This window comes from Engystomops pustulosus, chromosome 7 (assembly GCF_040894005.1).
Source record: "Engystomops pustulosus chromosome 7, aEngPut4.maternal, whole genome shotgun sequence".
NCBI lineage: Eukaryota > Metazoa > Chordata > Amphibia > Anura > Leptodactylidae > Engystomops > Engystomops pustulosus.
This window is the reverse complement of record NC_092417.1, coordinates 17,246,862-17,318,950: the sequence shown is the minus strand read 5'-3', so window position 1 is coordinate 17,318,950 and position 72,089 is coordinate 17,246,862. Positions and strand designations below refer to the sequence as shown.

General features: G+C 43.9%; 2 protein-coding genes across 6 annotated transcripts in view; one reads left to right on the top strand and one right to left on the bottom strand.

Moving 5' to 3' along the window:
• Positions 1 to 23,067: 23,067 nt before the first annotated feature.
• Positions 23,068 to 65,335, bottom strand: ANKRD34A (ankyrin repeat domain 34A). Of its 4 annotated transcripts, XM_072114975.1 has the most exons (4): positions 64,884 to 65,335; positions 64,691 to 64,794; positions 35,708 to 35,849; positions 23,068 to 25,168 (listed from the first exon to the last, which is right to left on the bottom strand). In XM_072114975.1, the coding sequence occupies exon 4, from the start codon at positions 25,067 to 25,069 to the stop codon at positions 23,447 to 23,449; it is 1,623 nt and encodes a 540-aa protein (XP_071971076.1). In that variant the 5' UTR covers positions 25,070 to 25,168; positions 35,708 to 35,849; positions 64,691 to 64,794; positions 64,884 to 65,335; the 3' UTR covers positions 23,068 to 23,446. The 4 variants fall into 4 exon arrangements, with proteins under 4 accessions (XP_071971076.1, XP_071971077.1, XP_071971075.1 ...); XM_072114976.1 differs by lacking the exon at positions 35,708 to 35,849; XM_072114974.1 differs by lacking the exons at positions 64,691 to 64,794; positions 64,884 to 65,335 and having other exon boundaries at positions 35,708 to 36,044.
• Positions 65,336 to 70,207: 4,872 nt separating this feature from the next.
• POLR3GL (RNA polymerase III subunit GL) overlaps positions 70,208 to 72,089 on the top strand; it is an 18,591-nt gene continuing 16,709 nt past the window's right edge. Inside the window, exon 1 of one of the 2 annotated variants that reach the window (XM_072114979.1) lies at positions 70,208 to 70,345. The gene's annotated coding sequence lies outside the window, so the exon portion shown is untranslated. The remainder of the gene's footprint in view (positions 70,346 to 72,089) is intronic. The other variant, XM_072114978.1, reaches the window with a different exon arrangement.

The following is a 72,089-nucleotide window of genomic DNA, read 5'->3' as shown; positions in this document are numbered from 1 at the left end:
CTATCTATGTGTTCATGTAAATTGCTCATATCTAGAGAGAAGCCCTGGAGCATCTCAGTGGTTTTATCAGTGCAGAAGTGAGATTATTATTATTATTCTATTAGTAGCAATTTACTGCCCCCTGCTGGACCTGAAATAGGAGACATTCCTGCCGCACAGCTACAAATTGTGTCTATTTCTGCCATTACCTCCTATACCCTCAGAATACATACATATTTGTATTTTTACACTTTTATACACTTATATACACACATGTATGCACTGATATATACATTTATACACTCATATACACATACACACATGTATGCACTGATATATACATTTATACACTATACATATACACACATGTATGCACTGATATATACATTTATACACTCATATACACATACACACATGTATGCACTGATATATACATTGATACACTCATATACACACATGTATGCACTGATATATACATTTATACACTATACATATACACATACACACATGTATGCACTGATATATACATTTATACACTCATATACACACAGGTATGCACTGATATATACATTTATACACTCATATACACATACGCACACGTATGCACTGATATATACATTTATATACTATACATATACACATACACACATGTATGCACTGATATATACATTTATACACTATACATATACACATACACACATGTATACACTGATGTATACATTTATACACTCATATACACATACACACATGTATGCACTGATATATACATTTATACACTCATATACACATACACACATGTATGCACTGATATATACATTTATGCACTATACATATACACATACACACATGTATGCACTGATATATACATTTATACACTCATATAAACATACACACATGTATGCACTGATATATACATTTATACACTCATATACACATACACACATCTATGCACTAATATATATTTATACACTATACATATACACATGCACACATGTATGCACTGATATATACATTTATACACTCATATACACATACACACATGTATGCACTGATATATACATTTATACACTATACATATACACATACACACATGTATGCACTGATATATACATTTATACACTCATATACACATACACACATGTATGCACTGATATATACATTTATACACTCATATACACATACACACATCTATGCACTAATATATATTTATACACTATACATATACACATGCACACATGTATGCACTGATATATACATTTATACACTATACATATACACATACACACATGTATGCACTGATATATACATTTATACACTATACATATACACATACACACATGTATGCAATGATATATACATTTATACACTCATATACACATACACACATGTATGCACTGATATATACATTTATACACTCATATACACATACACACATGTATGCACTGATATATACATTTATACACTCATATACACATACACACATGTATGCACTGATATATACATTTATACACTCATATACACATACACACATGTATGCACTGATATATACATTTATACACTCATATACACATACACACATGTATGCACTGATATATACATTTATACACTATACATATACACATACACACATGTATGCACTGATATATACATTTATACACTCATATACACATACACACATGTATGCACTGATATATACATTTATACACTCATATACACATACACACATCTATGCACTAATATATATTTATACACTATACATATACACATGCACACATGTATGCACTGATATATACATTTATACACTCATATACACATACACACATGTATGCACTGATATATACATTTATACACTATACATATACACATACACACATGTATGCACTGATATATACATTTATACACTCATATACACATACACACATGTATGCACTGATATATACATTTATACACTCATATACACATACACACATCTATGCACTAATATATATTTATACACTATACATATACACATACACACATGTATGCACTGATATATACATTTATACACTATACATATACACATGCACACATGTATGCACTGATATATACATTTATACACTATACATATACACATACACACATGTATGCACTGATATATACATTTATACACTATACATATACACATACACACATGTATGCACTGATATATACATTTATACACTCATATACACATACACACATGTATGCACTGATATATACATTTATACACTCATATACACATACACACATGTATGCACTGATATATACATTTATACACTCATATACACATACACACATGTATGCACTGATATATACATTTATACACTCATATACACATACACACATGTATGCACTGATATATACATTTATACACTATACATATACACATGCACACATGTATGCACTGATATATACATTTATACACTATACGTATACACATACACACATGTATGCACTGATATATACATTTATACACTCATATACACATACACACATGTATGCACTGATATATACATTTATACACTCATATACATATACACACATGTATGCACTGATATATACATTTATACACTATACATATACACATGGGGGAAGTACATGGCAGGAATTAGAGATGAGAGATCCCTAGTCCTGTTGTTCTGCATCCCCTACATCTCCCCCAATATTCATTATCTGAGCTACAGATTCATGCTGTGTACTATGGAAGATATATATATATAATACGTGCTGTACAAGGTGCAGCATAATATGTTTATAATGGTTTACATTCTCCATTCTTTAGTATGTCAGGTCGGATGACGGGGGCCCCCTGACACTGCGGGTCCCATAGCAGCTACTATGGCTGCTACTGCTGTAGTTACGCCCCTGCCTGCATGGCGCAGAACCGGTTGTATAACTGCTCTGTGGATTTATCAGGAGGCCGAAGTCTCTGATAGATCCGGCAGTTTCAGGGGTGTGGGCACCATCATATGTTGGCACACTGTTCATATGTATCTAACTGATCATGTATCAGGCCCATATTATAAAGACATTAAAAACAGTCACGGTGCCCCCATTACAATTAGCATCCACAGTCTGGGGCTGCAAGCCACTTATCAGTGGAGGAATCTGTTACCATTGGGGCACTGTAATAATAATAAAAATAATTCCTTTATTTATATACTATGGGGGGCTTTGACAACTAACTTGGCTACTCTGGGGGGACACTGCAATTTGGCTACGTGTAAGCAGACTAGGACCCTGTGACTTGGCTACCGTGGGGGCCTCTGTGACCTGGCTACTAACTGGAACACTGTGTGGGGCACTGGGATTTGGCTGCTTTGTGAGGCAATGTGACCTTTGTCTACTGTGCAAGACTGTGGGGGGCACTGTAACCATTGGCTACAGTGGGGAAACTGTGATTTGGACACTGTGGAGAACAATCTGAATATTGGCTACTGTGGGGGCACTGTGACTATTAGCTAGAGTGGGGACACTGTTATTTGGACACTGTGGGGGACACTGACTTGGATAATGCAGGAATCACAGGCATTTGGCTGGAGCAATGTGACTATGGACCACTTTGGGAGCATTGTGATTGATTACTATATGGGGCCATGTGACTATTGGTTACTGTAGGGGACTATGACTTGGCTACTGTGTCAGGGTCACTTATTTAGCCTCCCAGTTGTAAGCTACACCCGGGATATAGTCCAGGCAAGCACACAGCTGTCACGGGTGCTCCTGCGACCCTCCACTGCTGAGCGGCAGGTTCACTCACCTATCCGCGTTCCAGCACGGTCTCCCACGATCCAGTGCGCAGGTGCCTGCCTACTAGTGCGCACACGTGCCGGCTTCTTGAGATTTAAAGGGCCATTGCACCGCTAATTGGTGCTGGCCACCTGGCAATCTTATAAATAGCCAGCCTCTTCCCTCATGCCCCCTGCCGGATCTTTGTGCCTCATGCCTCAGAGAAAGCTCGTCCCTTTTGCCTACTGCTCGTCTTGTGAATTCCCGTTGTGACCCTGGTTCCGTCCTGACTACCCTCTATTGCTGCCTGCCCTAACCTCCTGCTTTGACTTTGATCCTGTGCTGCCTGTCTCGACCTCCTGCCTGTCCCCGACTCTGTACCTCACCTTGGCTACCACCGCAGACAAAGTCGCGCCTGTGAAGCGACCGGGAGGTACCACGTCGCAGCAAGTCCAACCCGCTTCGCGGCGAGCTCTGGTGAAAACCGGGTGCCACTTAGACTCCGCTCCCAAGTCCAGGGGGTCCACTACCCCTGGTTTCTGACAACAGCTGTGTGATTGAGGCCTAAGTGTTCCCTTTATAGAAACATAGTAGCAGTCCCTAGCGGCACCACCTACAGTAGTATAAACCATAGTGCCCCCACCACATCCATGCCACCAGTTACTGCAGTAATAATGGAGTGTGTACGGATTATACATCATAAAAAATATCAGGAAAACATCATATTTCGATTAAATTAAAAAAATAAAACATTAGAAAACATCAGCCTAAGAATTTTCCGTGTGGCTGAATACAGAAGTGTCAGTGCAGGGATCACATCATTGTATAGAATCATTACTGATTGTGGGGGAAGAGCGCCACCTACTGCACAAACTCTATATCATTCCCACACTGTCTACAGCGGGTGACAAAAGTTTTACACACATCGCCATTCATTGACATAAAATTCTCACCAGTCCCCGCCTAGCATAGAGATGTTTATAGATTATGTTACATGTAATAATAAGAATTAGGATTAAACTCTCTTACTAAAATTAATCTTATACTTTATATAAAAGCTTAAAGCTTTAACAAGTGAACTAATTTTAAAAATCGCCGGCGGGTTTGTTGGTGGCATTTAAAGGGAGTCATCGTAACTCTCCTGCTACAGCTCCTCCTCCTCATCAGAGCTCAGACATGTAAACAAAGAAGCACAGAGAGTCTGCACACAGTACAAAAGTAAGAAGCAGGAGTGCTGAATCACTTGATAAACATTCAGGCATTATCCAATTTGGCAAGCTCTGTGTATCCACAAGGCAGTAAAGGCAACTTATGTAAAAGAGAGGCCAACCCCTTTAAATCCATCTGTAGCCGGAGGATAGACTTCATTCCAGGACACCATTCCCCCCTCCCAGGAAAGTCCAGCTGAATCCAGGACAGGTGAGAGGTATGCTATCTCCTCCTACCCAATGGGAATAAACAGGGGCGGCTCCAGGTTTCAGTAGGCCCCTGGCTATACATGGCGGTATTAAAAATATAGAAACTAAAACAGTCTCCTGTTGTCTAAAATATTCCCTAGTGTATCATAAAAAACAGCCCCCTCATGGGTATTTTATATAATGCCCCCCTCACACCCTATGGATTCATTAGATACAGCCCCCTCATCCCATGATGGATTCCTTATGTACAACCTTATGTGGGCCCTCCAGCAGCTCTGGGCCCCCAGCACTTGCCCATGTATGCCGAGTGCTGGCGCCGGCCCTGGAAAAAAACTCAGATCATGTGATCGCCATCGTATTCATTTTATTTCTCCTGAAACAGACATCCCCGTGTCCTGCCACATGCCGCCCCGTCATTCTAGAAATTCTTTGGAATGGAATATTCTAGGAGATCCAACACTGCACATGGATTTTGGGTTCGGGTTCATACTTTGGCTTCTGTTGTCTGTTTAGTTGTCTATTATCTATTTCTCATTCTAGAAAGAACAGTAAAGAGTATTTTACAAATGTATAATTTGTAGGAATAGAGGATGTGTTCCTGTAGGCCGCCCCTTACCTCAGGATGAGGCGGAGCCTGGCGTCCAGTCTCCCGGATACTCGTTCCTCACTATATTCCACATGGATCTATTCCCTATTCTATCTTCTGCACCGTCCGCTGTCGTTGATTTTTCCCGCAGTTCTGATCCAAAAGGTATAGAATTTATATTATGGATTTACATTTTCCTAGAGATGTTGGGCTGGAAGGGGGAGCTAGAAAGCCCCTTTGTTTGAAAAAATGGGGCACATTTACTTACCCGGTCCATTCGCGATCCAGCGGCGGGTTTTCTGACGCTGATTTGGGTCTTCCGGTGATTCACTAAGGTTGTGCGCCTGATGTCCACCAGGTGTCGCTGCTGCGCTGAAGTCCGTCAGTGTTCACCATCCGTTGCTGGGTGCAGGTAAGTGCGTGTCGAGTGATACATTTTTTAAAAAAAATACAGCGGTTTTTCCGAATCCATCGGGTTTTCCGATGGCCACGCCCCCAGATTTCCATCGCGTGCATGCCGGCGCCGATGCACCACAATCCGATTGTGTGCGACAAAAACCCAGGGCAATTCGCCGCAAATCGGAAAAATTCGGGTAACCTGACGAAAATGTGTGATTCGGGCCCTTAGTAAATGACCCCATTGTGTTCTCTCTTTGGCGCTATACAGTGGGCAGGGATAAGTACAGGAGGCGGGGCTCACCACAGCTAGTTATAGAGATATTATTAAGTATGTAGATTACCTGTGGGAGGTATTTCTTCCCTGTGGGTCCAGTGTCGCTGTCCACTCTCCAAAGTCCTCCACCACGGCCTCAAGGAGCCTCGTTCTTCCTCTAGGAAGTTGGAAGAACATCTGGTGTTACCTTCCTATTTATAGCCCCCCAAGGACATCGGCTTCCTGTCAGGATCCCTTCGTCCTCTACCTCTGATCCCTACCTGTGGCGATGCTCTTAGCCTCCTCTGGGAAGTACAAGTTGTACCTCTCACCCATGGGGAGGAGGTAAAAAAATATTAAGCACAAAGTTGAAAGCGATCCAAAGCACACTCCATCTGGAGATGTTCCTTCACCCGAATCCAATCTCTGACACCTTCCAGTACGGCCTCTTGGGGCCTCTTTTTTCCTTCCTCTACAGTAGGAATGACTGCAAAGAAGGAGGAAGTCTACAGATTACAGATGTTTTACATTATTGGTTATGCCCAAAACATGGCTGCCATTTTGAAAGTGGCCATATTGGAATAAGCCTTGTATAGCAGTGGTAGGGATACATATCGTTCATGTAGCTGATCAAAGAATTATCCCAGATATCAACATGAGGTCTGTAATATCTCTTGTGGTTAAAGATTCTCCATAGTGGGTGTATAATGATTGGATCTGAGACAATTCTAGAGAAACTTGTCCTAGATCCAAAACGCGGCTTTCATATTGGCGGCCATGTTTCGATATACCCTAAAAGATTTCTAAAATAAAAGGGGTTCTTACAACTTTTGAATCCTGTAGACCGGGTAAGTACATGTGCCCCATGTTGTGCACACTATACAGTGATAAAAATATGTGACAGCCATTGTGGTGGTCACGGTAGTCTTCCATGAAGTGGGCAGGGCTTAGTAGAAGGGGGTGGGGCAACGCACAGAAACTTTTTGACTTACGTGGACTGCGGTGCACACGGACGTTTATCCTTGTGCTGCATTGGGTAAATTATTTGAAATGGAATATTCTAGGATATCCAGCACTGGGAATCGGGCCAATGCTCAGGTCGGTTCAGGTTTATACACTGTTGTAGTTAGTTTTTCCTGATTCTAGACAAAAAAGAAGAGAAATTAGGCAAATTATTACTATAGAATTCACACAGTGTATGATTGTAGTAGTAATGGATATGTTCCTATAGGCCACGGCTGCTTAGTGACTGGCGTGGCAGGAGAGCTACCCACATGTAGTGGTCACCGCATGGAGCACAGCACTGAGCACCTGCAACATGTAGGTGGGATCAGCCCAGGTGGACGGGGTCAAAAAGTAATTGGTGGTAGATTATAACCTTTGCAGTGCCCATCTGTCCCCACCCCCAATCAATATTCTTATAAGCTGTAACTAGGCTAGTGGGCAGCACTGTGTCTTGGCTGATATGGAGCACTGTGACTAGGCTACTCAGAAGCCCTATAATTTGGCTATTGGGCAGCACTCTGAATAGGCTACTGGGGCAGGATGGTGTCTTGGCTACTGGGGCAGGATGGTGTCTTGGCTACTGGGGCAGGATGGTGTCTTGGCTACTGGGGCAGGATGGTGTCTTGGCTACTGGGGCAGGATGGTGTCTTGGCTACTGGGGCAGGATGGTGTCTTGGCTGCTGGGGCAGGATGGTGTCTTGGCTGCTGGGGCAGGATGGTGTCTTGGCTACTTGGGCAGGATGGTGTCTTGGCTACTGGGGCAGGATGGTGTCTTGGCTACTGGGGCAGGATGGTGTCTTGGCTACTGGGGCCGGATGGTGTCTTGGCGTCTGGGCAGCACTATGACTAGGCTACTGGCACAATGTGACCTGAGCTTTCTGGTTACTCCCCAAGGGCTGGTTGTAGGGGTCATACTGTATAAATCTTGTATAACTGTTAGGGAGTAAATACATTTTTACAGGAATAAAATGACATTTGGCCCTGTTAAGGTGCCCACGAGGCTGCTGTGGCCCTGGTGTGAATGTGTTAGACTGCTCCAGGCCGCTCCTTACTTACCTCAGGACGATGTGTTTCCCGGCCTCCAGCTGCTGAAGCTTCAGCTTCCCCGGATACTCGTTTCTCACTATATTCCACACGGATCCATTCCCTCTTCTCTCTTGCACCGTCCACTGTCTTGGTTTTTTTTCCGCAGGTCTGAAATCCAAAATGTATAGAATTCATATTACAGATTCAGATTCAGATTTTCCTAGACATGCTGAGAGGGAACCTAGATAATCCAGGTTTGTGCCAGATTTCTGGAACGCAAAAGTTGACAATTTCTGGTTTAGAAAATGTGTTCTTTTTTTGGTCTGTCTGTGGCGGGGTTTTTTTTAAAGTGGGTGAGGCTATGTAGAAGAGGCGGGGCTTACCACGACTATCTATAGATATATTATTGTGTTGTAGATTACCGGATAACAATGTGCTGCTGCACGCTCCATCTGAAGGTGTTTCTGCCCTGCGGGTCCAGTGTCCCTGTCAACTCTCTGACGTCCTCCACCACGGCCTCTAGCGGCCTCTTTCTTCCTCTAGGAGCGGCTACAAAAAAGTAGGAAATCTCTGAAGAACATCTGGTGTTACCCTCCTACTTATAGCCCCCCAGGACATCGGCTTCCTGTCAGGATCCCACCATCCTCTACCTCTGATCCCTACCTGCAGCCACGTTCTCAGCCTCCTCCGGGAAGTACAAGTTGTACCTCTCACCCATGGTGAAGAGGTAAAAAAAATATTTAGCACAAAGCCAAAAACAATCCAAAGCAGTAGATATATCACACAACTGTATACGTCGCTATCTAGTCTACTGTCCAATCCCTTCACACTCAAGGGGACATCACTATGACATCACAGAACCCAGTGATGTCATCGCATTCCGGACACATCTCTGGGGTGACCTTCTATGAAGTCATATTGGAATGTTTGGCATCTTTCATGGTGTTTCCCGACTCAGGACTTCTTCTTTGGGAATTATAGTAATCATGTGATGCTAGGTGTAGTCCTCCAGCCATCCTTCCATCCTTGGGTTCCATTTTTTTTAACTTGAGTCATGATCCTAAAATTCTATAGTTTTATTAGGACACAAATGAAAAACATTAGGACACGTCTTGATCTTGAAACGAATCATCAAAATCCATCATGATAAACCACTTACCGTATTTTTCGGACTATAAGGCGCACAAAAAATCCTTTGACTTTCTCAGAAATCAAAGGTGCGCCTTATAGTCCAGTGCGCCTTATATATGAACCTTACTTACAGACAACAGCTGCCTTGAACTGTACACAGGTCTGCAACCTGCTGGTCATTCATCCTTATAATCAGGTGCGCCTTATAATCTGGTGTGCCTTATATATGAATCTAGACATTTTAGCAGGTATTTATTGATGGTGCGCCTTATAATCCGGTGCGCCTTATAGTCCGAAAAATACGGTACTCATAGATCCAGGCACCGGGACTGTGGTCATCTTCTCAAAGAAATTTAGATTCCTATAATTCCCAACCAGCTGGCGTTCTGGTGCTCAGTCGGACCGCACACCAGATTTAACATGAAACGTCCGACAGAATTATGTCGCACCCCGCGTGGGCCCGATTCATTAATCGCATGCGACGAATTTTACGAATCTGGCGCTCGCTGTATCATACACAGGCCAAGTGCACATAGTACAGTTTGCACAAGTCTTAGTAAATGTGCCCCAATATTTTGAAAATTCTAAATGTTTGATACTGTCTAGAAACATAACGTGAGACCCTCCACTATCATGTGACAGTCGGAAAACATTTTTTGGACTCACCAAATGGGGCAAAAAGAGGGAGAACTGGTGGAGAGGGGAGGGAGAACTTCTAGAGGGGCACTATCCGAGGGGAAACTGCCCTAATAAGATGGGGAGCTGTTTGGGGACATAAGAACCATCCGGTTCGAAACGCGTTGGTCTAGTCTAGTGTGACATGATGTCTGTGCATGTTTTTAATCTATTAAAATAAAGTTTTCATGTTTTATGGAAGTGCCACAGCTCCTGCAACATTTTTTTCTGCTGGGGGGGCATACAACAGAACACCTTATGTAAACCACCTGTAAGGGCACCTAATAAGTTACCCGTAACACAGATATCAGTAAACTTTAACTTACAAAAATATCTGACATTTCTTGCTGGGTGGAAAATGTGGTCACAGCTCTATTTTTTATATATATTAACGCATAATATAGAAATATCAGGCACTTGGGATAGAATACCACATTTTTGAGCCCTGGAAGCTGCATTCCCAGCTGGCAAGTCGGCCAACCGAGCAACCACCATCTCAAATCTTCCTCCATTCCGTCTGCTTGAAATTAACTATAAAATACAAAGGAAAAACATAACATCTCAATTACATAGGGAGGGACAGATTGAGTGTCGCCTCAAAGAGGAGATAACATTGAGTCGATGGCTATATAAACCCACAAGTCCCGTAGGTCACCCTATTAAAGAGCAATAGTACCCTAAAACGAACCCTTTTGCATCTAATAACGCCAGCCCCCAGTCTGGGGGTACCTTCCTTAAACAGTCAGTTGTACCCCACAAATGAGGGGAAACTGCTTAAGGGTGGAACAATATGAGGGGGAGCTGGGGCAAATATCAGAGGGTAAAAAGTGACAGGGAGCTCAGGGGACACAATGTGATGGGGAAAAGGAGGGCACTAGGGGGGAAATTATACTGTGTGGGGGTGGGGTAAGGGATGGAGAAGAAGGCGTGTTTTATGCATCTCTTGTCTCTCTTTCTCTGGTATGAAAGTTATGTTTGAACTAAAATGTATCTGCAACATCCTCCCACCGGGGCCTTGCCCTTTTTTGGGGCCTGGAGGCAGCCGGGGCCCAGAATACTGAAGTGGTTGGCGGTTGCGGCCTAGGCACGCTGATGTCACGGTGCTTGGTATGGGGACCGGAGGGCGGTCCTACAGCCTGGCAGGTCTCCAGCAGGTGGTGTATGCAGGAAATATGGAGGGAGAGACTGATGTAATGGTTCTCCCTGGGGCAACCCCTGAGTGTCTGTAAGATAAGTCCCTGGGTAATGGATGGGGAGCCCGTAGTGGTGACAGCCATATCCAGGCATCAGACGGAGGCAACGTTGTGCAAATCAACTTATAGTTCTTTATTCAACAGCAGGCAATGGGCAAAAGGATAAAACAGCAGATCCTCAAGCTGGAAGAGTCATGGAGAGCCGGTCCTAACAAGCCCCAAAGCAAATAGCGAAGGGGATGAGGACTGTGGGGGGTGGTTTCAAGCCTTCTGGTGGCTGCTGGGGCTTGCCCCTTTACTCCTCCCATGTGAGGTCACAGGAGGTGGGGGGGCCTCTTTCCTTCTGCCCCCTGGACCGAAGAGGCGAGAAGTCACCCTCCCACCCTGCCCTCAGAATTATTTCTTTTCAGCTCTTCTTTCCTTGGTTTTGGCTGTTTCCTTCTGTTTTCCTACAGTTGTCACAGCGAAGGCGGAAGTTACACAGGCCCTAAGGCGCTGGAAGATGCCCACATGCCGGCTGCAGGGCCGCAGCCGCCATTTCGGGCGAAGTTGGTTCTCAAGATTTTGAAGATGCCAAGCGGGCCTAGCAAGTTGGGAAATGTTTTAATTTATAACGTTATTTAATAATTTATCTTAGTTGTTAATAAACGCTGTGGCCTTCCCACATTACCCAAACATTTAGTTTCCCGGTCTGTTTATGGGTGGTTATTCTAGGTACACGGTCAAGTACCAGATGGTTGGGTGGTTAGTCTAGGTACACGGTCAAGTACCAGACGGTTGGATGATTTATCAAGGTACAAGGTCAAGTACCAGACGGTTGGCTGGTTTATCAAGGTACAGGGGCAAGTACCAAATTTAAGGTTTGGGTTTGTTAATCCCTGCAGTCACAGGAAGGTTACACGCAGCCTGATAGTAGGTTCAGGCTGGGCTGCTACAGATGGAGCTGAGGCTGGGTGGTGGAGCTCAGTACTGGGCTTAAGTCTCCAGACTTGCCCTGGGTGCTAGGCAGTGGCCTGAGACACTTGAAGTTCCTGATATTAGGACGCTGGCTGTGGCAGACAGTCCAGGAGGCCTGGTTCTGTCTGCAGACTCCAGCTCTGGCTAGAGTGACTGACTGCTAAGACCATGTGCTCTCACCCAGCAGGGGTTTATATACTCCCCTGGTAAGGTGGTATCACCTCTCCAATCACCTTCCAGCTTGTGTTACAGGAACATCATTGGACAATTACACATTTCACAATTAACTATTGCCTTGCCAGGCAGTAGCTACAGCTGCAATTACACAATATCCCAATTGTAGAACCTTCCTAGAGAGGTGATCAATCTCTCTTACGCTAATCACAACTACTTCCTTGCCTTTGCGTTGGCAGGGGTGTTGCACATCATTCTCAGGTTTGTACTTGTTGTCATTGGCTGGCAACCCAGGGTGTATAGACAGACATTAGTCTCTTTCTTGTGATTGGTCTTAGTCTTCTAGAACTGTTCTTGTGACATGTTTGGTGAAATGTCTCAGTCCTGACATGATCTAGAAGGTGTCCAAATGCTAGTGGCTTATAAGGTTCATTTCTGCTGACAGGTTCCCTTTAACACGATTACATGTTGTAAGTTCTGAACCAGTGACACTAATGTAACGCAATGTAAAAAAATTTCAGAAATCATCTCATCTTGGTGGACAAAACTTGCCTCATCCTAGGGCAGTGATGGCAAACCTTTTAGACACTGAGTGCCCAAACTACAACCAAAACCCACGGATTTTTTGCAAAGTGCCAATGCGACAATTTAAGCAGTAACTTATTACTACCTGCATTTTCACAGGTTTAAATTGTATAGGCACCTGAGGTCACCAATACAGTAGAAAGAAGGAGAAGAAGTTTGGATTATCATTGTAGCTTCCTTCTAGGGTCCTGGGCTGCCTGGGACTGCAAGAGATCTTGAGTCCTGTCTGGCAAACTCTACCCAGGGGTGATGGCAAGAGTGCCCATATAGAGGGCTCTGAGTGCCACCTCTGGCACCCGTGCCATAGGTTCGCCACCACTGTCCTAGGGGGTAAGTGACCTGTGCCAAGTCAACTACCAGGACTACCATATCACTGTCCATGGTGTGTATGGTATCCAGATACCTTCATAGGGCACAAGGAAGTATAATCACCCTTAAAGGGAACCTGTCGGCAGAAATTGACCTAGTAAACCACTACCAGTTTGTTGCCAAGCAGCTGAACACCTTCCAGAATGTGTTTCTTTAATGACCCAGAATGGGGACATCATCCAGAAAATCAACTTTGAAGTGATATGTATAAAGTCAAGGAGGCGGAGATTTTTACCACTGAAGTCAAGCTCTCTCTTACTCAGAAACCCCCTTCACTGTAATTGTTGGTCCTGCATCCAGAGACATCACTGACCAGATCTCCTGAAGTCCAGTGCACAATATCAATCACAGAAGAGGAGGCAATCAGAGCTCCCCACCTTGACTTCAGAGTTAAACTCTCCGCCTCCTTGACTTTATACACCCAATTTACATCTCACTTCAAAGTTGATTTTTTTTGGATGATGTCACCGCACTGGACCATGAAAGAAACAAAAAGAAGGTGTTACGCTGCCTGACAATATTCTAGTAGTGGTTCATTAGAACAATTGCTGATGACAGGTTCCCTGATTACATAGCTGTACACACTGGTGTAGTGAATACTGTATACTGGATGATCGTGTCTGTCGCTGTATATAATGCCCCCCCCGCACCTCGTCTCCTGTCTGACATAGACGTAGAGATTGTCTGATGGGTATAATGATGGTAATGCCGCTGGATCACTCCTGGTGAGCAGATAATGGGGCGTCAGACGGGAATTATGCAGCAATTTCTTCCCTACAACCTGCTACATGCGCCATTATTCTGTCTCGCGTCTGACAGCGAGATTATACATTGTCTATCCACAGACTCCGAATACAGAGAAGGTCCCACAGATGGAGGTGTATGACCCGACAGTTTTATAAAATATTCCTGATGTAGTGTTGGGGTCCCAGGTCACCCCTGCTGAAGGGGGCGCCCATAGGTGAGTGTGACCAGAGCCGGATATCTGACACAGAAAGAAGGACACAAGATGTGGGAAATGTGTTGACCTGAGCCACGGCCCTGATCATCAGCGTGACAGTGTAATCTACATCAGGTACTTACCTTTCCCCAGGAAATCTGCTGATATCTGCAGCACACAGCCACAGCAGAGGCTTCCACATGAACATCCAACTGTACAAGAGCTGCCGGGGAGAGTCGCCCGAAATCCTGGACTATCCCACCTGATCCAGGATAGTTGGAAGAAATGTATTATCTCTGTACTGTGACATCACTGTGTGTATTATCCCTGTACTGTGACATCACTGTGTATTATCTCTGTACTGTGACATCACTGTGTGTATTATCCCTGTACTGTGACATCACTGTGTGTATTATCCTGTACTGTGACATCACTGTGTGTATTATCCCTGTACTGTGACATCACTGTGTGTATTATCCCTGTACTGTGACATCACTGTGTGCATTATCCCTGTACTGTGACATCACTGTGTGCATTATCCCTGTACTGTGGCATCACTGTGTGCATTATCCCTGTACTGTGGCATCACTGTGTGTATTATCCATGTACTGTGACATCACTGTGTGTATTATCCCTGTACTGTGACATCACTGTGTGTATTATCCTGTACTGTGACATCACTGTGTGTATTATCCCTGTACTGTGACATCACTGTGTGTACTATCCCTGTACTGTGACATCACTGTGTGTATTATCCCTGTACTGTGACATCACTGTGTGTATTATCCCTGTACTGTGACATCACTGTGTGTATTATCCCTGTACTGTGACATCACTGTGTGTATTATCCCTGTACTGTGACATCACTGTGTGTATTATCTCTGTACTGTGACATCGCTGTGTGTATTATCCCTGTACTGTGACATCGCTGTGTGTATTATCTCTGTACTGTGACATCACTATGTGTATTATCCCTGTACTGTGACATCACTGTGTGTATTATCCCTGTACTGTGACATCACTGTGTGTATTATCCCTGTACTGTGACATCACTGTGTGTATTATCCATGTACTGTGACATCACTGTGTGTATTATCTCTGTACTGTGACATCACTGTGTGTATTATCCCTGTACTGTGACATCATTGTGTGTATTATCGCTGTACTGTGACATCATTGTGTGTATTATCTCTGTACTGTGACATCACTGTGTGTATTATCTCTGTACTGTGACATCACTGTGTGTATTATCCCTGTACTGTGACATCATTGTGTGTATTATCCCTGTACTGTGACATCACTGTATGTATTATCTCTGTACTTTGACATCACTGTGTGTATTATCTCTGTACTGTGACATCACTGTGTGTATTATCCCTGTACTGTGACATCACTGTGTGTATTATCCCTGTACTGTGCCATCACTGTGTGTATTATCCATGTACTGTGACATCACTGTGTGTATTATCCATTTACTGTGACATCACTGTGTGTATTATCTCTGTACTGTGACATCACTGTGTGTATTATCCCTGTACTGTGAAATCGCTGTGTGTATTATCTCTGTACTGTGACATCACTATGTGTATTATTTCTGTACTGTTACATCACTGTGTGTATTCTCCCTGTGCTGTGACATCACTGTGTGTATTATCCCTGTACTGTGACATCACTGTGTGTATTATCTCTGTACTGTGACATCACTGTGTGTATTATCCCTGTACTGTGACATCACAATGTGTATTATCTCTGTACTGTGACATCACTGTGTATATCATCCCTGCACTGTGACATCACTGTGTGTATTATCTCTGTACTGTGACATCACTGTGTGTATTATCCTGTACTGTGACATCACTGTGTGTATTATCCCTGTACTGTGACATCACTGTGTGTATTATCCCTGTACTGTGACATCACTGTGTGTATTATCTGTACTGTGACATCACTGTGTGTATTCTCTGTACTGTGACATCACTGTGTGTATTATCCCTGTACTGTGACATCACTGTGTGTATTATCTCTGTACTGTGACATCACTGTGTGTATTATCTCTGTACTGTGACATCACTGTGTGTATTCTCTGTACTGTGACATCACTTTGTGTATTATCCCTGTACTGTGACATCACTGTGTGTATTATCTCTGTACTGTGACATCACTGTGTGTATTATCCCTGTACTGTGACATCACTGTGTGTATTATCTCTGAACTGTGACATCACTGTGTGTATTATCCATGTACTGTGACATGACTGTGTGTATTATCTCTGTACTGTGACATCACTGTGTGTATTATCCCTGTACTGTGACATCATTGTGTGTATTATCCCTGTACTGTGACATCATTGTGTGTATTATCCCTGCGCTGTGTCATCACTGTGTGTATTATCTCTGTACTGTGACATCACTGTGTGTATTATCCCTGTACTGTGACATCGCTGTGTGTATTATCTCTGTACTGTGACATCACTATGTGTATTATTTCTGTACTGTTACATCACTGTGTGTATTCTCCCTGTGCTGTGACATCACTGTGTGTATTATCCCTGTACTGTGACATCTCTGTGTGTATTATCCCTGTACTGTGACATCACTGTGTGTATTATCCCTGTACTGTGACATCACAATGTGTATTATCTCTGTACTGTGACATCACTGTGTATATCATCCCTGCACTGTGACATCACTGTGTGTATTATCTCTGTACTGTGACATCACTATGTGTATTATTTCTGTACTGTTACATCACTGTGTGTATTATCCCTGTACTGTGACATCACTGTGTGTATTATCCTTATAATGTGACATCACTGTGTATTATGCCTGCCCTGTGACATCACTGTGTGTATTATCCCTGTACTGTGACATCACTGTGTGTATTATCCCTGTACTGTGACATCACTGTGTGTATTATCCCTGCGCTGTGACATCACTGTGTGTATTATCGCTGTACTGTGACATCATTGTGTGTATTATCCCTGTACTGTGACATCACTGTGTGTATTATCCCTGTACGGTGACATCACTGTGTGTATTATCTCTGTACTGTGACATCACTGTGTGTATTATCCATGTACTGTGACATCACTGTGTGTATTATCCATGTACTGTGACATCACTGTGTGTATTATCTCTGTACTGTGACATCACTGTGTGTATTATCCCTGTACTGTGACATCACTGCGTGTATTATCCCTGTACTGTGACATCACTGTGTGTATTATATCAGTACTGTGACATCACTGTGTGTATTATCTCTGTACTGAGACATCACTGTGTGTATTATCCCTGTACTGTGACATCACTGCGTGTATTATCCCTGTACTGTGACATCACTGTGTGTATTATATCAGTACTGTGACATCACTGTGTGTATTATCCATGTACTGTGACATCACTGTGTGTATTATCTCTGTACTGTGACATCACTGTGTGTATTATCCCTGTACTGTGACATCACTGTGTGTATTATATCAGTACTGTGACATCACTGTGTATTATCCCTGTACTGTGACATCACTGTGTGTATTATCCCTGTACTGTGACATCACTGTGTGTATTATCCCTGTACTGTGACATCACTGTGTGTATTATCTCTGTACTGTGACATCACAGTGTGTATTATCCCTGTACTGTGACATCACTGTGTATATTATCTCTGTACTGTGACATCACTGTGTGTATTATCCCTGTACTGTGACATCACTGTATATAATGCACAGTAAAGAGACGCTCTGCATATAAGAGGTGCACTCTGTACAAGTATTTAATTCTTCCTTTATTTTACAACTCCATATTCTACATAGTCAGCAAATATAATCCTAGACAGCGAGGGATTTCATCTTTATATCCCCCAAACCTGAAATATCCCGTCCCGTCCCCCCTTCCCCCCACTACTATTAGTGTCTATACTGGAAACATGAGGCGACGGCGCCACCTGGTGCACACAAGACATAAATGCATCTGTAAGTCCTAGGGCTTAGTTGTCTATGTCACACACAGTATATACTGTACCTACCTACACACAGAATATAGACACATACCTGTCTGTACATACACTGCCGCACATACACGCACCGCGCAGACTCTTCATATCACCTGAGATTTATAAATAGATTTTTACGGCATCAAGAGGACAGGGATCTATAGGGGATATAGGGGTCACCGGGCTCCATTCAGTCTGAGAAGGACCAGTCAGACCCGGTGACCGTGTAACGAGATGGAGGAAGATGAGAATGGAATAAGACCTAATACTTCCTACAGGGGAGGGTTTGGTACAATTGCACCCAGTGTAAATCTCTCTGAAGCTGTTTAGTTGCACAATGTGAATGCACACGTACTGTAGTTATATCTCTGATTGTACAAATCCTTTCCTGCATTTGCAGCACCGTCACCTCAGCTCCTCCTGCTCTATAACATGCTGCCTGCAGATAGGACACTACGTATAATCTGCTCAGCTCCTGCTGCTCTATAACATGCTGCCTGCAGATAGGACACTCTGTACAATCTGCTCAGCTCCTCCTGCTCTATAGCATGCTGCCTGCAGATAGGACACTATGTACAATCTGCTCAGCTCCTCCTGCTCTATAACATGCTGCGTGCAGATAGGACACTATGTACAATCTGCTCAGCTCCTCCTGCTCTATAACATGCTGCGTGCAGATAGGACACTATGTACAATCTACTCAGCTCCTCCTGCTCTATAACATGCTGCCTGCAGATAGGACACTACGTATAATCTGCTCAGCTCCTGCTGCTCTATAACATGCTGCCTGCAGATAGGACACTGTGTACAATCTACTCAGCTCCTCCTGCTCTATAACATGCTGCCTGCAGATAGGACACTATGTACAATCTGCTCAGCTCCTCCTGCTCTATAACATGCTGCCTGCAGATAGGACACTGTGTACAATCTACTCAGCTCCTCCTGCTCTATAACATGCTGCCTGCAGATAGGACACTATGTACAATCTGCTCAGCTCCTCCTGCTCTATAACATGCTGCCTGCAGATAGGACACTATGTACAATCTGCTCAGCTCCTCCTGCTCTATAACATGCAGCCTGCAGACACTACACTATGTACAATCTGCTCAGCTCTTTTTGCTCTATAATATGTTGCCTGCAGACAGGACACTTTGTAAAATCTGCTGAGCTCCTCCTGCTCTATAACATGCTACCTGCACATAGGACACTATGTACAATCCGCTCTTCTCCTACTGCTCTATAACATGCTGTCTGTGATAGGACACTATGTACAATCTGCTCAGACCCTCCTGCTCTATAACATGCTTCCTGCAGATAGGACACTATGTACAATCTGCTCAGCTCCTCCTGCTCTATAACATGCTGCCTGCAGATAGGACACTGTACAATCTGCTCAGCTCTTCTTGCTCTATAACATGCTGGCTGCAGATAGGACACTATGTACAATCTGCTCAGCTCCCCCTGCTCCATAATATGTTGCCAGCAGATAGGACACTATGTACAATCTGCTCAGCTTCTCCTGCTCTATAACATGCTGGCTGCAGATAGGACACTATGTACAATCTGCTCAGCTCCTCCTGCTCTATAACATGATGCCTGTAGATAGGACACTATGTACAATCTGCTCAGCTCCTCCTGCTCTATAACATGATGCCTGTAGATAGGACACTATGTACAATCTGCTCAGCTCCTCCTGCTCTATACCATGCTGCCTGCAGATAGGACACTATGTACAATCTGCTCAGCTCCTCCTGCTCTATAACATGCTGCCTGCAGATTTGATGATATATACAATCTGCTCAGCTCCTCCTGCTCTATAACATGCTGCCTGCTTATAGGACACTATGTACAATCTGCTCAGCTTCTCCTGCTCTATAACATGCTGGCTGCAGATAGGACACTATGTACAATCTGCTCAGCTCCTCCTGCTCTATAACATGCTGCCTGCAGATAGGACACTATGTACAATCTGCTCAGCTCCTCCTGCTCTATAACATGCTGCCTGCAGATTTGATGATATATACAATCTGCTCAGCTCCTCCTGCTCTATAACATGCTGCCTGCAGAACAAACAGCATCAGCATCTAGAAGTACAAAGCAGAATGGGGGAATCTCCAGCCTCTAGATGTGCAAATCTGAAGGTGGCCCTACAAAGTATTCAAGGCGTATGGATACCTGCAAGCGCCTGCACATGACATTCCTTATACTGCGCTGGTCCTGAGTTGCGATGTGCTTGATTACTCATGAAATGAAGACCTACTAATCCCGACACTCACCGTCCCAAACGTCATAGTCCCTTGTGTGTAGCATGTCTCCTGATACGTTATATGTGTAATTTACAACCTCTGCTATACACTCCTCCGATCTGTCTGGGACTCTGTTTCCTTCCAATCCAATCTCACTATCTTTTCTATGATAAATGAATGACTGCAATACCGGCCACAGCCTACAGGTAATGGGGGCGCTGTTTTTGATCATATGATCATATTTGCTCATATTTGCTAGTCTTATATGCCTGTTTTGGTCACTGCTAGGTTATTGGAGATGGTTTCTGATTATAACCCTCCCCCCCCTTACTGGATAGATTTAGTTATCCATAGTAATAATTGCAGTAGACCCCAGACCCTAAAAAACATATATCTTGATCTTGACATATAACCAATATATAACCGTGGCTGAAGATCCAATTTGAGCATTAAATTATTAGCCCCCATGATGGGGGGTGTATATAATGATGCCATCTGATAAGTCATCTTCAGAGCCATTAGGATGTCAGGGTAATTTAGTGCACGACGGACATGAGACAAGCGTGACATTAATTCGACTCCCTTCCGACAGCTTCGTAATCCAATAAAAGGATGACTAAAAAAAATATCATGAGCCGGCTGTGATGAGCCGGCATTCTGAAAAAAAAAAGTGAGACGGCTGCGATGAGCCGGCATTCTGAAGAAAAATTTAGCAATTGGGGGGAAGGGGACCAAAGCCATAGCTTCAGACTGTTTGGTAAAATATTCATAAGGCACAAAAATAAAATAACGGACCCCCTTGTGTGGCCCCCAAAAGATTAGTAGCTCGGCAGTTAGAGAAAACTCCCCATGTATCTAAGCTACACCATAATTATTGCATTGTTATTCTATACACAATCATTGTTATTATTTTATTTATCTTGACCCCGCCCCCCATATAACTTGACCCCGCCCCCCATTAATAGATATATATTTTTATTGTTTATCCTAGTATCAGCATGCAATGATCATAGCAAAAGAAAGAGTGAAACTTCTAACCAATAATATCTACATTAATTTCAATTCGTTGGGTACCGCAATGGGCACCGCAATCAGGCCTGAAATCCCCTATGGATAGATATGCCGTACAGAACCAATAGATTAGATATCATTGCTTCGAAATAGTTGAGTGCGTATATGTGTGCGCGTATGTATACATAAATATGTGCTTGCACGACCAACATCTGTGTGTCCCTAATCTCTATCGTCCTAGATATAACTATATAGATATATTTATAGATTTCTATTTATACATGAATAGACAGGGCAAAGTGCTGTAGGATCCCATAACATCCACTAGGGGGCGTTGATTCCCTTGTACTTTGAAAATACAGGCAGTTCCCGGGTTACATACAAGATAGGTTCTGTAAGTTTGTTCTTAAGTTGAGTTTGTATGTAAGTCGGAACCATATACTTTATTATTGTAACCCCAGTCAAAAAATTTTTGGATTGGATTTTAAAAATGTTGGGTGGTCATAAGAACCAGGAGTAACAATAAATCTTAATTACAGGCACCATTATTATTTATTGTAGCCTAGGACTAAAGTACAGTAAATTACCAAAATCCAGAGGTCCGTTTGTAACTAGGGGTCGTATGTCGTAAGTCATGTGTTCTTAAGTAGGGGACCGCCTGTATTTCCAGTTTTCTTCAAAATAAAATTTACCTTCGTCACATTCATATAGAATTTTTTTTAAAACTACTGTATATACTCGAGTATAAGCCGACCCAAGTATAAGCCGAGGCCCCTAATTTTACCACAAAAACCTGGTAAAACCTATATTTTTTTTACTCGAGTATAAGCCGAGTATGGGGTTTTCAGCACATTTTTTGTGCTGAAAAACTAGGCTTATACTCGAGTATATATGGTAATTCATTTTTTTTTTTATATCTACTCCATGTGTGCTTTACCGGGAGTGTTTAACCAGTCTAAAGCTCTTTTTTTGTGTGGAATTTATAGAAAAAAATTCCTCTAGTATACATTCAGTCATCAGTATTTTTATGAAGACAATTTTTTTTTTCGGGTAAGTGCTCCGACGAACAAACCTCCTAAACTTTGCTGACGAGATACAAAATGTCTAACTGTATGACATAAAAAAAAAAAAAAATTAAAAATATAATAAAACCAGCTACTTTGCCAGGAGATGGCGCTAGGAGATAAGGTTTGGGTATAAGGTAGAGCACCATCTAGTCAACGCGTTCGCGAACATCCTGACTGACCCTGTTTAGAACCCTGGAAATATATTCGTTATTATTAGTCACGTGATCATTTTATGCTGCAATTATTTACATATAATTTATATAAAACATACACTAATCATTTTACATTGTTCCGACGACGCTGACCACCTTCCTCGAACCTCTCCACCCAAAAGTCACTGATAGGGTAAAGTTTGAGTTCTTCATTTTTTATTTTTTTTTTTGCAGGTTTTCGTTAACACCAAGTCAAATTATTTGCTGATCCAATAGAATATGAATGTTGTATTTTTTTTTTCAATTTTTATTTAACGGACGCTCTAGATGGTTAAATTTCCGAATGCTACATTTTCCGAGATTCACTCATGTGTATGAAAAAACTTTGTAAAGCTCGCGAGAAAAAAAAAAAAATCGGTCAAGAAAAAAAAAAGTGATGGTGAAGAAGCCACTTCCTGTTCCTCCTTCTTGAAGATTTTGTAGGATCCGGTGAGGTGTGAGAAGGTTTTTCGGATGTCGTTTCATGTCGTTGGTTTTCCGTGATCTTCAATTATCAGACTCGGTTTGAGTGAAAAGATTCTGGAAACTGGCGAGTTGTTTGATCTGTTCGGTTTGCATAGAATGTCTCCTTATGAGTTTCTTCTTGGCTTTGGCGTCAAAGTGTTTCGGAGACGTTGGGGCCACCGGGATCAGCGTCTTCTGACTTCCATGAACCGGTGACGGAGCTTTACCGTTAGATCTGATGTCTGGAATTGGAGGGTTGAGGTTGACGTTGAGCGGTGGTAAGAAGCCTGGTCGGGTATGAGATATATGATCTAGAAGAAGAGTCCCAGATCCTCTCCTTTCCAGGAGACCGGGGGTCCTACGACGGACAGACATAGGGGAGACGGCACTGGGAATGCTCTCTAATGATTCTCGAGAAGAACTGGTGAAGAGCGTTAGAGGAGAAGCATTGTATTTTCTCCGTTCTAGAGACACACGTCCGGAATCTGGAGAACCTGGAATAGAATCAGGACATAGGTGGGAATCGGATTCATAGTGGTCCATACGTGTCAGTTTATGATGAGGAACACCTCGGAGATTAGCCCCAATGTTTGGAGCCAACGTAGCAGTAGATGTTTCCTGAGCCTCAGGTGCTGTGTTGCGTCTTGATAGTGGCTGATGTAAGTGACTTAGATGGACCTTATCAGCCCATGAAGAGTCCGGGCCTGAGGGGTCTTCCTCAGATGACTGCTCACCGGTTTTGAAGCACGATGAATCCTGACCCTCGATGCTGTGGCGTCTCGACAGCAAAGGTCTCTTGTTAATGGACAGGTTATTTATTTCCGTAATGATATTTTCTTCGGATTCTTGGACAGAAGGTTTCCCGGGTACTGTAAGATGAGACGCGGCCAAGACTGAAGGGGCCACCAAACCCCAAGGTTCAGAGTTCAGCCTCTTTAGTTGCTTTTTGTTCACCATCCTCCCTTTAGTAGGGATGTGGTCGGAGGTTTTAATTTCTAGTTTACTGGATGTAGGACACGTCAGCCTGGTACCCATATTAAAGTTGAATACATCCCGGGCTTCTTCTTTCTCACTTGCAGGGGATAAGGTGGTCTTCAAGTCAATGTCGGAGGGAGACATACATACTGATGGAGATTGCTTATCATCGACGCCTGGTGAAGGGGGAGAGTTGAGATACTGTTTTGTCTTTTTGGTCCCGGATGGAGAAGTGTCTGTGGTTATGATGATTACCTCTTTGCCTCGAGCTTTGCAGGCATCCAGGAGGACCCTTAAGGTTTCTCGGTCACCTTTATTGAGAGCATACATAAGAGCAGATGTGCCTGAGTAGTCTTTCATACTGGGGTCTGAACCATGTTCAAGCAGAACCGAGACCACACTTGCTCCGCTTAAGTTGCTGCAAGCGTGCATCAGAGCCGTTTTACCCATCTTGTCCGGCATGTTGGGGTCAGCCCCGTTTTCCAGAAGGTATTTCACCATTCGGGACTTATTTTGGGGGTCATCATATTTGGCTAAGCAGGCAGCCATCAAAGGGGTTTCACCCTGGGAATTGCCCTCATTGATGTAGGCACCGCCCTCCAGTAAAAGGCGCGTCAGTCTAAATTTCCCCTGCCACACCGCCTTTAGTAAGGCACTGCCCTCTGTATGCATCATGGTTGAGTCTCTCATTGGTAACGTGGTCCCGGAACAGATGGGGGGTATCTGCTAAGCGGAGAAAGGAGCGCTATTCTGTTGTGAAACTACACATTCCGCAGGCAGGTATTTTTCCTGGAAAGAGAGGAAAAATAAAGTGAAAAAATTGGGAAAAAATATATATTTTTAATTGTTTTGTGATATTATGTAGTTTATGTTAACCAGATTACAAAAAATGTACATTTTGCACCAAATCTAAAGAAATTTCAAGCCAAGTGGAATAGTCATTAAACATCCTTAGAGTATATTCACATGAATATCTGCATAGCCACCTTTACGACGTGGACTTTCTACTGCATGTCCTATATTTTTAGCGGAAAATAGGGCATATGGATAGAGCAGGCATCTTCCCATGTACATGAATTGGAGGTAGATTCTGCACCATGTGAATTGACCCTTACCTTGGATGATTTTCATATCCTATACCTACAAGTTGGTATCTTTCTAATGTTCCCAGTTCCCACTTTTCTCCATTCCCACATCATATATGTTGCAATGGATAACATAGGCACCTCTACATGAGAATTCCACATTCCATATTGAACCCATCAGATAAAATTATTTCATCAATTCCCTAAGAAACAGAAACTAAAAGGTTTGGCCACTCTTTAACATAAGTTGCCCATGTGCCTTTACTGCCTTGTGCTGAATGTTCATCAAGTGATTCAGCAGTACTGCTACTTACTTTTGTGCAGACTCTCTGTGATTCTTTATTTACATGTCTGAGCTCTGCTGAATAGGAGGAGCTCTAGCAAGAGAGTTATGACAACGTAGATCAGTAAGAGAGAGGAAGCCGTTTATATATGCAGATGGCTGCATGGTGAGAACAGTTAGAGGGATGAAGCTCTCGAATGTCTAATGGAAGAGATTAATTGAAAAGTGACCAACCCTTTCAAAGCCTCCAAATTATGTCTTCAGCTGGACTTCTGGCTCCCATTATTGTGTTAGAACCTAGGTCTACCGGATGATACCGAGGTAGTCCAACCCTGCCCACATGTGTAGGGGGGTTTTGGTCTTTGCATACGAGAAATCTCAATTGCTACCATGCTACCAATATTATTTTTGGAACCCACTGATGGATAGTAACCTTTTGTGCTTCCAATGATCACTCATCCCGTTTCAAGTTGGGCTCATGGGATGAAACCCTGAAGCCTGATCCTATTTTCTTTAAGGATGGACTAAGAAAATATGGAGCCTCAAAACCATTCCATAGCTGGTACTGTACCAAAAGGCACTTATGGGTTAGCTGGTTGGGTGTTGGCACTCTTCGATTTGTTTACAAGCCACATGTCTCCCAATGATCTGAAGGTCTACTTACAGTTGTTCCTTCACTCAGATTAGTACAGTTTTTTAGTTTTTTTCAAATGGGGGAAATAAAATGTTCATACATCCAGAACATAAAGCCTCTCACTATAAACAGAGGCCCACAATACATAATTACTATGGAAATCTACATCTAGCTATGTTCATATAGCGCACTAATGGAAGATAATACAGGGGCACTGGAATGGACAAATTGGCAGAGCCCATGAGAGATGCGATAAGCTTGCCCAGGCAGATCCGTAAAGCGATTTCGCTCTCTCCGGAGAAGATAAGGCCAGTTCTCATAATTGAATAGAGTCAGTATAATTGATTGGTGAAATCCATCAGGGAATTTGCATGTTTCATTTTAGTTTACAATTGTCTTACAGAACAGGAAGTACTGGGAGACTAACATTGAATTACATCCATTGGTTGTGCTCCGAGAGTCATCTACTTGTTGAGATGATGGAAGGCTGGAAACATACCGTACATAACTCAACTATGGGATTATCCTGACAATATTTTTTGATGACTCCAAGATTAACATGTTTGAGGAGAAACAAAGTAAGGCGGCTTTAGATTTACGTCCCAAAAGACAGCTATGACGTCTGTCGGTGGTACGGTGCCACACATCTGTGGCACCGTACCACATACCGGGACAAGATAGAGTATGCTCTATCTTTCCTCGTGTTTACGACTGTGCATTGCTATATATATATTGCTATACGTAGTGTGAAAGGAGCCTAAGGATGCCTCTTAGCAGGGAAAATAATTGGAGGAGTTTGTCATCTATGTTGGTTCTCTCCCAAATGTCTTAGTCCACCCATCACAAATCTACTGAGTTAACTAGTAACTTATGCAAATAATCGGCGCCAGCATGCATGCAACAGAAATTGGGGGGCGTGGACGGCGGAAAACCCGACGGATTCGGACAAACCGCGGAATTTAAAAAAAGGAAATGTGTCGCAAGATCAGCACTCACAAGCACCGGGAAGAAGAAGGTGAACTCCGGCGGACCTCAGCAGGGAAGCGACGGATGCAGGAACTCAACGCACAACCTTAGTGAATCGCGGCAGACCCGAATCCTCGTCGGACAAGGCACCGCGGGATCGCGACAGGACAGGTAAGTAAATCTGGCCCAATGTGTCTAAGCCAAGACTAAGGTCTAAGGTGCCAAGACTAAGTATATGTGGTCTTTATTGTCCATATTGTGTGACCGATCAAGGTTTGAAGGGTTCCAAGTTAAAAAAAAAAGAAGTAAATTCTATGTTATTTAGGGGAACTTGCCACTGACATATGTGGTATCATATGGTAAGTTATGGGGGTTCGGGACTTCTTTGGGAGTCCACAGTCAAGACTGGGGGTTGCTATTCACCTTGAGTCCCAAAACAACTACCAAGGCTGGTATTAAAGCTGAGTTCCAAACCTTTGGTTTGGGTGTTCATAGTCAACACAACCATGAACCAGCACAAAAAGTGATGCGATGGTTGTAATGGGAGAAACGGTTAGCTTTTGCTCAAGAAAACTAAGATACTGGTGATGGGGACCCCTTGTGCTCAAGTGATAACTCTGCCTCAGAATTTTCTTTCTTTTAAACAGAACCCAGAGATTTTCAAGCCTTATGTTATAAGATTCACACATTTCGAGCGCCAGCTACCAGAGTCACGAGTTGTTTGGATTCTCGTGTCTCTATAACTGATATGATGTAACCATAGGATCTGTTCCAAAAACTGAAGATTAATGATAATAAGCAGCCAGGGCTGTGCACGGCGCAGAAAACTTCAGCAATATTCCCAAGCTGTGTCTTCATGGAGCTGATACTGCACCTGTACACCATCTGCTTGTCAACGCTACAAGGTAAAAGTGGCCATATGCATTGCTGTTGGCCAAACCGGACAATGTATTAAGTGTTGATCTTCTGTTCATTCGGGAAAAGGAGTAGGGCATAGTGAGTTTCAACGTACCCAATACACAGGCTTTCGACCCTCACCTTCACATTCTTGCTTGGCCCGACTAAGGATGAGGGTCAGGATATAGAGCTGTTTAGTGGAAAGATCAAGGGCAGACTAAGATCTGGGGCATTATTCGATGGACTTCAACTTGACAAGAAGGACCCAACAGTCTTCCATTGTAGATAAGTGTTCTGGATGTGGTACTTAGTTTTAGGCAACCAAAGGGCTTCAAGATAGGTAACCATCTTCAAAATTAAGATGGTATATATGGCCCATCTTAATTTTGGAGGAGACATTTTTGCCATTGTCTCTCCATGTCTATTTGATCTACCCCTTGGTGTATGGACTTCAGAGCTGTGTCTTCATGGAGCTGATATTGCATGTTTACACCATCTGCTTGTCAACACAACAAGGTAAAAGTGGCCATATGCATTGCCGTTGGCCAATCCGGACAATGTATTAAGTGTTACCTTCTGTTCAGTCGGGAAAAGGAGTAGGGCACAGTGAGTATCAACATACCCGCTACACAGGCTTTCGACCCTCTCCCTCACATTTTTGCTTGGCCCGACTAAGGATGGGTGTCAGGATAAATATCTGTTTGGAGGCCACTCATAAAAAGTATATGACCACCTTTTAGGTGGCACAGAAAGATCAAGGGCAGACTAAGAGCTGGGACATTATTCGATGGACTTCAACTTGACAAGAAGGACCCAACAGTCTTCCATTGTAGATAAGTGTTCTGGATGTGGTACTTAGTTTGAGGCAACCAAAGGGCTTCAAGATAGGTAACAATCTTCAAAATTAAGATGGTATATATGGCCCATCTTAATTTTGGAGGAGACATTTTTGCCATTGTCTCTCCATGTCTATTTGATCTACCCCTTGGTGTATGGACTTCAGAGCTTTGTCTTCATGGAGCTGATATTGCATGTTTACACCATCTGCTTTTCAACGCAACAAGGTAAAAGTGGCCATATGCATTGCTGTTGGTCAAACCGGACAATGTATTAAGTGTTCATTCGGGAAAAGAAGTAGGGAACAGTGAGTATCAACATACCCGCTACACAGGCTTTCGACGCTCTCCTTCACATTCATGCTTGGCCAAAATAAGGGCAAATATCTGTTTGGAGGCAGCTCATAAAAAGTGTATGGCCACCTTTAAGGTGGCACGGAAAGATCAAGGGCAGACTAAGAGCTGGGACATTATTCGATGGACTTCAACTTGACAAGCAGGACCCAACAGTCTTCCATTGTAGATAAGTGTTCTGGATGTGATACTTAGTTTTAGGCAGCCAAAGGGGTTGAAGATAGGTAACCCTCTTTAAAATTAAGATGGGATATATGACCAATGATTGTTTGGAGGAGACATTTTTGCCATTGATTCTCCTTGTCTATTTGATCTACTCCTTCGTGTATGGACTTCAGATGGTTCACCACCACCAGATCCCAATTTATCATCATCCTACTAATTGTGACTCATCATCGGTAGTCAACATGATACCTAAAAGCTAAGTAGCGCTACAAATTTTTTTCTACAGTGCCACTACGGCAAAAACAAAGCAAAACAAGCAACTCATTGAAATTCGATTTATCGATTGCAATGCGTACCGGGCATCCTGCACCTATACTTGATAAGGTCTTCATAGCTTCAACTAATACTTGGGACAGTAGCTTGACCTTTGGGTTGCTCCATTTACTAACCCAGAACTAATTTGGGTTACCACAGATCACCCCTTCAGGTTCTGTGAGGCTTCTATTAAAAATATCATCTTGTGGTGAAATCTACGCTGTTACTTAAGATCTTCCATAGCACCAGTCCAAACAACATGTCACCGTGACAGCATAGAAGAAGCAATAGTCTGCACTATATTGAGCCTCGAGAGATTATTTCAATAAATTACACAAGATCAATGACCAGAGAAGCTTGGCTGAATATATGTAAATCCATGCAACATCTTCTATTGATCCTGGGAGGACCGATACAATCTGTTGATGCCATATTTGCTTCTTCAGACACCATGGCTCAGACGTGCCTAATTATATGTAGAAATTAGCTTTCTTCTCCTTAAACTTGGCCGAAGCCACAGATTTTGGCAGGCCATGTTGTGTGTATAACGGCCTCCCAACTCTCCTTCCATGGCAGATGTCAAAGAGAAGCAGTGTCAGCCTTGCTCCCTCTACCCATGGAAAACACATCTATGCTCGGGGGTTGGTAGTAATAGCTGTGAGCCAAACTCTGGGGTCTGAAGAATATGGCCAACTTAATAATGATCTAAGACTAGGTCCTGAACCCACCCCCTGTATAGGAGTGCTTCACACAGTAAGACCTTTGTTCTTTAGACCTTTTAGAACTTTTTGGACTAACATGGTATGTGGACCACCTTGACCTAACACTGGACTCTCGTTTCAACCAGGGTTCACGGCCATCCGGTTACTTACAGCTCTTGATACACGGCAGCTTTCCCTGCCTGCAACCATGCCTGTCCTACTCCCTACTCTAATTGGACCACCAATACAGACTTTATGTTACACCAGGAGAAACCTAAGTACCTGATGACTTCAGGTACCAACCTGAAGGTGCCTGAGCAATCTCAATTACTACCTTGCTAGCCATGCAATGGTGTTGGCTGTCTCCTGTGTACCCTTGTTTGACCTTGCTAAATTTATACCTTAAACAGCGCACATGTCCTCACCTTGGACTGTAGCTCGACTAGTTGCATCTTTATTGCATCAGAGTTTCTCAATTTGCCTGGGTAAGCTGTCATCAATTCCAGAATCACTTCAAGACGTGGCCCTGGTGATCTCCTTGTAGTGAAATCAAGACCCCATTCAGGCACTAAAGGGTAAAAACCAAGGAGACCACTCAAGACAAAAGTTTTAGGAGTAGACTGGTTGGAGTCAACGCCTACTGCGCTACTTTGACCACCATGCGGTCCTTCCATTGGAGGATGGTAAAATGAAGACCAGGATTATTCATGTCATGTTGGACACTATATATGTTTATATGAAGGGTCCTGTTAGCTAGCAAATCATATCATCTACAGGCAAATACAGGTATCATCTATTGATGGTGTATAGATCTAGGGTATGCTACTCCTAGACTGCTGTAGGCCTATATAGTCGCATGGTTTTCAAGGATGTATAGAAGACACACATACAATTATAGAAATAGCAGTAGGTCTCTGTTATGTAAGTATCGGAAAGAAGTGTAACTATAATTGGGGCAGATATTGCAGATGCTCCTGGGTTTTGATGCTCAAAAGGGCCCAAAGGCACATGATAGGTGGTGGCCCTAACACTGTAACAGTCTCCTGGTGGCACTATTGGTCCATTTAGCATCCTTTGAGAGCCCTGACTCTTTGGGGGGCAAATATTACAGATGTTCCTGGGCCATTATTCCTGCAAGGTTTAAAGCACATGTTAAGCGGGTCCCTAACTCTATAGCTGGATCTCCACTATATAGTGGATATGGTGGCACCATTGCCCCATTTTAGATACCAAAGTCCAAATTGGACCCCTATTACTCCACCATTGGACAAATACTATGGTGGATACCATGGTGGCCTCTACGGTATAAGATATCACCAAAGGATCTGTGATGATGGATTTGCCCTATAGTACATTCTTAATAGGTATAACGTCATCCTTCGACAGCCCAGGTTCTTTGATAGAAACCTTGTGAGCTAATATTACAGCTGCTCCTGGGCCATGATAGCCGACAGCGCTCAAAGGCATATGGCGGTGGCTTTAACTTGTAAACGGGCCTTCCAACTACTTTATAACCTATACAGTATTACTGACCCCTCTGCCAGCACCACTGGACCACGTAAGACATCAAAGTCCACCATTTCTCCAACATTGGACAGATACTAAAGACCAAGGTGGACCAAGGTGGACCCAGCACTCCAGATCTATTGTGCAATGTTTTCACACTTGTGGATGTAAAGTGTTTTAAGAAATAAAAAGTGAAGATTTGTACCATATCTGGAGTACTGGATCTATCCTTTTTCACTATGTTCCATACCTGTTGGAGTCTCAGCTGAATTCCAGGCACCATATAATGCATCCAACGTGATGGTGAGCTGATATACTACAATTAAGATGGCCTCTGGTGGCCTCTATGGTATAGGTTATCACCAAAGTATGACTGATGAGAGAATCATTCTTTATAGCGTCATCCTTCAACAGTCCAGACTCTCGGGGCCAAATATTGCAGATGCTCCTGGGCCATGATAGTTAAAGGGCTCAATGGCACTTGATAGTTGTAGGCCCTAACTCTGTAACAGGGTCACCCAACTACTATATAAACTATACATCATAAATGATTTTTTTGGTGGAACAATTGGTACATTTTAGATACCAAAGTCTAAATTTGACCTCCAAATACTCCACCATTGGACAGATAATAAAGACCATGGTGGCCTCTATGGTATTAGTTATGAGCAAAGGATTTTCAATGATGAAATCGCTATACTGTATAGTACACATCTTATAGGTCATCCTTTGACAGCCCAGACCCAGAAACCTTGGTTGCAAATATTATATATGCCCCTGGGCCATGTTGGCCGACAGGGCTCAACGACACATTATAGATGGAAGCCCAAATTCTGTAAAAGAGTCCCCCAACTACTATATAACCAATACAGCAGCACTGTCCTCTTTGGTGACACCATTGGTCCACTTTAGATACCAAAGTATAAATCTTACCCCTATTACAACTTTGACCCCATTACTCCCCAACTGAACAGATACAAGACAAAATGGTGGACAAATAGACACAGCGAATGGTGGCCAAGACAATGGTGGTCAATATGGTGTAAGTTTGTGATGATGGAATCGCTATCTAGTACTTGTTGCATAGGTATCATGTCAACCCTCGACAGCCCAGGCTCTTGGGTAGAAACCTTGGGGGCAAATATTTCAGATGTTCCTGTGCCATTATTGCCAACAGAGATCAAAGCCCCATGATAAGCTAAGGGGTCCTAACTCTGTAACAAGGTCTCCCAATTACTATATAAGCTATGCAGCAGCACTTTGCCCTTTGGTGACACCATTGGTCCATTTTGACCCCTATTACTCCCCGACTGGAAAGATACAAGACACAATGGTGGACAAAAAGACGCAATGAATGGTGGCCAAGACAATGGTGGTCAATACGGTGTAAGTTTGTGATGATGGAATCACTATCTAGTACATGTTACATAGATATCAAGTCAACCCTGGACAGCCCAGACTCTTTGGTAGAAACCCTGGGGGCAAATATTTCAGATGTTCCTGTGCCATTATTGCCGACAGAGATCAAAGGCCCATGATAAGCTAAGGGGTCCTAACTCTGTAACAAGGTCTCCCAATTACTATATAACCTATACAGCAGCACTGTCCTCTTTGGTGACACCATTGGTCCGTTTTGATCCCTATTACTCCCCGACTGGAAAGATACAAGACACAATGGTGGACAAAAAGACGCAACGAATGGTGGCCAAGACAATGGTGGTCAATACGGTGTAAGTTTGTGATGATGCCGACAACAGAGATCAAAGCCCCATGATAAACGGGGGGCGGGGGGGGGGGTCCTAACTCTGTAACAAGGTCTCCCAATTACTATATAACCAATACAGCAGCACTGTCCCCTTTGGTGACACCATTGGTCCATTTTAGATACCAAAGTATAAATCTAACCCCTATTACTACACCATTGGACAATTATTAAGACCATGGTGACCTCTATGGTACAAGTTATGATTTCTCATGATAGAATTGCTATGTAGTACATGTTAGATAGTGTCACCCATCGACACCCCAGACTCTCTGCTAGTCACCTTGCTCCTGCAATCAGAGCCAATCAGATCCCATTATGGTCTACGGTAAATGATCGCTTCTGATTACACATCATCTGATTCCCCTTCTTCTCTCTTCTATATATATATATATTTTCTGGAGTTCAAAGCCCCCAGCAGATGAATGTGAGCGGCGTCAGGCTACAGAAGAGCCGCCGCTCACTGTGCAAGGGGGTGTTTTGATATCGCTATCGCTTACAAAGAACAGGAGTGTAACCACTCGAACGCCATCATATTACCAATTCAAATCACTCTTTATACCACCGTCTTATGCAAATCCCGGGTTCTGCTTTCCTGCACATGCAGGCCCGGGAAAAGCGGACGAGTGGCCGCTACAAATCCAGTATTATCAATTAGCTTTATTACATTATTATTATTATTTATTACCAGGAGTAATTGAAAATTAGGACCATCTGCGCCTCGAATCCCAGGGAGAGGTTAGAAAATATTTTTTGTTCCTGGGGAGGTGATATTTTTAGTAACATTCCGGAATTGTCAGTTCTTCCTTTACTCTGCAATATGCTGCAGAGATCTTAGCAAATAAACACAAGGGGTGGGCTGCTGGAGTTTAATTAGTGTATATGGGTAATTATGCATCCAAACGAGGCCTGTCCGTCTCCCCGGTGACACGTTAATTTCTCGTTATTCAGATTTGAAGAATCACGCTGCTATGGTACTGTATAACGATTTCGATTTTTTTTTACAAATTTTTTAAATCAATTATAATAAAAATAAATAAAATATTGTTATCATTTTTTGCTATTGCTGTTTTTTTATTTGAACATATAAATATATATATATATATATTATATAAATTTGATGATATACATACATATTTTCTAACTTTTTCCCCAAAATTATTTTACCCCCCAAAAAAATGTAATCAATAAAAATGATTTTATTATAAAATGTTTTTTTTTTTTTAAATCACCTAATTTTGCGACACTTCCTTAAAAACACTTGAGCGAGTTTGCGAGAGAGAGAGAGCGACCTGGTTGCCTGAATGCATTGCAATCAGGTTTTCGTGGCCTTTTTCGGATTAACCCATTTTGAGCGATTTTCCGAAACGCCTTTTCATGTGTCTAAAAATAAACAGGGTGGCGCCACGTTTTTTTTTTTCAGCCTCCCCCCCACCCCCCATATTCTATGATTCCATATTTGCGTCTCACCCATCTTCCCCTCCTGATAGTCTCTAATTGATGGGGGGGGGGGGGGTTAGTATTAAAATATGAAATGTAACAAATTACACCCCCCCCCCCCAAAAAAAAATAAAAAAAAGAGAAATAATTGTGTAACCGGTGCTGAATAATTTTGAAAAAAAAAAAATCACATAGACATAAGATATAGAAGAGAAGAATTCAAGGTTATTGTATAAAATAAGACTGATGGAATGTAATAGAAGCGGATGACAATAGTAAGCAGTGCCCCCTCCTCGATACCAGTCCCGGCATCTGTGCCAGGGACGCTGTTGGCATGCATCCCTACAAACACACATGGATGGTTACATAGGGTTAGTGGCTCACCTGGTAAGCTTCTCTCCCTGCTAGATCAAAGCTCGCAAGGAACACAGCTTGGCCCCATACACCATCTCCTCCGGCTTGAAGGATCCCTGTATATTCCCACTGTAAATTCATGTCTGGAAAGGAGAAAGATTTCGACTTCCCTCTGTAGGAGAATAGAGAGAGGAGGAGTGGGGGGAAAAAAATCCTTCTATTTTTAATTTGTAAAAAAAAAAATAATAAAAAATTCAAAAAAAAATTATTGATGGATAAAATATAGGTATTGCTTCAGAGAAAAATCCAATGTATGGATGTGTGAGTGCGAATAATCCTATGTCCCCCCCCACCCCCCCTTGTTGAAGGCTGCATACGATCTGGTGCCTGCAAGTCACTGTCACAGAATGAACAGCCCTGAGAGACCCACGGAGGCTATTTTTAGCTCCTTTCCCATAGAGCAGAAGTAGATATTCCATTAAAATACACTGAGGCATAAGACTGCAGCACTATCCAGAGCGCGGGGCGCTGCGTCCGCCAACCCAGGCTCAGCCGCGTATGGCGCATGCAGATTCCCGGCTCTGGGCTGCTCATTAACTCCTTGGATGCACATCCCTTGCAGAGAGACCTAGGAGGAAATGTATCAACTGAGGATTGGAATTTTCGGAACCAGAATTCATTTTTTTAATTCGATTTTTAGGAATTTGTACAGATTGGGAAAGTAATGATTATATTCTGGATACTTGGGATGGGGGTCAGTTCTGGTTCTTGTCCATTGCGCGACCAATGGATGAATACAGTTGGAAAGTCGCGCTTCCTAGGAGGAGGAAGAGATTGGAAAAATAGGATTTTTTTCCCCAAAAACGCTTAAAGAAAACTACCTACTAATACACTCTATTAATTTAAGCGGTCCCCTACTTAAGAACACCCGACTTACAGACGACCCCTAGTTACAAATGGACATCTGGATGTTGGTAATTTACAATACTTTAGCCCTAGGAAATAATAATCAGCTGTAACAATATCTGCAATGAAGCTTTATTGTTAATCCTGATTTGTATGACAATCCAACATTTATAAAATCCACTTGTCAGCAAAAAATTTTTGGCTGGGGTTACAATTATAAAATATACAGTTCCGACTTACATACAAATTCAACTTAAGTACAAACCTACAGAACCGATCTTGTACGTAACCCAGGGACTGCCTGTACAGCTAAACTGCAATACCAGTACACACCACAGTCAGGTGTGGCGCTGTTTCCAGAATGAAGCCGACAACCGTTTAAGATGTTCATCTGACAACGATCTCTCATGTATCTATGAATCGTCTCCTGAGTATATTAGGATAGAGCAACCGAATTTCAACTCGCCCTCATCTTCCCTAATATCTGTCATCAGGGGGAAAGTCGTGAAGACCCATTCACATTAGATGGTCGGGTGCATCCACCGAAATTGCCGGATGTAGAGGATTTTGATGGATTGATGAGAGCACCACCTTAAAAGGCATCTACCACCAGGATGAAGGATTGTAAACCAAGCACACTGACATACTGGTGAACACCCCCTCTGGCAGAAGCTGCGCATCTTGTAGCTGTGTATGCCTTTGTTTTTAAGAAAAATTTAAAAAAAAATTATGCAGGTGAGCCTTCAGGGCTCCAAGCTCCATTGACATCTATGGAGTCTGGAGTCCCTGAGGCTCATTTGCATAATTTGTGAAACCTTTTTATTGTAAAAATAAAGTCCTAAGAAGCTAAAAGAATAGCAGAACCTGCCAGAAGACGCACATATCAGTATGTCAGTGTACTTGGTTTACTATCCTTCATCCTGGTGGTAGATTTCCTTTAAGCACCACCTATTGTGGTAGATCCGATGGTAGGTTCCTCCTTACATCCTAAGCCCTAAACTATATTTCCCTAATTCTTAAACACTTCCTAACCTGATCTACACTTTATGCGACTAATATGCAAATTTTTCCGCAGAGGCTACTGGGGCGTGGAGTAGCCTCTCCAGGGAGCGTGAGCAAGGGCTACTCCACCTCTGCAAAGCCTCTGCTGTCCAACCTCCTTCTGTGTCCTCGGGGCACAAAAGCCGTATTCACACTTGCGTCTTCTTCAACCTTTGCGCAAGCTCAGTGCCACTACCTGCAATAATACGGGCTGCTACGCATGCGCAAATGTCGAAGAAGGTGTCAGTGTGAGGGAGCACGCCAAAAAACGTGGGAGGAGGTGGGACAACAGAGGCTACAGAGCCTTTGCCTCCACCGTCTGGAGAGGCTACTCCACACCCCAGTAGCCTTTCCCGAATATTTGCATATTAGTTACATACATTTTCCTTTACGACGGCGCTCTCATACACAATCCATCAAAATCCTCAATATCTCGCAATTTCGGTGGATACACCTGACCATCCAATGTGTATCGGGCTTCACGACTCTCCCCCGATGACAGATATTAGGGAACATGAGGGCAAATTGTTGTTCTCAGGGGATAAATTGTACATACATAAGAGATAGTTGTCAGACGAATATCTTAAAGGGGCTGCTTCGTTCCCAAAACAGTGCTACCCTTCCTCATGGTATGTACTGGTATTGCAGCTTAGCTGTATAGAACTGAGAGAAGCTGCTTTTAGAAGAAAGCAGCCATGTTTTTTAGTCTCCAGACAAATATGGGTAGTTAAAGGGGTTGTTCAGTCACATCAAGTTTTCCCAAATCCATGTCATAGGGGATAACTTGCTGGTGGTGGGGCGCCTACATTTCACAACAATGGGGGACTGTTGTAACCCCCATAATGTACCCTATTCACTATCTGCGGCACTGACAGAAGTAGCCATGATCTCCATCAGTGCCACAGAGATGAATAGAACAGCATGCTGGGGCTTTGTTCATTTGGGCTACAATGGGACCCCATTCTCAAGATCAGCACATTATCCCCTATCCACATCAAAGCTTGATGTTGCTGGACAACCCCTTTAAGATGACAGACTAGGACCCTCGTGCTTGTATGTAATGAGGACTCATATGTATGTGACTGGAAATGAGGATGTACATGAGTGCTGTATGTATGTGACCGAAAGTAAGGATCAACTGCAATACCACACACAACCTGGTGTCAGTGGTGGTGCTGTTTTTAGAAGGAAGCAGTCATGTACTATTTTTTCCCTTTATACTTTTTCCCTTTTTTTAACGTATATTCATAACCCTAAAAGGTTGTGGATCTACGTATTTAAAATGGATCCATTTAGATAGTAAGCTCTTATGACAAGGTGGTTTACCTTCTAAAGTCACTGTGATCTTTTGCTCCTCACAACTATATCACATTCGCCATATAATCACGTTCACCATGGCCCTGCCCCCATAGTCACAGCTGATAAAAGGTGTGATATTATCCACGGATAGTTTTACATGGATACATATTCATTAAAGAGGTTTAGAGAAATTAGAAAATTATAGGCGCTTTCTGCTAAATGCAGCGCCACCCTTGTGGCTGAGTGTGGTATAGGAGTTCAGTGCCTTTGATGTTCATCAGGCCAATACCTGCAATACCAGGCATGGCCAATGTGCAAGAGAGGCGCTCTTCTTGAAATGTCATACTAGTTTCATACAAACGTATGTACAATTTAAACATATGTGACACTTCCGTATCAAGCTGCTTTGCCCTGGTCAAGATGTTTAGTCACAAAGATAAGAAAACTTTCTAAAGGCATAAAGTCTTTATTTCCCAAGGCAACCAATCGCAGACCAGCTTTCACTTTGAAAAAGCAGAATACAAAATGGAAGCTGTGCTGTGATTGGTTCCTATGGATACCAAGACAGTTTCATAAATTTGACTAGGGGCACATTCACACTTGGCTGCTTTTTATTAAAAAAAAGACCCGCAGTTGTGTTTTATACAGTCAGAAACCATCTTTACAGAGGTCTTATTATGTGTTTAGCATCCTGCAAAGTGGCTGTGGATGAAGTTATGGTGGAGAACATAGCAACAGGGGTGGATTTGATATCTGGGCCCGAAGTAAATTCATGTCTGTGGGGCAATTAATCCATAGCTTTACTCCAAATAGAAAATGAATGCGGTCACATGATCCCCCATGACCAATCACCTGAGAGGGACAGATAAGGTGAAAATTATAAATCCGAAATGGGGCTATTGGTGCATTAATTTTTGATTGTTTGGGCACTTTTACCTCAGAAGCATCAACATAGTAAAATATGTATAAATGGATGTCCAGGATTAGCTGATTCCTTTCAAAAACAGCGCCACTCCTGTCCACAGGCCATGTCCGGTATTGCACCTCAGCTAGTACACAGTGAATAAGATTAGCTATAACCTGTAGACAGACGTGGCACTGTTTTTGGAAGAAATAGATAAGGGTTCACATACTTTTTACCTCAGAGTAGCTGTCAATGGCTGCCGCTACCTCAGCACATTTCTATATTCGGCTATTAAAGGATAATGTGACTCTAAGATGTGTTATTTTACCAGGGCTTTGTCTGCAAACCCCGTAATGATGCCTATTGCCCCCCATTTATACCCTGACGGCCGCCCGCCTGTTTCTTTACAGAGCGCATTACGCCGTACAATATATACTATATAAAAGGCAGAAATGCTTTAATAGACATGATTTCGGTTCACACATAAGCTCCGTGTGTCGGCTCTGAACCCTGTCTGATCCATTGTACATTAATTCTGCCGTCGCCATGGTAACACGCGGGGCCTGATTGTATTGTTGGCTCGGCGCTCACATTTCCCGCGATACATACTACTTTCTATATCCCGAGCCGCGCTGATGTATGAGGAGGGGTCGAGAGCGAGAGAGCGGAAAAAAAAAAAAAAAAACAGCCTTGTATTATTTCCCATCCCCTCACACTTTCTATTTTTTGATTTGTATTTCGGCATTGCGTCAGCCGCTGGAACTAAATCGGGTTCAATATGCATCAGCATGTGAGGCGGAGCTGTTGCGGACGCACGCACCGATGAAGTGGGATGAAAAATTCTTTAAAAAAAAACAACCCCGCTCAGAGGTTATATAAATGGGGGATGTATGAGATCAGTCATAAAGAGAGGCTATTTTTAATTGGGGTTATATTTATATGATATTCTCAGGAGGTGTAGGGTGGGAGGGGGATTATTTTGGTATGTGAATACATGTTGAGGGGGTGGATTTTGGAAAAATAATAAAAAAAGAGGGGAAAAGAAATGAGAATTCGGAGTGAAAGTGGGTCGTAAATTGGAAAAATCTTGGTGGATCAGGGCGAAGAGAGATGTAGTTCCCCTATAAAGACAGCCAGGGAATAAGAAGGTACAGGCAGTCCCCTACTTAAGAACACCCGACTTACAGACGACCCCTAGTTCCAAACGGACCTCTGGATATTGGTAATTACTGTACTTTAGCTCTAGGCTACAATAAGCAGCTATAACAGTTATCACAGGCGTCTGTAATGAAGATTTAGTGTTAATCCTGGTTATTATGATAACCCAACATTTTTAAAATACAATTGTTACAGAGACCAAAAAATTTCTGTCTGGGGTTACAATTATAAAGTATACAGTTCCGACTTACATACAAATTCAACTTAAGAACAAACCTACAGAACCTATCTTGTACATAACCGGGGGCCTGTCTGTATATATTTTTGGACAGTGTAATTAAGGAGCGGACTGGTGAGGCATGGGCTGGGGTCCGGTTTGGTGACTGCATGAGGAACCAACAAGACATAGGGAAGAAGTCATGAAGCCACTTTATTAGTGGTGTAATCCGCGCAAAAAACACACCTTCTGACACATTTATAAAGGCTACCAGACCATATTTTTCCCTTGTATGACTTATCCGACAAAGGGGTGTGGCTTTAAGAAGGGGGCGGGGTCTCTGGAAAAGGGGGCTTGGTTGGGCAGAAAACAGACCACACGCCAAAAAACTCAGCTGGTGCCTTGCATTGGGGTGCACAGTCTAGAACCCAACAGTCTTAACCCAGAATTCATCATCGCAATGATGAGTTTGTCGCGGCACATGACTAGTATTGGAGGGCTCTGCAATGTCGGAGCCTGCTAAACATTGTTAAATAAGTGGGGTATATATGTGTTGGAACCCAAAGTCCCAGAATCATAGTTGCCAATGATCCTTGGAGTCCCAGCCTTGCCATGGGACAACACAGCGAATATACTTTCCATATTTCACAGATGTCTAAACTTATAAGTCCTTCATTGGTTCCTCCACTGGAACTTGAGGAAGCCACTGACCACCCTCTTCTAGTTGTATATTTTTGGCTTGGGACCATGAGGATGAGGCATATTGAAATCCAGCTGCCCAATCCTTCATAACCCAACATCTACTGTAAGAGGAAACCCAAAATAATCACCTCAATGATTCCCGGCTTCTCCCGTTTCGTTACTCCCTGATCCCTCTCAACACTTAAGAATCAGTGGCTGAAGTGGATCATAATTTTTGAAATTTTTGGGCAATTCATCTGTGTCAAGGGGGATTGGGAAGCAGAGACCAAGAGTATATGAGAGACCATGGATATGTGGGATGAACAACCTTGGACAACATTTTCAGTACAATAAGTATTGGAGATTTTAGGGCTAAAGCAGTAAACTCAATATTTTCTGCCAAATGAGGGAATGTTTTACAAAAAATACCCATGGTCTGCCAATGGCTGACATACAAAATACGTGTAGGAGCAATGTCACCAGTCCAAGAACTTGGGTGATAATCAAGTGTTTGCGCCATATAAAAAGCCAATGATGGTCTTCCCTCTGGGTAAAATTATTTTGGAGGTTTGTCCAATCCATGTCAGTGGACAGAATGCAGGTAAATGATAAACTTAAAGGAAACCTACCACCACGGATCTACCTATAAAGGTAGATCGGTTGGTAGATGCATCTATAGGACATGAGGATAGCCTATTTAAGGGCTAATCCTCACGTCCTGCAATATTTTAATAACTTTTAATTCTCTAATATGCAGATTTTCTAAAGGGGGCTACTGGGGTGTGGAGTAGCCGGAGCTGAGGCTGCACGACACGGATACTCCACACCCCAGTAGCTCCTACCAGAAATCTTCGTTGCGAAGCTACGAGGAGATGTGCACCCTCGTCCACTAAGCCTGCCGTCAGCGCATGCGCAGAACAGGACACTTCGCGGACGAGGCCATGCAGCTCCTTGTAGCTGCGCCCCGAAGATTTCTGGTAGGAGGATCAAAGAGGCTACTGGTGTGTGGAGTAGCCGCGCCGTGTAGCCTCAGCTCCGGCTACTCCACGCCGCAGTAGCCTCTTTAGAAAATCTGCATATTAGGGAATTAAAAGTTATTAAAAGATTGCGGGGACGTGAGCATTAGCGCTTAAAAGGGCTATCCTCACGTCCTATAGATGCACCTACCACCACGGAAGTAAAAACACCAGATGGCCAACCAGTGAAGAGGTCACAAAGACTCAAGGTTGTTGAGAAGATAACCGATAGGACAGTGACCAATTTCTGTATCAGGCATTGATGCTGCACTGGCATCTGGGTAAATCAGCCCGAGGGGTTCTATGGTCCTGTTGGCAATAAAAGAGGATTTTGGTTTGAGGACAAGATCAGCACCTTTCTGAGCATAACCACTCTGCATAAGACCTGTTAGGGCTGGTCCTTGGTTGGGTGATAACCAAGCCAAATAACAAGCCCAAATAGATGCCTAAAGAGCATTGCTCAACCAATCAACTAGAGTAGGTCATGTCCATGGCTTAATTACAGTTGCCTTCTACAGATTGAGGAACCAAATGTGAAATGAAGTGCAAGCATGGATTCGTGGACCATCAAGACCGTGATGATCTATTCAGAAGAAACGAGGGATGTTCCATTCCAGAAGATTAATAATGTCTATATGAATAATATAATGGCTAGCCAATAATTCTAGGTAGCATTAAAGGAAAAACTAATCTAAGGAAGATCCTAGTTGTCACCTTTGTCATTTCCGATGAGTGGATGGATCATCACTCCAGGATATGCTGTGTTAGAAAAACCCTAGTAATCAATATACAGCATACAATAGTAATAGACTAGAATATAATCAAAAACCCACCAGTAATCACATCGGATTGCTACCACTACATCCCACAGATCACTGTGTGTCACATTCTCCTCGGTTGGCACTTTGGCCACTGTGCTGTGAGTGTCATCGGAGGCTGGAATAATGAAGAGCGGCTTCATACTTATCTTTCTGTCCTGATGATCTTTCAATGACACTTGAGATGTGTATTGCTCTGAGTGACATCATCAAGGACACTTGGCTAAATTGCTGTCAGGCACGGGATGCAATTGTAGACATCAAGCTTCTCCCTTCGCCTCTGCACTGCATATTTCTCACTGGTGGACGTTGGAGTGGGACCTACTCCACATAAAAAGCTGTAATTACCAACATTTGTTAGTCATTTAAATATTTGTTGCTTGAAGAAGACGTCTTGTTTAGGAAGATCACGCAAATCTAAGTGGAGCAAAGCAGTTAGACTCAACATTAGCTCATTTGATACCAGTAAACATGGGATGAACTTTAAAGGGGTCCTTCTCTTTGGACAATCTTAACTTGTTAGAAGGGCCCCTGGATCATATGCAGATCAAATACATCTTGTGGATGAACTGCTGAATCCTGGTGAAACCTGGGAAATCTGCAAGAGCAATGTAGAAAAGATGGTGGAAGAACCACTGAATCCCTAGGGGTGAGGATAATAACATCTAATGTGTAGACTAACCAACCACCAGGCTTCACACCACTGACCTCCACCATCCAAACTATAGCAAGGAAGCTGTATGTAGTTAATATCATAATAAATATCATCAATGGTAGTGCTAGATTTCTCCAAATATAACCTCACAACTAGTCTTGCAGAACCCATAAAGCAGATATTGTCACCAAGGTATCTTTCCGAGTCCTAGATGCAGTCGCCAGCTAATCCTGCAGAGCCCATAAAACAGGTAGGAATGTCAACTAATTCTACAGAGCCTATGAAGCAGATGTAGTCCCCAACAAATCCTGAAAATCCCATAAAGCCGATATAGTACCCAATTTATCCTACAGAGCCCATAAACTAGATACAGACCACAATTTACCCCGCAAACTGTACCAATATACAGTATACAACTAATCATGCGGAACTGATTACCCAGGTTAAGTGTTTAGCTAATCCTGCAGAGCCCATGAAGCAGATATAGTCCCCAACTAATCCTGCAGAGCCCATGAAGCAGATGTAGTCCCCAACTAATCCTGCAGAGCCCATGAAGCAGATATAGTCCCCAACTAATCCTGCAGAGCCCACAAAACAGATGTAGTCCCCAACTAATCCTGCAGAGCCCATGAAGCATATGTAGTCCCCAACTAATCCAGCAGAGCCCATGAAGCAGATATAGTCCCCAACTAATCCTGCAGAGCCCATGAAGCAGATGTAGTCCCCAACTAATTTTCCTAAAGAAAATATAGTCCCCAACTAATCCTGCAGAGCCCATAAAACAGATATAGTTCCCAACTGATTCTACAGATCCCCTAAACTAGATACAGACCCCAATATATTACCCAGCCCAATTTACCCTGCAGACTATACCTATATACAGTACCCAACTAATCATGCAGAACTGAATACCCAGATTAAGTGTTTAGCTAATCCTGCCGAGCCTATGAAGCAGGTGTAGTCCCCAACTAATCCGTCAGAGCCCACGAAGCAGATATAGTCCCCAACTAATCCTGCAGAACTCATAAAGCAAATGTAGTCCCCAACTAATCCAGCAGAGCTCATGAAGCAGATATAGTCCCCAACTAATCCAGCAGAGCCCATGAAGCAGATGTAGTCCCCAACTAATCCAGCAGAGCTCATGAAGCAGATATAGTCCCCAACTAATCCAGCAGAGCCCATGAAGCAAATGTAGTCCCCAAATAATCCAGCAGAGCCCATGAAGCAGATGTAGTCCCCAACTAATTTTCATAAAGAAAATATAGCCCCCAACTAATCCTGCAGAGCCCATAAAACAGATATAGTTCCCAACTAATCCTACAGATCCCCTAAACTAGATACAGACACCAATATATTACCCAGACCAATTTACCCTGCAGACTGTACCTATATACAGTACCCAACTAATCATGCAGAACTGAATACCCAGATTAAGTGTTTAGCTAATCCTGCCGAGCCTATGAAGCAGATGTAGCCCCCAACTAATCCGTCAGAGCCCACGAAGCAGATATAGTCCCCAACTAATCCTGCAGAACTCATAAAGCAAATGTAGTCCCCAACTAATCCAGAAGAGCCCATGAAGCAGATGTAGTCCCCAACAAATCCAGCAGAGCCCATGAAGCAGATATAGTCCTCAACTAATCTGGCAGAGCCCATGAAGCAGATGTAGTCCCCAACTAATCCAGCAGAGCCCATGAAGCAGATGTAGTCCCCAACTAATTTTCATAAAGAAAATATAGCCCCCAACTAATCCTGCAGAGCCCATAAAACAGATATAGTTCCCAACTAATCCTACAGATCCCCTAAACTCGATACAGACCCCAATATATTACCCAGCCCAATTTACCCTGCAGACTGTACCTATATACAGTACCCAACTAATCATGCAGAACTGAATACCCAGATTAAGTGTTTAGCTAATCCTGCCGAGCCTATGAAGCAGATGTAGTCCCCAACTAATCCTTCAGAGCCCATGAAGCAGATATAGTCCCCAACTAATCCTGCAGAACTCATAAAGCAAATGTAGTCCCCAACTAATCCAGCAGAGCCCATAAAACAGATATAGTTCTCAACTAATCCTAAAGATCCCCTACACTAGATACAGACCCCAATTTATCCTGCAGACTGTACAGTCCCCAACTAATCATGCTGAACTCATTACCCAGATAAAGTGCTTGGCTAATCCTGCAGAACCTCTCCCCAGATATAATCCTTAACTAATCTGAAAAGAGCTCATAATCCAGATATGGATCCCACCTAATAATGCAGAACCTGCACCCAGATACATTCCCCAATAATCCAGCAGACTGGAGATAGTCCCCAACTAATAGAAATAGCCCCCAACTATTCCTGCAAAACCCATAATCCAGACACAGTCCCCTGAAGAGCTCAGATACAGTCCCAAGGTAATCCTACAGAGTCTGTACACAAATACACTACCCAACTAACCTTAGAAGAGCTCATAGCCCAGTAACGGTCCCCAATTTGTTGTGCTAAACCTATAATCCAGCCATAGACACTCAGAAACTATTCCTGTTGACCTCATACAACAAACTAAGCCGATCACAGCCCAAGAAGTACCAAAAAAACATCAGTAGGTCAGGATATGCTGCTCCGAACAAAAGTTCTTCGTAAAGCAAGTGTTCGAAATGGAACACTTGGATGCCCCACCTTGACTTTGTCGATGCTGGATCAAAGTTTACATTTTTCCTATGACACAGGAGGATCGCATCATGTCAGATGCTTTATAGGGTGAAGGTCTTAGTACATGGACCTCCAATGATAGAAAACTACTGACATTTCAGAAGTTTTTGGAAAGACATTCTGCTAGATAGATTCATACTGTTACCACTGAGAAGATGGAACCGGCATGTTTAGGCTGGATTCACCAAAAATAGATCTAAGAATTGCATTATGCTAATACGGGCCGCTCTGTAAAACAGATTGGAGCAGGGAGAATATTTTTAGCTGAGGTATAAATAAAAATCCAGGAGCTAATTTCTACAGTATATAAAATAATCCAGATTGGGGTAGAAGCCATAATGGATTATTACATTTTACAGATGATAACCAAAAGACGTACAGCATCTCACAAAAGTAAGTACACCTTCACAAGTTTTGGAAATATTTTATTATATCTCTTCATTGGATAATGCTGAAGATATAACACTGTGTCCAATGTGAGGTAGTCAGTGTATGGCTTGTATAATGGTGTAATTGTGGTGTTCCCTCAACAACACATGGCCATTAATGTCTAAACCGCTGGCAACAAAAGTGAGTGCACCACTTAGTGACAATGGCCACATTGGGGCTAATTTACTAAGGGTCCGAAACGCCGCACTTTCGTTGGGTTTCCAGAATATTTCCGTTTTGCGCTCACATGCACCAGGGAGAAGCAGGTGAACTCCGGCGGACCTCGGCACAGCAGTGACACATGCAGGAACTTGGACGCCCGATGTTAGTGAATCACACCGGACCCGAATCCTCGTCGGACAACGCACCTCGGGATCTTGATGGGACCGGGTAAGTAAATCTGCCCCATTGCGTCCATGTAGCCAATGTCCCGTTTGGTTGTAATATGACTGGTTAGTGTTGAAAGGTCTCAAGTGTGTTTAGTGTTATGTCTCTTTCTGGTTACCAGAAGTTCAAAATGGCACCTCTATTCTGAGGATCTACATAAAGATGGCTTAGGACCTAAAGCACGGGTTCCAGGTGGTGAACCTATGGCACGGGTGCCAGAGGCGGCACTCAAAGCCCTTTCTGTGGGCACCCGGATCATCGCCCCAGCACCAGACAGGACACAAAGAATCTTCCTGCAGTTCCAAGCAACTTAAAAGATGCTGCTTTCAGTCATATATTAAAGTGATACTTACTTCGCTACTTGGGACTGTAGGACTGGCTGTACTAATACCTAGGCCCTGACTTAAATACACCCGTCTCACAAAACACAAAAAAAGGAAACACAAGACACTGTTTGGGAGAAAAAAAGGTGGGGGTCGGCCACAGCTTTATTGCTAACAGTAAATAATATCCCAGACCTGTGATGAAACCCAGACCCTTTACCCAAATTTCACCTTGCATGCCGGGCCCCGCCTCCGCGGGGGCATGTCCTAGTTGGTCTGTCAGGGGATTTGGGCTAAAACCGAGAGGGTCAAAATCCCACCACAGGACAAGCTGTGACTACCAACAATCACAAACAAAAAACTAGGGAGGGTGGGCGGGTGACTCTTGAGCGCGGAGCAGTCCAAAGAGGAAGGGCTAGCTCTGCACTCAAGCTTAAATATCCCCCGGGCCACTGTCACCCAGTGGCCAACTGGGCAACCAATTAGTGACCCGGGTTAAAGGGCAACAGGAGGGGCTGTACTCCTGCTGTATGGAGCACAGCCAGTCCTGCAGCCCCCCAGCTTAAACAGTCTGCGGGCTGAGCAGAAGAGGGAGAATGAATAGACAGGGCCGAATTATCTCTGGAGGACCTTCTGCTGGCCCCACGATTCTCTGACCAACGCTGGAAAGAAGCTAAAATTATGCAAATTTCCCATATTGTCCAATATGATACAAAGTTGTTGAGAAACAGGGAGCAATAAGTTACTCCTTTAATTTTTGTTTGGCACCTCGCAATAAGGGGGGGGGGGGGGGGGGGGTTCGGGTTACAGTTTGGGCACTCGTCCGCTAAAAGGTTCGCCGTCAATGGCCTAGGTCAGTGATGGTGAACCTTTTAGAGCCTGAGTGCCCAAACTTAAACCAAAAGCCACTTATTTATTGCAAAGTGCCAGCGCAGTACTTTAAGCAATAATGTATTTCTCCTTGTTCATTGACAACTTTCAATCCTTCAGCCTCCCAAGAACACCAACCCAGTTGAAAGGAGGAGGCAAATCCATCTATCGTTGTAGGAAGATTCTGCAGGCAGATTCTTTGAGTTCTGTCTGGTGAACTTCATTCTGGGGTGATGGCCCGGGTGCCCACAGAGAGGGCTCTGAGTGCCGCCTCTGGCACCAGTGCCATAGGTTCGCCACCACTGGCCTAGGTTATAAGTAGATTGTCAACCCTGACAACGAGCTGCAGGACAGTGGCCAAGACCATACAGCAGGTTCAACTCAAAACAGGCATCACCATAGTTGACCAATGAAGTTGAGTGCACGTGATGTCAACCTTCCAGTGCTCAGAACATACACCGCACATTGCATCACATTGGTCTGCATGGCTGTCATCCCAGAAGGAGGCGTCTTCTCAAGATGATGCCCTAGTAAACGCGCAAATGTTTTTTTGAAGACAAACTGGCAAACAACATGGATAACTGGAACCATGTCCTCAGGTCTGATGAGGCCAAGATAAACTTATTTGGTTCAGATGGTGTGAAGCATGTAGGGTGGTCACCAGGGGATGAGTACAAAGACAAGTGTGTCTTGGCTATAGTCAAACATAGTGGTGGCAGTGTCATGGTATGTGGTTGCATGCTGACTGTGGGGAGCTACTATTCATTGAGGAAAGCATGAATACAAATATGTCCTGTGACATACTGAATCATGGCATGATTCCCCTCTCTTCAGAAGCTTGGCCTCAGCGCAGTATTCCAACATGATAACAATCCCAAACACCTCCAGGACGACCACTGTGGTGCTAACGAAACAAAGGGTAAAGGTGCTGGACTGCTCAAAAATGTTTCCAGATCTAAACCCTATTGAGATTCACTAGGGCATCCTCAAATGGAAGGTTGAGGAGCAAAAGGTCTCTAACATCCACCTGCAACATGATGTTGTCGTAACCTGTGAAACTCTAGTGAACTCCATGCTACATTTTGTTGACTAAACATAGGTTACAGAACTCAGCAGCATCTATTGGATGAACAACCTACAGTAATGGCAATGGAGGAACATGTTGTGAGGTCTGGAGCAGTGAGTTGTGTGACTGAAGTCTATGAAGGCGCCCAGAGAAAAATGTGCTAACTTGTCCAAAAGGTGTTGCTGTAAAGGCTGAATGCAATGGGGGTCATTTACTAAGGTCCCGATTTGCGTTTTCCTGATGTGTTACCCGAATATTTCCAATTTGCGCCGATTTTCCCTGTATTGCCCCGGGTTTTTGGCGCACGCAATCGGATTGTGGCGCATCAGCGCCGGCATGCACGAGACGGAAATCGCTTACCTTCACTCAGCCCGGCTCGGTGTACTCCAGTGCGTTCCGATGCTCTTCAGCGCAGCGGCGACATCTGGTGGACCGCGGAGGAACAACCTTAGTGAATCGCCGGAAGACCCGAATCCACCGCAGAGAATGCGCCGCTGGATCGCGAATGGGCCAGGTAAGTAAATCTGCCCCAATGTCTCCTTGAAGGACATATTGGGGCAGATTTACTTACCCGGTCCTGTCACGATCCTGCGGTGCGTTGTCCGACGAGGATTTGGGTCCGCCGCAATTCACTAAGATCGTGCGCTCGAGTTCCTGCATCCGTCGCTCCTGCGCCAAGGTCCGCCGGAGTTTACCTTCTTCATCCCGGTGCTTGTAAGTGCGTGTCTTGTGACACATTTCTAAATGTTAAGTCTGAATCTGTCGGGTTGTCCGACGGCCACGCCCCCCCCATTTCTGTTGCGTGCAAGCCGGCACCGTTGCGCCAAAATTCGATCGCGTGCGCCAAAATCCTGGGGCAATTCAGCGCAAAAAGGAAATTGTTGGGAAACCCGACGGAAATGCGCTCCGCAGACCCTTAGTAACTCTTTTACTCCCATTTCGTGAAATCCCAATACCACACTTACTAAATCAATGGGGCAGGTTTACTTACCTGGCCCATTCGCGATCCAGCGGCGCGTTCTCTGAACAGGATTCGGGTCCAGCTGGGATTTATGATGGTAGTTCCTCCGCCGTCCACCAGGTGGCGCTGCTGCGCTGAAAAGCATCTGAACGCACTTCAATACACCGAGCTGGACCAAGTGAAGGTAAGCGCGTCCCAAGCGACACATTTTCGGTTTTTAAATGCAACTGTTTTTCCGAATATGTCGGGTTTTCGCACGATTTCCGTCGCGTGCATGCCGGCGCCGATGCGCCACAATCCGATCGCGTGCGCCAAAATCCCGGGGCAATTCAGGGGAAATCGGCGCAAATCGGAAATATTCGGGTAACACATCGGGAAAACGCGAATCGGGCCCTTAGTAAATGTGTATAGTGTATACAGGAAAAGTAGATCTCATATCCAGTTATGCCACAAGGAAGTAAGTGCAGGCCAGAGCTATAGAATATCTTTGTGGCTTGACTAGCGTTTACCATGACCACCTACGAACATGTATCCTATTCCTTCATTATATTGCATCTTCTATGTATGAAGAGATAGGAATTCCAACTCTTAGGAGACATTGATAATAAAGAGGAAGACCTGGTGCCCATGGGGGAGGGCAGCTAATTATCTGTATAGAAATGTTATGTTCATGAGGACTTTAATCAATCTTCTGCCCACTAACCCAGCTGGGATCTTTTGGAGTAAGATCTGAAGGACTTTGACCTGTTATGTAACATCAACAGATGTGAAGGTATAATGGTGACTTTTGTTGTATGGCTTGATGTAGGATGAAGAAGGTTGTGTTCCTTTTGAAACCCGTAGACAATGGATTAGGATGGGTAATTGGTTGCTATAGGCATCGTAACAAAGATGCCCTGTCATATATTGGTGAGCGGTAGTTACGTGCATTTGTAAGTGTTGTCAACCTGCCCTATCTTCAGCCTCAAATACAGTTAAGTCAGTGTTGAGTGTGCATCTCACGTTTTTGGCCTGGAAATCATCCCAACTTGAGTTTGACTGGAACTTGAGATGTGACACTGGCACTGCCAACAACTCTTGCTATGTCTGATGCCAGTTATCCTGTTGGAATAAATAAGCAAAGTGGTACTTCTATGGTGGCGAGACACTGGGGCAGATTTACTTACCCGGTCCATTCGCGATCCAGCGGTGCGTTCTCTGCGGTGGATTCGGGTCATTAGGGAAGTTCCTCCGACGTCCACCAAGTGGTGCTGCTGCGCTGAAGAGCATCGGAACGCACTCAAGTTCACCGGCCTATTCCTAGTGAAGGTAAGTGCAAGCTCCGCGACTCTTTTTTTTTAAAAATGTGGCGTTTTTTCCGAATCCGTCAAGTTTTCGTTCGGCCACGCCCCCCGATTTCCATCGCGTGCATGCCAGCGCCGATGCGCCACAATCCGATCGCGTGTGCCAAAATCCCGGGGCAATACAGGGCAAATCGGATATATTCGGGTAACATGTTGGGAAAACGCGAATCGGGCCCTTAGTAAATGACCCCCACTGTGTCCTTTAACTGCCTTGACTTTAGGTCCCTCAAAAGGGCATTTTCCCAGGAACACTCCTGGGATCACCAGGCCACTGCCTCTTGAAGTGTTCCCAATTTAGGCCATGGCTGGCCTTGGGCAGAGAGATGACGATGCAGGCTTTGAGGTTCAAACAGAAAAGTCTAGTACAGGCCAAAGTTAAGACACAGTTCTTGCAAAGTGAAAAATAAACCTGCAGGTTAGGGAAGGGGCACAGATGTGAAGTCAGAGGCAATCCAGAGTCAACATAGCAGATCATCAGGTCTAGGATGGACACAACGGGGCAGATTTACTTACCCAGTCCCTCGGAGTTCCCAAAAGTGCATTGTCCGACGACAATGCATTGTGCCGCAATTCAATAAGATCATGCACCCGATTTCCTGAATGTGTCGCTCAGATCTGCCGGAGTTCACCTTCTTCTTCCTGGTGCATGTGAGTCCATTGTCTTGCGACACAATTTTAAAGTTAAATCCCGCGCTCAGTCCAAATCAGTCGGATCGTCCAAGGGCCCGCCATCCCCAATTTGTGTCGCATGAAAAGCAATCCCCAAAAACGTCGGAAAACCCGACGGAAATGCGATCTGCGGATGCTTAGTAAATAAGCTCCAATAAGTCAGGAAACAAGTTAAGGTCAAGTCCTGTGATACAGTCGATGTGCAGAATATAGTTGGATGACCTATCATTCTAGGAATATTTTTGCTCAGAGTTGGGTCAAGGAGCCGAGTGGCATTCGGTGGGGACAATAGATATGGGTGCGCATTGTTGTGTGAAAAATCTAAGATGTGCCCATTGGTACCTGCATGACTCTTAAATAGTTGGGGAGCTGAATGATGGACCTGGTAGGCAATCGCCAGACAAAGGGGTAGGTTAATAAGATGGTCAGGGAGACAGTGACACCTACCTAAACAAACCTATTAGTGGTCAAAGTTCGGGAAAGTAAGAAGTCATCTGGCATTAAAAGAACTTGTTTTATAAGTGGGTACATAAGTCCACATAATAGCAGCCGCTCTTATTAGCTGGACGGCCCTGTGTGGGCACACTAGTGGCTATTTGTAAGAGCGTCTGCAGATGTATATGTGTCATTTTGTTCCATCTCTGCGTAAGAATAGAGCGGGCCTTTCACATTTTTAGCAGCGCCTGCCTCCCACTCAGCTCTCTGGATACCGAAATAGAAGCTGAAAAGATGCAGGAGAGAACAGACGGAGTTGTGAAACCCACCATGAAAAATGACAGCATGAGCTTACCTGACTGAGCATCTGCAGGAGGTGCTCTCATTAACTCTTACAGTCAGGATAGAAACAGAGGGGATTATTTGTCCGACGGCCCACCCCCCCCCCCCCCCCGATTTGTGTAGCATGCAAGCCGATGCGCCAAAATCCGATCGCATGCGCCAAAATCTTGTTAAATGCAGCACAAAATGGAAATCGACAGGAAGCGCGGCGAAAATGCGCTCCGCGGACCCTTAGTAGATGAGCCCCACTGTGTCCCCACCGCACCTTGACTGCGTGTAATGGACCTCTATGGGGGCTGTGACCTGGCCACAATATGTGTGGAAAGATTAAGGCCCCCGATACAGTTGTGTGCATGGGGCTAGTTAGAAATCACGGGTCCCAAAAATTGTAGTGCACATAGGCCTTCTTGAGTATGTAGAAGATGGATTGATCTGATATGATCTAATTTATCCTCAGGTCTTGGTTTTAGTTGGTCTGGACTGGTTAATTGAGCAATCACCAAACATGGAAGGGTCCAATGCTTGGCTTTATTCCCAAACCAATGAAAGAACAGTTGATCGACCCTTTATGACAATAGAGAATAGTTTCAAAGCAGTGCAGTGGCCGAAAGCCGTAACTACAGGTGCGGTCGCAGTAAACTCCAAAATTTTCTTTTATAAGGTTGTGTAAAAATAGATACTAAATCATGGTAGGGATTTAAGTTTCTGGGGATGGATTATGGTTCTGAAGTTCGACCTTGACTTACTTGGGATTCTTCATGTTCAAAGTATAATATGTAACATGTCATATCCAAATCACCAAAATATTCATTTACAATGCATCTCCCTGCTTGGATGATATGGAGGCCTTCAACTGCATTTTTTGCATTGACCCCAATAAATGGATAAGCACTCAGTAACCGTGTCTGTTTTGTTGCCTTGTGTGCTGTTCTCCGCCCACCTACAACTACAACCTACCTAGCAGTGCGTAAGTGCAGAACACTCGTCATCCAGACCATTATACTCCAATGGGAACAGATCTGTTTAGTCATCTGCACGCAGAATCCAAAGCTTAAAAAACATCATCATTCAATACAAACCATTCAAACGTGGCCTTTTCTATTGATGCCAAGGTCATCACGCCAAGATGTATTTTACGTCCTCCCACTAATGAATTTCCATAGTCCTTCACAATCTCCGCTCAATAAAAGGAGGACCATTACCATCGCTGGAGATGTGGGGTGGTACATAATAACAGAATGCATGAAACACTTCCTTAAAGGGCTTCTCGCACAACTAAAACACTGACGTCCTTGCTCTCGTATTTGATGTTTGATTGGTGGGGATCCAACCTTGACCAATAAGCAGGACGTAGTCCTTTTGTTAAGGGTTTTGGCCTACATGAATGGTTATGAAGTATTTTTTTACCATGTACTCCAAAAATGGAAAGATTATGCTACATATTTACGTACCCGGTCCTGTCGCGATCCAGCGTCGCGTTCTCAGTCGAGGATTCAAGTCTTCCGGCGATTCACTAAGGTCGTGCGCCCGATGTCCACCAGGTCCGACGGAGTTCGCTGGAGTTCACCATCCTATCCTGGGTGCATGTAAGCGCGTGTCAAGCGACACATTTTTTAATTCGGTTTTTCCGAATTTGTCAGGTTTTCCGATGGCCACGCCCCCCCATTTCCGTCGCATGCATGCCGGCGTCACGATCCGATCGCGTGCGCCAAACCGGTAATTTTCGGGAAACCTGACGGAAAAGAGCGATTCTGGCCCTTAGTAAATGACCCCCATTGTAGTTTTGGGATACCCAAATTTACACGCATTAGTAGTTGATATGATGTGGAGTCCCCAGGTAAGTATGGATTTTGGGCTCAACTCAAGCCTATAGGATTCCTTGATTGACCACTGTTTAGGGATCTGGAACCTACTGCAAGGAAATCTCAGGAAGCATAATGGAGAGTTAGCCAGGTGGGCAGATTTCGGGGGTGGCATTAGTCTGCTCATTTGGCAGGTCGGCGTCTCCTTTGGCAGCATCTCGGGACAATGGATTCAACAGGTCAGGATTGGCAACATGGGTTGCAAGTAGGGGCTGGATGATGGGTCCCAACAATCGATTTCCCAATAAAATCTTAGGACGAAGAGAGAAGCTTCCAAAATTTTGGCGCAGATGTGAAAAATAAGTTTATCTTGGTCTTAATTGTTCTGAAGAATTAACTTTTCTCTTCCTGCTACCCCACCCAGTTTGTTATATTATATAAGGTGTATTTATAACAAATAATGTACTACAAATGTTCTACATCCCATGACAGTCACGCCCCTTACTGCTGCATTAAAAGGTTCGGCCAAAAGAAGAGAAGCATCTGGCAGACAACTCTGATGGCAGCTTTGTCTTTCCGAGAAGCGCAGCATAATGTATGGCAGAATTCAACATGCCCAATCCATACCGTCTCTAGCTAATCGCCTGGTCGTCAAAATTGGTGGGTCCACTTTACTTGTTAGGAACATTGGAGTTTTTATTTAAGCGCTGCTGTTCTAGTTCACATTTTATCTAGCATGGTTTCGTCCATGTGTCCTATTTTCTTAAAGTTACAGATCATTTGTGATGGCATGGTCTGTGCCCACCATCATGTCTCATGAAGGCTCCTGAGTCTTCGGATTCACAGGGTCCTCTGTGTCATCGTGCCTGAGTGATAAGTTTCCTTGTGTCCCTCACGTCCATGTCTCTGATCTTTGACTCCATATTCTACAACCCTGGTTTGATGTGACTCTTATCTGTTTCTGACTACTACAACCTATTTTCTGCCTGCTCTGACCTATAGCTTGTTACTTGCTGCCAGCCCTGAACATTGACTGATTTCTGGCCTGACCCCTGCTTCTTTGCACTAAGGCACACACCTGGTCCAGCAATCACCTGGACTACTCCGAGAGGTAGTGGCCTTAAGTCCTCCTTCCAGACTTCAGTGAGAGATCTCTATTTAGATCCAGTTCTGAAGAGCCGCTTGCATATATATATTAGTCAACTATAATGGGCCACATTTACTTACCCGGTCACCGGAGTTCACAGAAAGTGCATTGTCCGACTATAATGCACTGTGCCGCGATTCACTAAGATCATGCGTCCGATATCATGAATGTGTCGCTTCCCTGCTCAGGTCCGACAGAGTTCACCATCTTTTTATTGGTGCATCTAAATGCTTGGGCTTGCAACACAATTTGAAAGTTGAATCCCGCGCTCATTCCGCATCACCCCCTAAGTTGTGCTGCACCAAAATCCCAGTGCACACACTTATTAAATACCTGTGCAAGCTGTTTTAGCCCCGAAAACAGTGCACTTTCCGTCAAAAGTGTGTGCGCGACCCTTAGTAAATGAGCCCCAATGTGTGACCTCATGTTCGAAGAACAATGCGAGTGGCAGTAGGGTGCACAATTTTTTTATACGAGTTCTCTGGTGATCTCCCTGCGTCTCACACCGGTATTCCTTCAAGCATTATTGTACTCGGAAAAAAAAAAAACAACTCAAATGCGTTTACCACATGGAACGGCATGAGCTAAAAATTGTTCTGAAATTTGAGATCCAATAAATTGCGGTTAAAAAAAATTGAATGGCTCAAAACTGCGATAAAAAAAAAATGTTTTATTTTATTAACGCGAAGCCTTTTCCTCTGCAATACAGTTACAAATGTAATGATTTCTTTTGAAGCTTTCCGCATCGGCTGTTATCAGACAAACCTAAAGTGGCAATTTGCTGAATGTTTTCTAAGCGCTCAACGAAGACTTGAGATGGTGGAGCCGGCTCAGCTTGTGATTCCTACATCATGAGAAGAGACTTTACTGAACACAAATTCCCATTCACAGACCAGACGGATTCGTAGAAGAAGACATCCAACAGAGGATGGGCTGCACCGTATGATCCCGCAGCGCAGAACGATTTGCGCTTCTTGTTTCAGACACTTTCCTAAGTCAACGATTCCGACTTCTGACATTACGATCCCGGATTTTGATGATTTGGACATGGTGGTGAAGTTGTGTGCAAGTTATGATCCCAAAGATAATCTAAACAATCTGCTAATCCAACTATTGGAAATATGATGGATGAACTATTGGATGAACAATTTCCCAAGTATTGTAACCAAGTCAACAACTTTGTTGGGGTAGGACAATCATCTTATATGTATTAAGGTGCCCCAAAAGAAGATCGGTCCACATTAAACTCCCATACACCTTCAATAGCTGGTGGGAAACTTTTGTTTGGGCAAATAGCTATTTATGTATGAGACAAGGTCGTAAGTGTATGGCTGTAGGGCAGTGGTGGCGAACCTATGGCACGGGTGCCAGAGGTGGCACTCAGAGCCCTCTCAGTGGGCACTCAGGCTGTTGCCCCATGGCAAAGTTCACCAGACAGGGATCCTCCTGCAGTCTCAGGACTTGCCATGCTTAGAATTATTTTAATGTGGAGCTTGGCGGCGAGTGTGCATTGATCTGAAGTGTGTGCAGTGTCTTAAGTGTGACTTACGTTTAAGGAAGGATTACTTTTTGGATCCAGCAACAAATAGATAAGTGCATCTACATTTTTTATTTCCTGATATTCATTGTGTGATTTTTATTGCAACCAAGTAGATCTGAAGGTATTTTACTTGCATAATCTGTATATTGTGTGGGGGGTATAGGGAGGCATTCACCTTGCTTATCTAGACAGTATAGTCACAGGTGCTGCCTAATTAATAGTGGGGTGTGGCTATCTAATTAGCAGCCTTTATATACTTCTGTGGTCAGTTTGTTTGGTGGTTTGCAGCCAGATCTTGTGCAGTGAGCTCTGCAGATTTTTGTGGCAGATAACTTTTAAAAAAGCATTAGCAAAGCGAGTGTGTGAGCTTGGCAGCGAGTGTGCATTGATCTCAAGTGTGTGCAGTGTCTTAAGTGTGACTTACGTTTAAGGGACTTAAGTTTGAGGGGCTTTAGCAGGTAACTTCTGTGTTCTGTGTTACTCTGACTGTAAATTCTTCTTTCTGTGCATATTTCTATTGTAATCCCCATTAGAACAATGGACTCCATAAGTGGCATTGCTACACGGTGTACATCCTGTGCCATGTATGCTTTCCTTGAACAGCCGTTCGAGGGGGAATACTGCTGTGTGGGGTGTGTGAAAATTGCTCATCTGGAAGCCCAGATTCTGGATCTAAATGAGCAAGTTTCAAGGCTGCGGGCAATTGATAATATGGAACGAAGTTTGCTGCTCCTGGAGCACAAACTCTCTGGGGAAGATGGTTGTGGGGAGGGAAGTATGGAGGTGCAGAATGAGGGGGCAGCTAGTTGGGTAACATGTAGAAGGCGGGGTAGAGGGAAGAGTTGTAGAGAGTCTAGTCCTGATCTGGTGCACCCCAATAAGTTTGCCAGGCTGGCGGATGAGGGGGGTATCAGCTCTGGGGTAGCAATGCTGCAGAAAGATGTGGCCGCTAGCAACCAGGGGAATGTGTGCTCCAGTAAGAAGGGTAATGGGAGCACAGGCAAGGTCAGACAGGTGCTGGTAGTGGGAGATTCCATTATTAGGGGAACACACAGGGCAATCTGTCACAAAGACCGTGCATACTGAACAGTGTGTTGTTTGCCGGGTGCTCGGGTTCGGCATGTTGCGGATCGGGTTGATGGATTACTGGGAGGGGCTGGTGAGGAACCAGCGGTCATGGTCCACATTGGCACTAATGACAAAGTAACAGGTAGGTGGAAGGTCCTTAAAAATGATTTCAGAGATTTAGGCCATAAGCTCAGGGCAAGGACCTCAAAGGTAATTTTCTCCGAAATACTGCCTGTACCACGTGCCACACCAGAAAGGCAGCGGGAGATCAAGGAGGTAAATAAGTGGCTCAAAAGTTGGTGTAGGAAGGAGGGGTTTGGGTTCATGGAGAACTGGGCTGACTTTTCTGTGGGCTACAGGCTCTACAGTAGGGATGGGCTGCACCTCAATGGGGAGGGGGCTGCTGTTTTAGGGGAAAAAATGGCTAGAAGGTTGGAGGAGTGTTTAAACTAGAGACCTGGGGGGAGGGCAACTACACTTGTGCAGGGCAACTAGACGGTGTACATAGAGAGCTGGGAAGAGCCATAGTCCATGGGGGAGGAAGGGGGGCTGGAATGAGATTGGGGAATAAGGACAAAAGGAATATGGACAGGGAAAACCATATAAAGTGTATGTACACAAATGCCAGAAGCCTCACAAACAAAAGGGAGGAACTGGAACTCTTGATGTTGGAACGGAAATATGATATAGTGGGTATCAGCGAGACATGGCTGGACAGTAGCTACGACTGGGCTGTTACTATAGATGGTTATAGTCTTTTTAGAAAGGATCTTATAAATAAAAAAGGGGGAGGGGCTTGTTTATATGTGAATTCTTGCCTCAAGCCTGTCCTGCGAGATGACATCAGTAACGCAAATGTGGAGTCCCTATGGGTGGAGATAAGAGGAGGGAAAAAGAATAATAAAATATTACTAGGGGTTTGTTATAAGGCTCCAAATATAATGGAGGCAGCAGAGGAAATGCTGATAAGTGAAATGGATGCGGCTTCAAAGCATGGTGAAGTACTTATCATGGGGGACTTCAATTACCCAGATATTGACTGGGGGGCAGAAACCTGCAGGTCCTTCAAAGGTAGCAGGTTCTTGTCAACAACAAAAGACAATTACCTGCCGCAACTAGTCCTGGAGCCAACAAGAGGGGGAAGGGCACTGCTGGACCTTATCCTTACCAACAGACCTGATAGGGTATCAAAACTACAGGTTGGGGGGAACCTGGGGAATAGTGATCATAATATCATTGATTTTGTATTACGCTTTACTAAGAGCGTTAGTGAAGGGGCAACCAACACTCTAAACTTCAGGAGGGCAAATTTTCATCAACTAAGGGAAGACCTTAAAGGCATAGACTGGGATAATGCTCTCAAAGACAAAAGCCCCCCCCAAAAATGGGACTTTTTCTCATATATTCTGAAAAAGTCCTGTGAGAAACACATACCTTATGGGAAAAAGCATAAAAGGAACAAGAAAAAGCCTATGTGGCTAACTAGTCTTGTAAGGAAAGCAATAAGCGAGAAAGATAAAGCGTTTAAGGTGCTAAAACGTGAAGGTAGCGATGAGGCATTACAGGATTATAGAGAGAAAAATAAATCCTGTAAAAAGCAGATAAAGGCCGCAAAAATAGAGACTGAAAGAAATATTGCCAGGGAGAGCAAAAATAATCCCAAATTATTTTTCAAGTATATAAATGATAAGAAACTAAAAACAGAGAGTGTGGGTCCCCTTAGAAATAACATGGGGGTCATGGTGGAAGGAGATGAGGAAAGGGCCAATCTACTGAATGTCGCCTTCTCAACTGTCTTTACCCAGGAAAATCCCCTGGTGGAAGACACAATGAGGAATAATGTAAATTCTTTTTATAATGTCAACAGTTTAACCCAGGAAGAGGTACGGCGCCGCCTCGCAACCACTAAGATAGATAAATCACCGGGGCCAGATGGCATACACCCCCGGGTTCTGCATGAATTATGTACCGTGATAGACAGACCGTTATTTTTAATATTTGAAGATTCACTGAGGACTGGTTATGTTCCACAGGAATGGCGCATAGCAAATGTGGTACCAATATACAAAAAAGGATCAAATAGCGATCCTGGAAACTACAGACCCGTGAGTCTAACTGCTGTGGTGGGGAAAATATTTGAGGGGTTTATTAGAGATGCTATCCTGGAGTATCTCACTGTGCACAACCTTATAACCCAGCGTCAGCATGGGTTTATGAGAGATCGGTCCTGTCAGACTAATCTGATTGGTTTCTACGAGGAGGTAAGTTCAAGACTGGATCTGGGGGACGCTGTGGATGTTGTATATCTGGACTTTTCAAAGGCATTTGACACCGTGCCACATAAAAGGTTGGTATATAAAATGAGACTGCTGGGAATAGGAGAAAATCTGTGTATCTGGGTAAGTAATTGGCTTAGTGATAGAAAACAGAGGGTGGTCATTAATGGCACATTCTCCGATTGGGTTGATGTTACCAGTGGAGTGCCACAGGGGTCAGTATTGGGGCCACTTCTTTTTAATATTTTTATTAATGACCTTGTAGTGGGTTTACACAGTCAAGTTTCAATATTTGCAGATGATACTAAGCTGTGTAAAGTAATAAATACTGAGGTCGATAGTTTAGCATTACAGAGGGATTTGTGGAAGCTTGAGGGATGGGCAGAGAAATGGTTGATGAGGTTTAATGTAGATAAATGTAAAGTTATGCACTTGGGCCATGGAAACAAAAAGTATAATTATGTTCTAAACGGTCAATTACTTAGTAAAACTGAGGCTGAAAAGGACTTGGGGGTATTGGTGGATGGTAAACTTAATTTTAGTGACCAGAGCCAGGCGGCTGCTGCTAAAGCAAATAAAATAATGGGATGTATCAAGAGAGGAATAGATTCTCATGATAAAGACATAGTTCTGCCCTTATACAAATCCCTGGTCAGACCACACATGGAATATTGTGTACAGTTTTGGGCACCAGTGTATAAAAAGGATATAGTAGAGCTGGAACAGGTGCAGAGGAGAGCAACCAGGATTATTAGGGGAATGGGGGGACTAGAATACACTGACACATTACAAAATTTGGGATTATTCAGTTTAGAAAAAAGACGACTGAGGGGAGACCTCATTACAATGTACAAATACCTGAACGGACAGTACAAGGATCTCTCCAAAGATCTTTTTATACCTCGGCCTGTGACCAGGACAAGGGGGCATCCTCTACGCCTAGAGGAGAGGCGATTCTACCATCACCATAGACAAAGGTTCTTTACTGTACGAGCAGTGAGACTATGGAACGCTCTGCCGCAGGAGGTTGTTATGGCGGACTCTATGTACATGTTCAAGAGAGGCCTGGATGCCTTTCTGGAGAGAAAAAATATCACGGGTTATGGGGATAAAACATTTATTTAATTCTTGAAGGTTGGACTTGATGGACTTGCGTCTCCTTCCAGCCTTATATACTATGATACTACTACTATGATACTATGATCCTGGTATACCAGAGACTGCAGGAAGAGAGTGGTGGTGTGGACAGGGTCCGGTTATCATTGGAGCCCTTCCTGTGGACCCCTGAATCTTCCTGTTTAGGGGGCTGTCTAGGGAACCTCCAGTTACAACCCAAATTTCCTCTCCTTCTGACAAAGATATTGGTGCCCTTAGGCCCATTGAAAGCTGTGGTACAGCAAGAGCAAGAAAATTGCCATAAGTTACTGCTTGAATTGCTGTTTTGGCACGTTGCAAAAAATATGCAGGTTTTACTTTGCAGTTTGGGCACTGGACCTCGAAAAGGTTTGCCATCACTGGTGTAGGGTGTAGCACCCGTAATAATAGTGAGACCCATGAACAACGAGACTCACAGGGTCCAGAAGATGTTCACCTCCTCGGAAGCAAGCAGTAGAACAGTCTGTTATGAGCCGTGTGAACATTACACGGTGGATGATCTACCCACAAATTTCCTCTGTGGGACCCAGATATGACATCTGACCAGTCCAGTTTTTCGACTTAACCATATAAGCTCAGTCTTCTGTAATGGTCTGAAGACTGGAAATGAGGCATCCGAAACCCGGCTTAGCAGGAAGTCCAGCAAGGGGGCTTTCATGGGCCTGCTAGGTTGGCTATTGCTGGCATTTTACCTCTCTACTGTCTTGCAGTTTAACCTCAAGTGATTATATCCATAATAATGCTCTTGCAGAAGTGAACTGGCTCAATACCCTACAACACGGATGGGGAACCTTTTGGAGACAGAGTGCCCAAGCTACAACCAAAACCCACTTATATGTCGTAGAGGGCCAACATGACAATTTAAAGAGGACCTGTCACCTAGTGCTTGAACAAACCCCGCAGTGTTAGATGGATAGCGTTACAGGAAACCTCTGGTAACGCTATCTAACACTGCGGCGGGGTACAATGTATTCATCGGACCGCTCGCAAAGCGGTGCGATGTATTCATGAGGGGGCGGGGTTGGGGTGTGGTTAGGGGCGGTGACCTTAGTGCCGAAATTTTGGGTGACAGGTCCTCTTTAAGCAGTAACTTATTGATCCCAGCTGTATCACAGGTTTTATTCGTATCGGCATCCTGAGTTCAACAATACAATAGAAAGATGATTGAGAAATTTGGATTGTAGCTTCAGGGTCACCTGAAGAGGAAGAATCAGGGGACCCAGAACAGGAGCTCCAATGACAATCCATCTCTATCCGCACTTTCTTGCTCCTCCTGTAGTCCTGGCAGCCAAGGATGTTGCTTTAAAATAACGCTGAGCTGGCACGTCCTGGGCTGTATTGGATCACAGGAGGAAGCCTTTCTTCTTAGCTGGCACTAACTATTTGTTGGGGAGAAGGTCTGGGTGCCCACAGAAAGGTCTCTGAGTGCCACCTCTGGCACCCGTGCCATAGGTTCGCCTACCACATAGGCATCTGAAAACATGGAACTAGTTCCCTACATCCAGTTACCTAACAGAGGCTGTAGGGCAGCACACAGAGGTTGTGTATCTCTGTGTTATGGACACCACGTCCCAGGCAGTGCTGATCATACTACATCAGTTTATATTATTGTATATATCTAGTACAGAAGGAACTTCATGTCAAAAAGAAAGGCACAACTGGAACAGGCTAACAAGCCATCGCCGTCGCTCTCAATCCTCTTTTAATTAAAATAAAGCAGCTTCCTAAATGTAATTATTCCACTGTCTGTATGGCCGCCTTCTTCTGTGTAATTGCCTTTTTCATGTGGATAAGCTGCTTACCTCTGTTCATCTTCTATAGTTCTATAGCGTGATAGACGTTCATGGACTGGACATCCTTATCCTGATGGTAGTGCCGGACCGGATCAGCATCACAGTATTGGTCACTGTAATTATGTGCATTATTATTATCATGCAAAGGGAACCTGTCATCAGGGTTTTTACATTAATATTAATGGGGGTGGGGGGCACATACCTATAGGAGACGTGTTGCAGGAAGGGGGCATCATACTATGTGGCCAGGGCCGGAGCCAGCACTAAGCATACCTGGGCAGGTGCCAGGGCCCAGAGCTGCTGGGGGGGGGGCCCACATAAGGCTGTACATAAGGAGACCATGGGGGCGAGGGGGCTGTATCTAATAAATCCTTAGGGTGTGAGGGGGTCTGTATATAAAATTACCATGAGGGGGCTGTTTGCTAAGATAAAATAGGGAATATTTTAAGGTACAGGAGACTGTTTTAGTTTCCGAATATTTAATGCCGTCCAATGAGTTCACTGCAAAGGGGCCCACTGAGACTCTGTTACCCATTGGGGCCTACTGAAACCTGGAGCTGACCCTGTATGTGGCTATAAAGGGGCAGGGTAAAGGGCATAGTTTTGGTAATATTTAATGTATTTATATACAGCATGTTTTATCCACTGACACCCCCCAATATGAATGTACTATCCACTGACCCCCCCGATATGAATGTACTATCCACTGACCCCCCAATATGAATGTACTATCCACTGACACCCCCCAATATGAATGTACTATCCACTGACACCCCACAATATGAATGTACTATCCACTGACCCCCCAATATGAATGTACTATCCACTGACCCCCCCGATATGAATGTACTATCCACTGGCCCCCCAATATGAATGTACTATCCATTGACGCCCCAATATGAATGTACTATCCACTGACCCCCCAATATGAATGTACTATCCACTGACACCCCCCAATATGAATGTACTATCCACTGACCCTCCAATATGAATGTACTATCCACTGACACCCCCAATATGAATGTACTATCCACTGACCCCCCAATATGAATGTGCTATCCACTGACCCCCCAATATGAATGTACTATCCACTGACACCCCACAATATGAATGTACTATCCACTGACCCCCCCCCCAATATGAATGTACTATCCACTGACCCCCAATATGAATGTACTATCCACTGACACCCCCCAATATGAATGTACTATCCACTGACCCCCCCAATATGAATGTACTATCCACTGACCCCCAATATGAATGTACTATCCACTGACACCCCCCAATATGAATGTACTATCCACTGACACCCCCCAATATGAATGTACTATCCACTGACACCCCCCAATATGAATGTATTATCCACTGACCCCCCAATATGAATGTACTATCCACTGACCCCCCAATATGAATGTACTATCCACTGACACCCCCCAATATGAATGTACTACCCACTGACCCCCAATATGAATGTACTATCCACTGACCCCCCAATATGAATGTACTATCCACTGACACCCCCAATATGAATGTACTATCCACTGACCCTCCAATATGAATGTACTATCCACTGACACCCCCAATATGAATGTACTATCCACTGACCCCCCCCCCCAATATGAATGTACTGTCCACTGACCCCCAATATGAATGTACTATCCACTGACCCCCCAATATGAATGTACTATCCACTGACCCCCAATATGAATGTACTATCCACTGACCCCCCAATATGAATGTACTATCCACTGACCCCCAATATGAATGTACTGTCCACTGACCCCCCAATATGAATGTACTATCCACTGACACCCCCCAATATGAATGTACTATCCACTGACCCCCCAATATGAATGTACTATCCACTGACAACCCCCAATATGAATGTACTATCCACTGACCCCCAATATGAATGTACTATCCACTGACACCCCCCAATATGAATGTACTATCCACTGACCCCCAATATGAATGTACTATCCACTGACCCCCCCAATATGAATGTACTATCCACTGACCCCCCAATATGAATGTACTATCCACTGACCCCCCCCCCCAATATGAATGTACTATCCACTGACCCCCAATATGAATGTACTATCCACTGACCCCCCCAATATGAATATACTATCCACTGACCCCCCAATATGAATATACTATCCACTGACACCCCCCAATATGAATGTACTATCCACTGACCCCCAATATGAATGTGCTATCCACTGACCCCCCAATATGAATGTACTATCCACTGACCCCCAATATGAATGTACTATCCATTGACACCCCCCAATATGAATGTACTATCCACTGACCCCCAATATGAATGTACTATCCACTGACACCCCAATATGAATGTACTATCCACTGACACCCCCCAATATGAATGTACTATCCACTGACCCCCCAATATGAATGTACTATCCACTGACTACCCCAATATGAATGTACTATCCACTGACCCCCCCAATATGAATGTACTATCCACTGACCCCCCAATATGAATGTACTATCCACTGACACCCCCCAATATGAATGTACTATCCACTGACACCCCCCAATATGAATGTACTATCCACTGACCCCCCAATATGAATGTACTATCCACTGACCCCCCCAATATGAATGTACTATCCACTGACCCCCCCCAATATGAATGTACTATCCACTGACCCCCCAATATGAATGTACTATCCACTGACACCCCCCAATATGAATGTACTATCCACTGACCCCCCCAATATGAATGTGCTATCCACTGACTACCCCAATATGAATGTACTATCCACTGACCCCCCCCAATATGAATGTACTATCCACTGACCCCCCAATATGAATGTACTATCCACTGACACCCCCCAATATGAATGTACTATCCACTGACCCCCAATATGTATGTACTATCCACTGACCCCCCCAATATGAATGTACTATCCACTGACCCCCCAATATGAATGTACTATCCACTGACACCCCCCAATATGAATGTACTATCCACTGACACCCCCCAATATGAATGTACTATCCACTGACACCCCCCAATATGAATGTACTATCCACTGACCCCCCAATATGAATGTACTATCCACTGACACCCCCCAATATGAATGTACTATCCACTGACCCCCCCGATATGAATGTACTATCCACTGACCCCCCAATATGAATGTGCTATCCACTGACCCCCCCAATATGAATGTACTATCCACTGACACCCCCCAATATGAATGTACTATCCACTGCCCCCCCGATATAAATGTACTATCCACTGACTCCCCAATATGAATGTACTATCCACTGACCCCCCCAATATGAATGTACTATCCACTGACCCCCCAATATGAATGTACTATCCACTGACCCCCCAATATGAATGTGCTATCCACTGACCCCCAATATGAATGTACTATCCACTGACTACCCCAATATGAATGTACTATCCACTGACACCCCCCAATATGAATGTACTATCCACTGACACCCCCCAATATGAATGTACTATCCACTGACACCCCCAATATGAATGTACTATCCACTGACACCCCCCAAAATGAATGTACTATCCACTGACCTCCCAATATGAATGTACTATCCACTGACACCCCCCAATATGAATGTACTATCCACTGACCCCCCCAATATGAATGTACTATCCACTGACCCCCAATATGAATGTACTATCCACTGACACCCCCAATATGAATGTACTATCCACTGACACCCCCCAATATGAATGTACTATCCACTGACCCCCCAATATGAATGTACTATCCACTGACACCCCCCAATATGAATGTACTATCCACTGACACCCCCCAATATGAATGTATTATCCACTGACCCCCCAATATGAATGTACTATCCACTGACACCCCAATATGAATGTACTATCCACTGACCCCCAATATGAATGTACTATCCACTGACACCCCCCAATATGAATGTACTATCCACTGACACCCCCCAATATGAATGTACTATCCACTGACACCCCCCAATATGAATGTACTATCCACTGACCCCCAATATGAATGTACTATCCACTGACCCCCCAATATGAATGTACTATCCACTGACACCCCCCAATATGAATGTACTATCCACTGACACCCCCCAATATGAATGTACTATCCACTGACCCCCCAATATGAATGTACTATCCACTGACACCCCCCAATATGAATGTACTATCCACTGACCCCCCAATATGAATGTACTATCCACTGACCCCCAATATGAATGTACTATCCACTGACCCCCCCAATATGAATGTACTATCCACTGACCCCCCAATATGAATGTACTATCCACTGACACCCCAATATGAATGTATTATCCACTGACCCCCCAATATGAATGTACTATCCACTGACACCCCCCAATATGAATGTACTATCCACTGACCCCCAATATGAATGTACTATCCACTGACACCCCCCAATATGAATGTACTATCCACTGACACCCCCCAATATGAATGTACTATCCACTGACCCCCAATATGAATGTACTATCCACTGACCCCCCAATATGAATGTACTATCCACTGACACCCCCCAATATGAATGTACTATCCACTGACACCCCCCAATATGAATGTACTATCCACTGACCCCCCAATATGAATGTACTATCCACTGACACCCCCCAATATGAATGTACTATCCACTGACCCCCCAATATGAATGTACTATCCACTGACCCCCAATATGAATGTACTATCCACTGACCCCCCCAATATGAATGTACTATCCACTGACCCCCCAATATGAATGTACTATCCACTGACCCCCCAATATGAATGTACTATCCACTGACCCCCAATATGAATGTACTATCCACTGACCCCCCAATATGAATGTACTATCCACTGACCCCCCAATATGAATGTACTATCCACTGACCCCCCAATATGAATGTACTATCCACTGACCCCCCAATATGAATGTATTATCCACTGACCCCCCAATATGAATGTACTATCCACTGACCCCCCAATATGAATGTACTATCCACTGACCCCCCAATATGAATGTACTATCCACTGACCCCCCAATATGAATGTATTATCCACTGACCCCCCAATATGAATGTACTATCCACTGACACCCCCCAATATGAATGTACTATCCACTGACCCCCCAATATGAATGTACTATCCACTGACACCCCCCAATATGAATGTACTATCCACTGACCCCCAATATGTATGTACTATCCACTGACCCCCCCAATATGAATGTACTATCCACTGACCCCCCCAATATGAATGTACTATCCACTGACCCCCCAATATGAATGTACTATCCACTGACCCCCCAATATGAATGTACTATCCACTGACCCCCCAATATGAATGTACTATCCACTGACACCCCCCAATGTGAGTGAAGAAACTCCCAGGTAACATGTGGGTGGGTACAATGACTACTCTCCTCATCCTCCCTCTCTCACAACCTCCAGCACGGCCGTTATAGATCTTCACGTCACCTTGGTAACAACATGGACTTTTATTTATAAGCACAGCCCCGCCCTGGTGCTTACTGATTGGTTTGCGCGTAAATGACTGGCAGTCGGATAGACCAATAGTTACGACCAGTCTGATGACGTCATCTATCCGCATCAAGACTCCTGCGTTCCACGTGCGGGCAGGGATGGTGTAAGGTAAATATGGAGTAATATATACCAATGGTAGCAGTAATGTAATATTATACTGCAGCACAGAGAGACTACAAGTCCCACAATGCAGTGTGCTGTGTATAGACTGAGGGCACAGCGAGACTACAAGTCCCACAATGCATTGTTCTGTGAGTGGATCCAGAGAGTATAAGTGTTGTCATGTTCCCCTATAGATATACACAGGGAATATGGCTGCTACGTAGAAGTGTTGTCATGTTCCCCTATAGATATATGCAGGGAATATGGCTGCTATGTAGAAGTGTTGTCATGTCCCCCCTATAGATATACACAGGGAATAGGGCTGCTATGTAGAAGTGTTATCATGTCCCCCCTATAGATATACACAGGGGATATGGCTGCTATGTAGAAGTGTTGTCATGTCCCCCCTATAGATATACACAGGGGATATGGCTGCTATGTAGAAGTGTTGTCATGTTCCCCTATAGATATACACAGGGAATATGGCTGCTATGCGGAAGTGTTGTCATGTTCCCCTATAGATATACACAGGTAATATGGCTGCTATGTAGAAGTGTTGTCATGTTCCCCTATAGATATACACAGGGGATATGGCTGCTATGTAGAAGTGTTGTCATGTTCCCCTATAGATCTACATAGCAGCCATATCCCCTGTGTATAAGTGTTGTCATGCCCCCCTATAGATATACACAGGGAATATGGCTGCTATGTGGAAGTGTTATCATGTCCCCTTATAGATATACACAGGGAATATGGCCGCTACGTATAAGTGTTGTCATGTTTCCCTATAGATATACGCAGGTAATATGGCTGCTATGTGGAAGTGTTATCATGTTCCCCCTATAGATATACGCAGGTAATATGGCTGCTATGTGGAAGTGTTATCATGTTCCCCCTATAGATATACGCAGGTAATATGGCTGCTATGTGGAAGTGTTATCATGTTCCCCCTATAGATATACGCAGGGAATATGGCTGCTATGTAGAAGTGTTGTCATGTCCCCTTATAGATCTTCGTAGCGGCCATATTCCCTGTGTATATCTATAAGGGGACATGACAACACTTCTACATAGCAGCCATAGTCCCTGTGTATAAGTGTTGTTATGTTTCCCTATAGATATTCGCTGCTATGTGGAAGTGTTATCATGTTCCCCCTATAGATATACACAGGGAATATGGCAGCTATGTAGAAGTGTTGTCATGTTCCCCCTATAGATATACACAGGGAATATGGCTGCTATGCGGAAGTGTTGTCATGTTCCCCCTATAGATATACACAGGGAATATGGCAGCTATGTAGAAGTGTTGTCATGTTCCACCTATAGATATACACAGGGAATATGGCTGCTATGCGGAAGTGTTGTCATGTTCCCCTATAGATATACACAGGGAATATGGCTGCTATGTGGAAGTGTTATCATGTCCCCCCTATAGATATACACAGGGGATATGGCTGCTATGTGGAAGTGTTATCATGTCCCCCCTATAGATATACACAGGGAATATGGCTGCTATGTAGAAGTGTTATCATGTCCCCCCTATAGATATACACAGGGAATATGGCTGCTATGTAGAAGTGTTGTCATGTTCCCCCTATAGATATACACAGGGAATATGGCTGCTATGTAGAAGTGTTGTCATGTTCCCCCTATAGATATACACAGGGAATATGGCTGCTATGTAGAAGTGTTATCATGTCCCCCCTATAGATATACACAGGGAATATGGCTGTTATGTAGAAGTGTTATC

Excerpts from the sequence above, each read along its gene's own strand:
- ANKRD34A (XM_072114975.1), bottom strand. The coding sequence starts at position 25,069 with ATGAGAGACTCAACCATGATGCATACAGAGGGCAGTGCCTTACTAAAG.